The sequence below is a fragment of the Pinus tabuliformis genome, chromosome 6, assembly GCF_031772625.1.
Source record: "Pinus tabuliformis cultivar Carrire ecotype Pingquan chromosome 6, CPIR1, whole genome shotgun sequence".
NCBI lineage: Eukaryota > Viridiplantae > Streptophyta > Pinopsida > Pinales > Pinaceae > Pinus > Pinus tabuliformis.
In genome coordinates, this window is record NC_142292.1 from 26,859,334 (window position 1) to 26,931,422 (window position 72,089).

General features: G+C 38.5%; 2 protein-coding genes across 2 annotated transcripts; both read right to left on the reverse strand.

Annotated features, from left to right (window-relative positions):
* Window positions 1-15,350: 15,350 nt before the first annotated feature.
* Window positions 15,351-16,118, reverse strand: LOC149257046 (uncharacterized). The gene has a single exon (XM_089453566.1). It carries the CDS (start codon window positions 16,116-16,118, stop codon window positions 15,351-15,353), a length of 768 nt encoding a protein of 255 aa, XP_089309692.1.
* A 493-nt stretch (window positions 16,119-16,611) lies between these two features.
* On the reverse strand, window positions 16,612-17,418 carry LOC149257047 (uncharacterized). Its single transcript, XM_089453596.1, has one exon. The coding sequence runs from the start codon at window positions 17,416-17,418 to the stop codon at window positions 16,612-16,614; it is 807 nt and encodes a 268-aa protein (XP_089309722.1).
* Between the last annotated feature and the right edge of the window lie 54,671 nt (window positions 17,419-72,089).

Genomic DNA, 72,089 nt, shown 5'->3' on the forward strand with positions numbered 1-72,089 from the left:
TGTGACTGTTTAGGGAATAGATTACAACCCTTGCTCCGTTGAAGAAAATCATAACTTTGCCTTGATTCTTCCACCACTTTTGAAAATCTAGTTCAGGGGTCTAGAGCTACAACTCTAGGTTGGAGCAAGGCCGAGAGGGGTTCTTTTTGTTGTTGGCTCGCTTCAGAGGTGCACCAAGCCAACTGATCTCTTAAGGGAGAAGTGCGTTGTCTGGCTTATGAGGCTGATTCTCCATAGTATCCAACATCAATGCTTTGGCTTTGGCAGCCACTACAGTGGGAGAGCGCAAACGTTTTTTGAAAGTGGCTTCATTCCTTGCTAACCACATTTCCCAGCAAATGAATTTTGGTATAGCATACCAAATTTTGACCCACTTGGATTTGCTCTTCAACGCATGAGGAGATCACCCTTTCTAGGAGGTGAATAAATTAACTATTGTGAGCTGCGATGGGGTTTGAGCATTGAGCCCGTGCATAGACTGCGTCCATACTTCTTGAGTGAAGGGGTAGTCAATAAACAGGTGATCAAGTGTTTCCTGAGACGAGTAGTAGAGAGGGCATCTATGGAGCCCGATAATGCCACATTTTGCTAAGTTGTCTCCTATTAGAACCCTTATGTGCATGAGAACCCAAAAAAAGAAATTGATCTTTAGGAGACCAAAGGGGTCCCAAACGTGCTGCCACATCGAAGAAGAGTGGATCTGCGGGTGCTGGGCTTGGAGAACTATGAAACCCTACAATGTTGTGTAAGCATCGGTATTCCCCCAGCTCCAATTGTCCCTTGAGCGCAGGTGCACAGGAGCCATTCCTGAGATCACAACAAGGAAGAAGCGATGTTGAGGTTGCAACCTATTTGGGGGGCGGGGGATAGCCCAGGCGAGCCAATTCCCACCAGAGTCCCATGAAGAAATATCTGCCAGCTTGTGGATGCCATGTTGAATGAGCCAGTCACGCAGATATGCGAATTCAGGGGTGAATTTGAGGGGTTGGAGGCTCATGATATTATCTTCCCACAACCAGATTCTTTTAACATTTCCAGGGATTCTGTACAGGGGTTCTTTAAAAAACTCCTAGCCTCAACGACAGAGCTTCCATAGAGTGGTTCCTTTACATGAAGCTCCTTCATCCATATTGTTCATTTACAGCCCGTGCAAATACTTTTTAATGACTACTTGGCTTACAGGATGTCAGTGATTTGAGAATATTTTCCATAGAATCTTTCCTCCCAAAGCTAGATTGCCCAACACAGGACCTCTTACCTGAAGACCACCTTTTAGTAATGGCCTTTTCACAATGTCCCAGCTTATCAGATGAAATTTTTTTTATTCCCCTTTCCTCCTTGCCATAGGAAATTTCGAATCAGCTTAGAAATATGCTCGGTGATCGTTTTTGGAGCCAAAAGAAATGAAGCCTCGTAAATTGGAAGGGAGGAGAGAACAAATTTTACAAAGGATAAGATTCCCGGCTGTGGTAAACCACTAAACACCCCAAGCAGTCATTTTTGTCTTAATTTTTCTAATAATTTTAGCCAATGGGGGCCTTGCTGGTTCCTAGAGTTAAGGGTAGACCTAAGTACTTGAATTTATCCCAGGAGGCGAAGCCCGTGAAGCCAAGGGATTGAGCAATCTGAAGAATGGTTTGTTGATCTACCTCCGAGCCATACACTGCACTTTTCCTCCTATTGACAAGAGCTCTAGAAACTCGGCGGAAGCTTTGTATAACATTGTTAAAATCCCTTGCAATTTTAAGGGAAGCACCTCCCAGGAGTAAAGAGTCATTAGCGAACAGGGCGTAGTTTATTGGCTTTGTTCCTCTCATCGCCCCGATGCCTAAAAGTGTCCCATTTTACTTCTCTGCTGTCAGCTTTCGACTTAGAGAATCTTCCATCAAAATGTACAGGAAGGGGGATAGAGGGCAGCCTTGCCTTATGCCCTTCGATGCTTTGAAATAGTTGGCCAGCCTGCCATTTACTAAAGGGGCGATCCACAACTCTCCTATACATTCATTAATCAATCTTATAAAATCAGATCTGAAACCAAAAGCGGAAAGAACCTGGAGGAGAAAAGAGTGCCTTACCCAATTAAAGGCGTTCGCCATGTCCAGCTTGATGAGCATCCCTTGCTCTTGGCAATGGTGGCTGGAATGAATGGTTTCTTGCACAAGGATCACGTTATCTAGGATATGCATGCCTTTAACAAACCCACCTTGGCTGGGAGAGATGAGTTTTTCTAGTAGATGCTTAATTCTGTTCACAAGGAGTTTGGAGATAATTTTGTAAGACGCATTGCATAATGAAATTGGCTTGAAACGGTTGAAAGGCACTGAGTTTGCTTCTTTTTGGATTAGAGCTAGGAAAGTGGAACTTTTTCTTCCTCCCACTTTGAATTTTTGGAGGAAGCCTTTGATCATTCGAAACATATCAGCCTTGATGATGTCCCAGCAAATTCTGTAGAAATGAATGGAGAACCCATCAAGTCTTGGAGCTTTGTTTGGTTCCATCATCCAGATGACATTTCTGATTTCATCTTCAGTGAAGGGATTTAGGAGGCTTGAGTTATCCTCCTCGTTTACCATTCTTGGAACGTGAGTGAGGAAGTCTGAAAATTCCTCCTCAGTTTCCAATCCTTCTTCTTTGTACAACTGCTGGAAGTGAGAGGTTGCAATCTCTTTTAACAGAGTTGTACCTTTGTGGACAGTCCCATTAGGGGAGTTAATTTCAGCAATGTGGTTTCTAGAAAGACGAGCTCGAATTTTCTTATGGAAGAAGGCAAAAATTTTGTCTCTAGACATGAGCCAGAGATTACAAGATTTGAGCCTCAAGGACTCTTCCTCTACTCTGAATGATCAGAGAGTGATGAGTTGGGCTTCTTGCTCATTCTGAATTTTTGAAGAGGTAATGCCTTGCAGCTCCATGTCCAATTGCAGATCGAGTAGCTGCTTGGTGGTCTATTTTCTAAGACTAATGGGGGAGTCTGAAGGCTTTTTTATCCATCATTTCAAGGTTGTTTTGGTGGCCTTTAGTTTCTGTTCCCACACATAGCTAGGCGATCCAAGGACGAGGATGGACCAAGCTTTCGAGACTATATCCATAAACCCTTCCCTGTCTATCCAGAGGGGGCTGAACTGGAAGGGGATGGGCACTAGTTTTTTCTCTTCTTCGAACAACAGTAGAATGGGTTTATGATCTGATGTCAACTGTGGCAAAATTTTAGTGGAGATAATATTCTTTTCAGAGAGGAAGGTGCTTTGAAGTAAAAATCTGTCCAAACGGGCTAAAATATGCTCCGCCCCAGCTCTATTGTATGACCAAGTGTAGAGCCCGTTTTTTGGCTTAAAATTCAGTAAGTCCCATTATTGAATCAAGTCTTCCTTGAAGGGAAGGAAATGGTCCCTACTAATGATACCTCCTGTTTTTTCCTTTGGCTCAAAGACTAGATTGTAGTCTCCTGCTAGAATTATATTCTTGGGGGAATAAGCATCTAGAAAATTGGACAGGGTTTGCCAACAATATTTCTTTTCTGCATAGAGGACCAGGACATAAAGATTAAATAGGGCGAAGGTGATCGTACTTGCAAGGTGTCGGAGTTCAGTATAGATCCAGTGTTGCATTTCAAAGGATATCTCGAGATGAAATTTTTCTTCCTTCGAGAGAGTGGCGAGCCCACCACATGTACCGCTTGCACTTAATGCTTTTCTAGCTTTTGTTTTCCATTTCACTTCAGCTTCAACTTGTAAGGGATTCCCCAAGCCTCTGAAATTCCAAGAGACTAATCACATTATTTACTGGTAGAGGGGTGGGGGGGGGTTCAGAAGACCCTCCCTTGGGAGGCTTGGTTCTAGTATTTCTACTGATGGACATCTCAATTGTGTGCTGGCTACCTTGCATTTTTTTGTCTCTTAGCCTCTTCTTCCCTTGCCTCTCTGTGAGATTTCCTCCCAACTCTTTTCAAAGGCCTCTCGAATGTCTCATCTTCCGAGGATCCACAGATCTTTGGAGACTTCTTCCTTGTCACCTCTGCAAAGGATGGGGGGCTAGAGGCTCCTCTTGGTGATCCAACTTGTTGAGGGGTTGTTTCTTCCTGGCTTTTATCTTCTACCATAGTAATGGGTTTTTTTTCGGCCTCTTCGGCTGCTGGAGCTAGGGGTTCTTCTGGGGTGCTGAGTATTTCAAAGGGGTTGCTGGATGTCTCTGATATTAGAGGGGCTGAGCTCTCTTGCATTTGTAGTTGTACGATGGGAGGTGATCCTCTCCCCGAGGGCGCTCCTTTCCCTTTGGTTCTATTATTTTGTTTATCTGGAGATGATTTCTGGGCCTGTGTCCATTTTTCTCCCTTTGAGTTCTTGGCCTCCTCCTCTGCTTTATTTTTGCAATGCCTAGTGAAGTTCATGTAGCCATGGCAATGCCGGCATTTAAACAGGAGTTTCTCGTAGTCTATCACTTGAATGTAGGACCAATCAACCATCGTGAGCTTTATAGCTTCAGGGAGGCCTTCCTCCAAGTCGACTTCGACACAGATTCTTGCACATAAGTACCGATCCCTCATTTTTCCACAATCTATATATTTTCTAAGCTTATTGCCTATGGAGTCTAGAGATTCGGAGTTCCAGCAATGCAGAGGTAAGTGAGGCAGACGTACCCAAATAGGAAAAACAAGGGAACATCCTGAGACAGATCAAAGTCTGGGGTCCATTGGTTCAAGTACAGACCCTGAGGGCCCATGAAATATGTGCCATTTCTGAAGATAAGATTCCTATCCTCTATTGAATCAAAAACAAAAACGAAGAAACCCTTACCGACTAAGTAATTTATGATTCCTTATTTGACCAGAGGTCTCCAATTCCTTTGCATCCAGGCATCAACGAATTTGGGTGAGGGCCAAATACCAGTGAACTGCCCTATAAGCCCTCGTTCTACTAGATTTAGAGCCTATCTACAGGGTTCTTCGATTGGCAGGGCAACCGTGGGAATGGTTTCCAACCTTTTGACAAACATCTGCTAATGTTCACTTGCTGGGCGTTTGTTGGATGCTACTACAAGCTTCCTAAACATCGTCAGCTCAGGAGGAAGAGGAGGAGCGGCCCTGGGGCCCCCTCTTGGGGCCATGGCGGTGAAGAAGCTCGCAGGTGCACTCTGGATTGCAGGCTCTCAAACGCACTGCGCATGGTAGGGTTTTTTGTCTAAGTGTAGTAATATTTTTTTTTTAATTTCAGTTGCTGATTGTATTCAAAAAAAGGTAGGGAGTCTAAGCTCTGATATTACATGAGTTGGGCTCATAGGATGAGCTTGCAACTGTTTTACAATTAAGAATTCAGCTGAATTGCTTTCATTTTTGGTTTCAACTTGAGGGGCACTAACACAGGTATAGATTCGGAAAAACTGATACAAAAGTAAGCATATTTTACATGTCATATAAACTTTTATTTTGAGACTGATCGGTTGAGCAGTGGAGTCCTCTGGGCAGCTGTCTGCTTCTGCAATCTTAATGCTAGAGATACTGTAGCTGGCGTTGATTTTTTCCATGTAGAAGAAGGAAAACGGTCTTTGTTAACGTAGATGAGATAGTTGAAAAAGGGAGCACAAGCTAACAGAGAGAGGGCGAGCGAGGATGGAGAGGGGAGTTGAGTTTGGGGATAAGGAAGACGCGACTCAAGATATATAACCGGCAAGCTAAGAGGGATGTAGGTCTAGATCAAATCAAAGGAGGTTGGGTAGTCACGGATTTTACAAGAGATGCAAGATTTTAAGGAGACAGTGGGCTCAGCAAGGAGGTTTGAGAGGATTTCCGGCGGCGAATGACAGAGAGACTCAGAGTTGTTGTAAATTTGATCAGGATATGCCTTGTAAAAAACACAGGTCCTTGGATAAGGGGTATTTGAGCTAATCATGAAAATCATGGAAGGTATTGGTACGAGTCCTCATTATTACAAAGGAGACTTCCTTTTGGTCGAGTGAAAGCTTGATTGGCACGTTTGTCAGCTTCCTGGTTAATAGAATGAAGGATATGGTAGAGTTGAAAGTCCTACGCTTGGTTGATCTAGACTTGACATCTGCTAATGGTTTGGTGCAAGAATATATTAGAGGCTGCCCTCTTGCTAGTCACTAAATTTATAATGATGACAGAATCGCCGAATATCATGGCTTTCTGGATTCACTGAGCCTGTAATTACAGAATACCTTGGTAGAGAGCCAGAGCCTCAGCTCTGTTATTTGAAAGAATCCCTAGTCCCCATTCAAAGGATACTAAGGGCTCACCATTGGTATTGAAGATGGCGCCCCCTGCTCCCGCCGCTCCCAGGTTTGATTTGGAGGTGCCATCAAAGAACAAGGAGTGGGTGTTGCATGAGCGAAGCCAGTTGCTGAAGTCATCCTATTTTAATCGAATTTTCCATCTGTGGCTATGAGTACTGCCCAGGTTGCTGTAGGTTTTCATAGCTAGAGGGACGCTAGGCCTGTCTATCAAGCTCCCTATGAATTCTTTTTCCTCTGTCCAAAGACTTGTAATATCCACTTTTTTTGTGATCTTGAATGCGATTGTTTCGATTTCCAGGCTTTTGGCCTTGTTACATAAATGCCTTATTGGTGTCTCTTTGTCTTTGAATATCTTGTTGTTCCGAGCAAGCCAGATCCTCCATAAAAGGGCCAGAGGGAGGGCATCCCACACTCGCTTGGCAGGGTTATTTTTCATGGGTTGCCAGGGGTAATTTTTTCTCTAGTTGTTAAGAACTTCTTCAATGGATAGCTGAGACTTCCAGAAGAGAGATACGGAAGGATTAATGTTGTTCCAACAAGAAAATGCAAAGGGGCAAGAGATAAATAGATGTTGAATAGACTCTTCTGCTTCTTGGCAGTTAGGGCATCTGGAAGGGCCAGCAATGCCTCTTTTTTTAAGGTTCTCTGCAGTGAGAGTTTTCCCTTTTAAAAGGGTCCACATGAAAAATTTCACCTTTGGAATTGCTTCTGCTTTCCACACTATTTTTCTATGCAGCCATGCTGGAGCCGGATAGTCTTTGTTGCATAAATAGTCATAACCTGCTTGAGTTGAATAGCTGGTGCCAGTGGGGTCCCATCTAAATGCGTCCTTGTCATTTTTTAGAGTGGGTGCAATGCTGTGAAGGTGTTTGCAGAAATTGTCGAAATTCTCCTTGAGGTGATGAGGGATGGGAGGAAAATTCCAACATTTCCAAGCATGGGGTGTTGCGTCCCATTGAGAAATTTGGTCTGGGTTGCAGATTCCTTTGCTTTGAAGAAAATATATTATTGCAGCCATACCTATGTGACTGTTGAGCAGTGGATTCCCCATAATTTTTTCAGTGCCGATGTTGATTTCCCTGCCTCCTTTTGGCACCTTGGAGACGTTTTGAGCCATAAAGGGGATGGATTTTTTACATAGTTTCCAAATCTTTGAGCAGTTTTTGTTGGGTATTTCGACTGTGAGAAGATGTTGTCGTGGTTGACTGATGTATTTTGCCTCCAAAACTTTTTTCCACCAGGTTTATTGTCCTTCAATTAGTCTCCAGACTAATTTTCCGCCAAAGGCTAAATTTGTGAGAGATGGAGATCGAATGCCAAGACCTCCTTTCTCTTGGCTCTGAATGACTTGTTTCCATCCTACCAAGTTGATTTTTTTCCTCTCATTTTTCCCTCCCTGCCAAAGGAAGAATCTGAGAACACTGTCCATTTTGCTAAGGAAAGAAGCTGGAGCTTGAGTAAGGGAAAATTGATAAAGGGGAAGAGAGAAAAGGCCCGATTTGAGGAGCACCAGTCTACCAGCTGGGTTGAGCCAAGAAGTTCCCCATTTTTGGACTTTTCTTTTCAATTTGTCTAGAGTTGTTTCCCAAACATCAGCCCGAGTTTTCCCTATACTCGTAGGCATTCCCCAGTAGCTGAAGTGGTCCCAATTTAACTTGCACGGAACACCAAAGATGTTGGCAATGCTTTGGAGAGTGTGAACTGAGGCATTCCATCCATAGATACATCTCTTAAGGTTATTTATTAGTCCCCCTGGGTAAGTCATGAATTTGTCTAATAAGGATTTGAATCTTCGAGCTATGATTGTGGTTGCCCCTCCTAGCAGCAGGGTGTCATCGGCAAATTGGGAGTGTTTTATGTTTTTCACTCCATCTTCGAACTTAATACTAGTGATGAGGCCTACTTGGTGCTTATGGTCAAGAGCACAACTGAAGGATTCTGCCATTAGGAGGAAAAGATAGGGTGATAAAGGACAGCCTTGCCGTAGTCCTCTTGAGGATCGAAAGGAAGGCCCAGGTCTGCCATTGATAAGAGGAGCGATCCAAGGCCCAGAGATACAAGTTCTTATAATTTCTATAAAGGCAGAGGAGAAGCCCATTTTCTGAAGAACCGCAAATAGAAAGGAATGTCGTACCCTATCAAAGGCATTTGCCAAATCCAATTTCAAAATGAAGCCTTTTTCATTCCTCGAATGGCTTGAGTGAATGGCTTCCTGTACTAAGAGGATAGAGTCTGAGATTTGTCTGTTAGCCATAAAGCCTCCTTGGTTTTCAGAAATTAACATTGGCAGGAGAGGTTTGAGACGAGAAGCAAGGACTTTAGTGAAGATTTTGTAGGAAGAATTACATAATGATATTGGTCTGAAGCGGGTAAATTTGGAAGGGCGGTTTTCCTTTGGGATGAGAGCCAGATGAGTTGAGTTTGTGTATCCTCCTATTTTGTTCTTCCTCTGTATCCATTTGAGATATTTAATGAGGTCCTTTTTTATCATTTCCCAATATTCTCTGTAAAAACAAATAGAGAATCCATCCAGCCCTGGTGCCTTGTCTGGCTGGAGGCACCAAATTGCTTCCTTGATTTCTTCCTCTTTTATTTCTTCTATCAACCTTTCATTTAATTCTGCTGAAATCTTAGCTGGCAAATGCTGCAAGAGGTCAGCATAGCTTTCTTCCTCACCTGTTTCAGTTAAGAGCTCTTTGAAATGGTCTGAGGCAGCGCTTTTGATGGCTGTCTGATCACTATGTTGAATCCCTGCTGTTAGGATATTCCGACACATAGGAAATAGTTAAGTTCAACTTGGTCTAGTATAGAGTTAGGTATAGAGTTAGGTAAAGTGTATTTCTTTACCGTTGTACATTTTGTAACTTACAATCCGACGGTCACGATATGTAGTGATCCGATGGTTCACTCTCTCCTCGGTATTACCGACACTTGATCCGTGGCTTGACACCTGATTGGTCCATGAGTTCTATTTAAAGCGCATGGAGGGTCATTGTTCGGGTAATCCGTCTATGAGAGAAAGCTTATGTAAAATTTTCATTCTTTGATTAATAAATTGCCTGAAGTGGCCACGTTGGCTCAGGCCGTGGACTATTTCCCTCTTTGAGGGTTTTAACCACGTCAAAAATACTGGTGTATTGATTTGAGATCTGGTTGTGAGCGGTGTCCTTTTGGTGTTCTTTCTGAGGAACTTACCCTGTAAATTCCCACATGGTATCAGAGCTATTTGAGGGCCGCGTCCGTTGGTGATCCAAATCTGAAGCCGGTAGAACTGCATGCGGCTGTCGTTTCCTAGATCTATTGTTTCTGACTGCTTTCGGGCCGAGAGGACTGCTCTGTTGTGTTCAGAGCATTTGTTCTAGTGAGGAACCCCTTTCGTTTCACGTGAAAAGGTTTCCGGTAGCCCTATCTGCGTCATTTTTAAGATCTGGAGGTATACAGTGTTTATCTGCAGTTTACTGTTATTTTCTCTCTGGTTATTTCGGTTTCTGTTTATTTAGTTTTTTTTATTACCGGATCTATACCTTTCATTTCTGCATATGCTCTTTTCCCTGCGACTCTGTGCGATCTTGGCAAATCAGAAACAGAAAGGAAGTTTTTTTTCTAATGCGTATGCTCTTTTCCCTGCACCTTAGTGTGATCTTGGAAAATCAAAAACATTGAGAAAAATATTTAGTTTCTGGCTAAAGCTAACTTTGAGCCGTAAGGTTCGTTTTTCTTTGCATATTCGTGTTGGGTTTTGTGTTTTTGTTTTGTAGGAAAAAAGAGCTTTCTCAAGGCAAGCACGCAACCCAAGCCCCCCCCCCCCCCTCTCTCTCTCTCTCTCTCAAATTTTTTGTATAGCTCAATTGGTTCAAAGCTATTTTAAGAGAGTAGAGGTCTTGGGTTCAAATCTCCATTTTGTGGGGGCGTTTTTTTTCATTCCCGCACATTCGCGCACTTTGCCGGCAACTTCAACAAATTTTTTTCAAAAAGCCATAACTTCTTCATCCGGAAGCCTTTTTCAGAGTCTTTTTTTTTAAAACAGCCTAATTTTTCAAGATCTATCCATTGGAACACTTACTTACAGCATCTTCAGCTTTAGTTTTTAAAAAAATGGAAAGTCCATGCCAAATCATTCTTGACAGCACTAACTACTTCCAATGGATAGCCTACATGGAAGATTTACTTAGAAGTAAAGGTCTCTACCGAATAGCCACAGGCCAAGAGAAGAAACCAAAAGATGAAGACAAGGCTGCAAAATGGGAAAATAGACAAGATCAAGCACGTGGTTTGATAGGGATGTCTATTTCTCCTGATCTTAGATTCCATATTGCAGAACTTGATACTCCTCATGAAGCATTGGAACAAATCACTAAAGTTTTTGGGATTAAAAATGAAATTAGAGCCCATCAACTTGAAAATGAGTTGCTTACATTGGATCCTAATAATTTTTCTTGCATTGAAGATTTCTTGTCCAAATTCAAGACCCTTAGATATCTCTTGGAAGGTGTTAAGGTTAAGAAAGAAGATAGTAACCTTATTTATTCCATCCTTACTAAGTTGGGACCAGCCTACTCTGTATTTGTTTCCACCTTCCATTCTACAAGGGAAGCTTTCATTTGTCAAGGAAAAGACTACAAGGCCCCTTCCTTTGACTCTTTTTGTGATTCTTTAATAAGAGAACAAGAAAAACTCTTACACCTTGGTCTTCTTAATCTTGGAAACTCTTCCAAGAAAGCGTTAGCCACCCAGCAGCAACCAAATTCAAAGAATCCTAAGAAGTCATATCCTAAAAAGAATGGTCCTAAACCAAACAAGGGTCCTAAGCAAACTCGGCCTCAAAATGAAAGATCATTTCAGCAAAATGATAGGACCAATAAAAACAAATGGAAGAAGACTGATAGACATTGTAACTTTTGTAATCGAGATGGCCACTTAGAATCTAAATGCTTTAAGAAGATGGAAGCCTTGGAAGCCGCAATGAAGAAACATAACATCCATGTGGAGCATTCTTCAACTTCAACTTCAACTTCATATTCAGGAATGGCACTTTCTGCATGTCGTTGTCAATCATCTCAGTCTGGTTATGCATTAAATGTATCTTCTTCTTCTCATTCTCATGAGTGGCTCATTGATTCTGGAGCCTCTTATCACATGGCCAAAAACAAAGCCATGTTTTCTTCTTTAAATGATTGTAACACCAAAAATATATATGTTGGTGATGATAGATCTCTTAATGTTGTAGGGACTGGAACTGTTCATCTAGACAATGGTCAGTTTAATGATGTATTATGTGTTCCAACCTTATCCTGCAACCTTCTATCTGTATATCAGATAACTCATTCAGGTGAAGGTAAAATTGTTGAATTTTCACCTCATGATGTTGTAATCAAGGATCTAAGAGATCCTAAACAGATTCTAGCTACTGGTATTGCTGATGATTCCATAAGGTTGTATAAGTTTCACAACTTTGGGTCATCAAATCTTCCCTTAGGATTTATTGCTCATAATGATGAAGTGAGCAAACTTTGGCATGAGCAATTTGGTCACTTAAACTATCGCTCCCTTCAGCATCTATGTAAAGAAAATATGGTGACAGGTCTTCCTATGGTATCTTGCAGAGATGGTGTTTGTTCCGGATGTGTACTCGGAAAACATCATCGGGACAGTTTTGAAAAACGTGCCTCTTGGCACGCCTCAGCCCCTTTACAGCTTGTGCACAGTGATTTATGTGGTCCACTTCCTATTGCTTCATTCTCTGGCTGCAAGTATTTCTTAACTTTCATTGATGATTTCTCCAGACGCACTTGGGTATACTTCTTAAAACTCAAGAGCGAAGTATTTAACACATTTTTGGCCTTCAAAGCCTTTGTTGAAAAACAATCTGGACATCAAATTCTTAAGCTAAGAACTGATAATGGTGGAGAATATGTTAAAAACACATTCATCAACTTTTGCACCGAAAATGGAATTCAAATGCAACATACTGTTCCATACACTCCACAACAAAATGGTGTAGCTGAAAGGAAAAATCGCACCTTAAAGGAAATCGCTAATTGTATGCTGCAATCTAAAGGACTCAGTCTTAGTTTTTGGGCCGAAGCAATTAATTGTGCAAATTATATAATCAATTGCACTCCTACTAAGGTTCTAAAGAATATCACTCCAGAAGAAGCTTGGAGTTCCATTAAACCAGATGTAAGTCACTTTCGTGTTTTTGGAAGTGAAGCATGGGCCCATATTCCAGATGAAAAGCATAAAGATTTAGAACCTAAGAGTGAGAAATGTACTTTTGTTGGATATTATGAAGATGTAAAAGGTTATAGACTTATTCCATTTAAGTCCAAAAATGTTATCATTAGAAGAGATGTAAAATTTGATGAAAATAAATCGGCCTGCGAGCCTAGTCCGGCGGATGTGCCACCTCTTCCTATCTCTTCTACTTTTGAAAACATTTCTTCTTCAGATGATGAAAGTGAGGATGACAATCCTCCCCCACCTTCTCAGTATCGTCAACTTCCAAGATGGGTCCGTGCTACTCGGGATGCAGCAGGTGATCTTACCGGTGATCCTACAGATCAGCGACGTACACGTTCTCAGTTTGAAAGAGCCTCTTCTTTACTGGCTCAAGCTCCAGTAAATCATGATCCTGACACTTTTGCAGAAGCTTCAGGCCATCCACATTGGGAAGCAGCTATGAATGAAGAATATCATTCATTGTTGGCAAATGATACATGGGATCTTGTTCCTCTACCAAAGGGACGCAAACTTGTTAGATGTAAATGGGTTTACAGAACCAAGTATGGACCAGATGGGAAAGTAGATAAACATAAAGCTCGTCTTGTTGCTAAGGGCTTTTCAAAGGTTGAAGGCATTGACTACATTGAAACCTTCTCCACTTTTGCCAAAATGAACTCTATCCGCCTTGTTCTTTCCCTTGCTGCCTCTTTAAAATGGGAAGTCCATCAGATGGATGTTAAATCTGCCTTCTTGCATGGGGACTTACATGAAGAAATCTATATGGAACAACCCATTGGCTTCATCCAAACAGACTCCAGCCTTGTATGTCGACTTAAGAAATCCCTTTATGGTCTCAAGCAAGCTCCTCGGGCTTGATATGCCAAAATGGATAACTTTCTTTTAGAATCTGGCTTTTCTAGGTGTTATTCTGACAATACTGTCTACACCAAGAAAGTGGGCAACTCTCTTATCATCCTTGTTCTTTATGTTGATGATCTTATTCTTACTGGTATTGATCCCAACCTTATAAACCATGTGAAGTTCAGCCTTAAAAAGAAATTTGAAATGACAGACTTAGGACACTTACACTATTTTCTCGGTCTTCAAGTCTTGCAATCCAAGGAGGGTATTTCCCTTTCCCAGTCCAAGTATGCTTGTGATATTCTTCGCCATTTTCACATGGAAGACTGTAAGCCAGCCCCTTCTCCCTTTCAGTCTGGAGTCAAACTTTCAGTCTCTTGTACTTCTCCTGAAGTTGATGCTACCTTATACCGTCAACTTGTAGGAAAACTCTTGTATTTAACCCATACTCGTCCTGACCTTTCCTTTGCTGTTGGCCTTGTTGCTCGTTTTATGCAAAACCCCCGTGAAAGTCATTGGAAAGCAGCTAAAAGAATAATTTGTTATGTTCGAGGTACAGTACAGTTTAGGATTCATTACAGTGCCAAAGCAGCTCCTCTATTAGTTGGTTTCACTGATTCTGATTGGGCTGGTGACCCTGATGATCGGAAGTCTACTGTCGGTTATGTCTTCACTCTTGGTTCAGGACCTATTACATGGGCTTGTAAGAAACAGGCTGCCATTTCTCTTTCGTCAGCAGAAGCAGAGTATCGTGGTGTCGTGGAAGCTAGTAAGGAAGCCTTGTGGCTTCGTCAGATCCTATCAGAGTTTGGCTTTGAGCAGCAGCATCCAACCACACTTTGGTGTGATAATCAAAGTGCCATTTAGCTATGCAAAGATCCAATCCAGCATCAGCGCAGCAAACACATTGAACTACACATGCACTTCATCAGAAATCTCATTCATGACCATGTTCTTGAAGTGCAATATTGTTCAACAGATGATCAGGTTGCAGACATCTTCACAAAGGCTCTCACAGAGGCGAAGTTCACTAAACTTTGATATATGCTTGGAGTTCAGGAAGTTGTCACTAAGGGGGGATAGGCTCTAGTGCCTCCTTCCTTCTCCTATTGTGTCATATTTGTAAATCCTTCAATCCTATCCCAAGTTGTTCTTAAGGGGGGATGTTAGGATATTCCGACACATAGGAAATAGTTAAGTTCAACTTGGTCTAGTATAGAGTTAGGTATAGAGTTAGGTAAAGTGTGTTTCTTTACCGTTGTACATTTTGTAACTTACAATCCGACGGTCACGATATGTAGTGATCCGACGGTTCACTCTCTCCTCGGTATTACCGACACTTGATCCGTGGCTTGACACCCGATTGGTCCATGAGTTCTATTTAAAGCGCATGGAGGGTCATTGTTCGGGTAATCCATCTATGAGAGAAAGCTTATGTAAAATTTTCATTCTTTGATTAATAAATTGCCTGAAGTGGCCACGTTGGCTCAGGCCGTGGACTGTTTCCCTCTTTGAGGGTTTTAACCACGTCAAAAATACTGGTGTATTGATTTGAGATCTGGTTGTGAGCGGTGTCCTTTTGGTGTTCTTTCTGAGGAACTTACCCTGTAAATTCCCACACCTGCACTATCTATGATGGTTTTTATATTGTTTCTTATTTGTTGAACAGTGGCCTGTTTATGGAAGAAGGTTGTGTTCTTATCTCCGCTTTTCATCCAAGTCTGCCTAGATTTCATACGCCATTTTTCTTCCTCTTCCCTTCTAATATCGCTTAGCTGATTGTAAAGGTTTTCTTCTTGAATCTTTTCAGCTTGTTGATACTCTTGTTTTTCTATTGCATAGTGTAGGTCTTCAATTTTGGCTTTCACCTCTCATTTCTTTTCTTCTGGCTCTTTGTACTGCGTTTTAGCCCAATTTTTTAGCACATTTTTCACATTTTTTAGCTTGCTTTCCCATATAAAGCATGGAGATCCTTCAACATGCTGACGCCATGTTTGCTGGACTAGATCTTTGAATCCTTAGTAGTCATTCCATATATGATTGTATTTAAAGGGAAGAGGGCCTAGAAGATTGTGAGATTCAAGAGCTAAAATAATAGGGAAATTATCAGAGGTAGCAAATGGAAGAATGGTGGCGCTAACAGCTGAAAAGGTGGAGAGAAGAGAAATATTTACCAGAAATTGATCAATTCGCTCTATAATATTACTGCTGCCCAATCTGCGATTACTCCAGGTGTATTTACGATTTTTTGGGATGACATTGACAAGATCTCCTTGTTGCATTATATTTTCCAGCTGATTTTTGAAGGGGTCTGGCGTGAAGCTTCCTCCACATTTTTCGTTGGCATGTAAAATTAGATTTAAGTCGCCCTCGACAATGATGTTGCTACTGTCTTCTTCTTCTATATTTTTGCTGAGGGAATCCCAGCAAACTTCTTTGTCCCTATAATGGTTAGGGGCATAGACATTGTAAATTACAATCTGTTGTCCGCTCATATTGTTTTGTAACACTGTCTTAACCCAATGCTGATCTATTACTTCTGTTGCACTGTTCCACTCGTCCTGACGCCAAAGTGTAGCAATTCCGCCTGAGGCCCCTCTGGAATCACTTATACTTCCTTTATAGTGCTTATGGTATTCAATGGCCTTGCTGATTTCAGACTGCCTCTGCTTTGTTTCTTGTAATAGTACAATAGTTGGCTTTTCTTGGTTTATAAGATCCTTTAAGGCATTGGTTTTGGAGGGGTGCCCTAGTCCCCTGCTGTTCCATGAGAGAATTTTAATCATTTCAACAGTGAGATTCAAGGAGTTGCTCTCCCTCCTTTATCTTTGCTTGCTGTGTCTTTATCTATTGCTCCTTGTATATATGATTCTATAGGATTCTGGAGTCCTAGTGCTATGTCCTTTTGCGCATTCTCATCCCTGTGTTGTTTGGAAGACTTTCTTCCAATCTTATATTGACCGTCTATAGTGGATCCATGTTCCTTGGAATTGCTTTGGGTGATTCTAAGAGGGGGAAGATCATATGGGAGGGCAGGGGAGATGACCAGGGGAATGGAAGAAGAGGGAGGCTCAGGTTGAGACGAGGGGGCAGGGGATTCCTCAGGAAGGGAGAGGGCGTGAAAAGGGTTGGTGGAAGGCGAGGAGGGGATTCAACTGGCGGACAGAGGACTGGGGTGGCTGGGAGGAAGAGGGAAGAGGGAATGAAGGCGGGGGAGATGAGGTTGGAGAGATGGGGGAGGGCTGGGAAGAGGTACCAACATCCATGGGAGATTTATGACTAGGGGCTGATTTTTTTTTTGACAGGTTCCCATTGCTCTTCTTGCGGGGTATTATCAACATTAGAGATCTTAGTGCAACGATTAGCAAAGTGGCCATATTCGTGACATACCTTGCACTTGAAGGGAATCTGTTCATAGTCGAGCTGCTGAATGTGCGTCCAGTCGTCGACTTTGAGTTTAATAGCTTCTGGAAGGCCTCTACCCAAATCAACTTCGACGCAGATACGAGCACAAGCCTGCATGTTGTCTCTTGGCTCACTTCGGTCTATGTAATTCCCGACAGCGTTCCCAATAGCACGAACTGATTCGTCTCCCCAGCAATGCAAGGGGAGATGAGGAAGGCGAACCCATACAGGAACCGCATTAGGGATGTCAAGCTCCAGGTCAAAATCTGGAGTCCATTTGTTTAAGTACAGACCTCTGGAATCCATGAAGTAAGGTCCATTGCGGAAGATTAAATCCTTGTCTTCCTTAGTCTCAAAATGAAAGGTGAAGTAGCCCTTTCCGCAAAACCTGATAGAAATTTTTCCTTGGATTTTATCAGTCCAGTTCCTCTCAACCCACCTCTGAACGGTTTTTGGGGAGGGCCAGAGACCTGTAAATTGCCCTATTAGTCCTTTTTCTGCCAAGGCAAGAGCAGCTTTTCTGGGCAAGGAAGGAGGAAGAGAGACTTCTTGTAACCCCTCAATTTTTTTCACAAATTTGGATACTGATGGGCGAGCACGATGAGCAGGCAAAGATTTGATCAGTGCTGAGAATGCATGTTGAAGCACGGCCTCCTCCGGAGGCACATTCGGAGGGGCCATCCGAGCGGCCGAGGAGCGATCAAGTTTCAGATGGCAGCAAGAGCAGAGGAGCGCACACGCAACTCACAGACCTACCATTTTACCTTCTGAGAATATATCATCACAGGCCTAAGCAACAAATAATTGGACAAGCAGAGTGTAATTGGCACTAATGGAGACGCTGATATCAGTATCACGGCCTAGTTCTTCCTCAGCGTGTGCTCTAGGTGCGTTTATAAGTGTATTAATATTAATGAGTAGTAATAATATTAATTAATAATAACTATCATTGTAATAATAATTAATAAGTAGTAACAATAATTATTTTAAAGTGTTTTTTAATAATAATTAACAATATTTAATATTTAACAAGTTGTTAATAATAATACTTTAAAAAAATTAATATTGTTATTATTTTTATTATTATACATTTATCAATATTAATATTATTATTATAATTAATATTAGATTTATATCATGAATGCCAATCGGTATTTTTCAACCACATGTACTAATAGAGTTGTAAGTCCGATTTATATATACTTATCGACATATAGCAACCACATTTATTAATATGGTTGTGCTAGTTTATTTTACATTTAAAATAACTGATAAATTGTTATGATTATCTAAATAAAATTTATTTAAAATACATTTTTAGTACATCTAATTTAAATTAAGATCTATTCTTTAAGATAATTGTCTTTTTTATTTTTAAAAATGCAAACAACTCAAAAATTTAAAGAGGAGTTAACTTTATATGAACCAAGAGGTAATGGTATAAATTTATGACCATCACCGTTTTTTTAATATTTATTTTATTTATATTTATGACCTTTACCGTTTTTTAATAATTATTTTATTTATTAAATGTATTTTATGAAAAAAGAATTCCTTAGAGTTGTTTTATTTATAAAAATATTTTAACAACGCAAGAATTAATTATAATTTTAATATATTATTTATAATTAATATAATATATAAGTATAATTAAGCTTAATATTAATATAAATTTAATATTAAGTTTAAGCTTAATATAAGTGTAAGTAATTAATATAAACAATCATATAATGCAACTCTTATAAGTGTCTAAATAATAAGTGAAGAGTTTATGTGTTTTTTAATCTTAATATTCTATTACAATTGTTATTCATAGGCATTACATTATAATAATAAGCGAAGTATTAACGAAATAATAAGAGGAGTGTTATATAAAATAATTTCTCCTTTCTTCACAACTTTAGAGCTAGCATGGTTATCATTTATGGCTTAATAAATTCGTTGCTATCTTTTAATAATTACAATTCAATTCGCTATCACAGTGAAATCAAGTCTTCATTCAACATTCAAATTTCCCTCAAAACCGTGTTAACTATTTTTATTCCTTTAGATAGATAAATCAACATAGATGTAACATGTTATATGTTATTAGATACATCAACATAAATGTATCATGTTATTAAAAATATGTTCTGAACGTTGTTACAAGTTAGCACTGGTAAACTGAAAATTTCTATAAATCTTACATTGAATTTCTACATTTTGTTGTCATCCCAATGATAAATATATTTATTAGCACAATCATATCAAATGATTTCTAAATAAGTGAATCTTCCTACTAGTAATTAAATTTATGCATTTACAACATATATGAAATGATGTTGTAATCATTGTAATATTTTGCAAGAAATTGAAGTTTGCGCACTGAAATGGGAACTACTTAAATTGTTTGTACATGGAATTTTGGGAATGTTAAGATCCATAAAATGAAAGAATGGATGAAATGATAGAAACATTCACAAAGTCGATCTATGAATAATCTAAACATAGTATTCTAAATGTTGTTGTTTTTAACATATTTTTTTAATATTTTTTAGATTTAAGCTATTGAAATCGGATAATCTGAATGTGTTAACAATTTTAGAGATGGTGGAAAAGACCGGAAAATAAAATAAATTGTTTATACCCCACTTTATGTGTATGTTTCTCGATTATGGGCGATGTCATGTCTCCCTTATTAACTCAACAACATCATAAAAAAAATAAATGGTTTTTTTTTGTAGCGTAAATATTTTCAATCATGCTACCACAATTTTTCTTTTATTTTTTTTTTCTAAAAATTATGTGAGTAGGTTTACTAACCCTTACTAGCAAAAATAACATCAAAGGTTCCTATCAATATTTTTTCCACAAGGTAGGTCTTGTATATCATATGCAATATTCTTTAATTCCCTTGTACAAGTGGTGGTTGAAACTTCTACACGATAATTGGATACATGTTGTCACAATTCTCTTTATTTTTTATTTTAGTTAGTGACATTCACTCCTCACTTAAGGGTTAACTACCTACATTATAAAGGAAAATATAAAACTATAAATCATGGCACAAACTTAGTCCCTAGGGGAAATATTTGCCACATGGCCTGCATACTCAATTGTTTTTCTAAAATACATACACTAACATAATAATTTTTGATGTTATGACTTCAATGCACTTAAATATTTCATTCATTTCTTTGATCATTTATTTTCTACTGTTGATCTTTGGGAAAATGTATATGGAAATAATTTGTGGCCTTAACATGTTGGTGTGAGATTATTCATGTTAAATGAGCATGTATATACAAAGGATGGCAACGCCACTTACATAGGGTGTGTGCTAATGTAATAATAAGTTTTTAGTTATGTTACAATCGACATATTTTATTATGCAAAGACTTTGGAACAACACATACCATTTGAAAAATATCAAACATATTAATTTCATTGGTTCCCATGCCTCGATCATGGCCCTTCACTCTTTTCATTTGAGATCTATGGTTGGGAATGGATTCCTCACCTCTAGGGTAACCACACCAGGTGTTCATTGACGACATCCCTCATTCATCAGATTGTTGGCTTAGTGAACTCCCCTTCTTGACTATGGCTAGGGTTATATCCTTCACCATCAAAAAATTGCAAACAACCAAGTTTCACCCCAGAAACGATTTCCTTTGGAATATCTAGCTCAGTATTCAGCCAAGGGCTATTCAAGGTAATTGCGGTTAAAAAGCTTCCTAATTTTTTCCTTGATTTAGTTCATTATCTCCCTTGCTTTACTAACAAGTGCTCCTGCTCTTCTTCTTGGTGTTTCCGCTAGGTTCTCACTTATATAAAGTTTTATGGATGAAGGAGTTCCCCTTTTTCTTACCCAGTCACTTCATCAGCGAAGGAGTCTTGTTCGACTGCCTTTCCCAGGTGACTCCCACAATTCATTTGCAAATTTTCCAGGTGTTCTTTGCTCACGACAATTAAAGAATGTCCTTTTTATTGCTTGTTTTTTTTAATATACTTAGGGTTAACTTAGTTTGTCATAACCTATATTTTTTTTGCAACTCCCATGGGTAATGAGGTTCACCCAACCACTATAGCCTCGTCTTCCCTCATACAGATAAATTCTATTTTTGTTTTATAAAGGTCATTTTATTGACACCCCAAGAATTTTTGTGTAGTTCTTGAATTTTCCTTGGACTCCACTTCTAACTTCTTATTTTTCTCTCCTTTTTTTTGCACAGGAACGGGTCTGCTATGTGGCTACACCTCAAGTTCGTGCCAAGATAAACCCTCACCACTACCAAGGTTGACGAAAGTTTTGGATAGGTATTTCACGACCTAACCCTACTTACCGATAAGTGAAAGGGTCTTTCATGAGTATGTTTTTTTTCTTCTAGGCCTTAAAGTCCTATCTATAAATTCTTAGGTTTCTTTTCAAGAAACAATTATAGCCATTCCAACTAGCTGATCCATATCTCTTCACTTCAAAGATGCATACAAAATTTCATTTGAAACAACATGTAACCGTAAGATGCATACACATAAAAGAAGTAGAAATAAATGATAGCCATGAGAAGCAAAGACACAACAGGTTGATAACGGAGCACCTAGTGTAGGCTACATCTATGGGCCCTGCTCAATGTGGGGAGTCCTCTTTCATTAATATTTCACAAAACCAAATTACATGCATGTACAAAAGACACCTTATACCTCCACTTTCGGGGATGACATGAAAATTCACAAATCTTTTGAAGAAATGGACTGCACTATTGAATTCTTCATTAAAAATCATGAAAAAGGATTGTAAACTTGACCCCTTTCTGCTTTGGTCAAAATCCAGACCCCCGTTAATCTCAAAGATTCCTAAAAGGTTGCTTCTCGTGGGTTGACTAAAATTCATCTGCTCAGATGAAGAATCTGATCACACCATCATGTTCCTTGTGAAAAACTGAGAAGAATGAGTATAAAGTCGACCTTGTTCTGTCACCTTCAAAAATTGCCCTCATATGTAGATTCTTGCATCATGGTTTCACCTTCAACTTTTTTTCTATGAAAAACGGCTATTCAAATCAGGAATCTGCCTACACCATCAGAGTCTTGGCGAAATTCTGACTAATTTATAAACTTGGCATATTTCTGTCACTGTGAAATTTTTCCCTCTAGGGAATCGCCAAGATTCCTCCTCTACATCAAAGAATATTCTTCTCAAAATCCATGTCAGGCATGGTTCCAATGCCTCAGCATACATGCATGCTAACTCTTCTGGTTCAGTCCTTCGTTAGGCGCATAAATGAATTGGGTGCTTAAATAAAAGACCATCAACAATTTTTTTAAAGTACTACCCATTGGGCAGTGTATTGACGATTATTTTTGGGCACTTTGATTTCCGTGGTCACGAGTTAAAAATCCACCCATGTAATTTTTTTTTACATTTTTTATTTTCTTATGGGCGGTGTTGTTTAAATTCATTGGCGGTGTGTATTACTTGGGGGGTTTGTTAAGTGGGATCGATCGTGGAGCGGGCTAACCTAACTGGCTGGGTGAGTTCAATCCCCACCGACCCCCCTCGTGGTTGGTTGACGGTCGTGGCCCATTAGGCCTATATATCTACAATATATATAGAGAGAGAGATGAAGGGGAGGGGTGGCGAGGGTGGTAGACTACCACCCACCTTTCTTAATTTTTTTTGTTTGTATTTTAAAATAAATTAGTCAAAATCACCAAATGGATTTTTAAGGGTCACTGAAAAAATTAAAGAGGCGACAATTTCGCCCTTTCCGACCATCGGAATCCATCACTATGAAGTGCCAATTTTTTGCCTCATTATTTTTCCTCCAAATTTAGTAGCTCCGTCAAATTTAGCCGGGCTCAAAATTTAGTTAGCAGTCTACTAACTTTAGCCAATGGGCCCAGTTGACAAAAACTTTGATTACCCATAACTTTCAGATACAATGTTAGATTTAGGTGTCGATACGTCATTGGAAATATTATGACGAGATCTTCGATCTAACCTTGGTTTCATGGATATCCAATAACTTTTATTTTTGAGCCTTTCCTGTGCCCTCTTTGATCACTAAGTGTTTCTAGAGCCACCTGGATCATTCCTTCCCACTGAGGAGCTTTTTTTCCTCCAAAAGCATGAACATAATCTGTAATTTGTTGTGCTCCCTTGTCTGCACAACAAGTTCCCTGAAAATCCATATTTCCTTCTCCTTCACCTTTGTTCTCTGAAGCCATAACTGATGAACCAACACTTACATCCTCTGCAAATCTGTAGTACAATATTTTCAAACTACATGTTCAATTACATGATCAATAAAGACCCAAGCATCCCCATACTTTCCAAGAGTTTATAACACATAGTCTTTGGTCAAGTGTACATCATAATAGAAACCAATACCCCAACTATCAACAAAAAGAGGCCAAAACATCATCATGTTGCTTTCATAAGTGATGGAAAACACATAATCACATTTACAATCATTTCGCAACATATGATATACAAAATGCAGACATGATAAGCTACTATATCTAGTAAAACCATCTCCCACTCAAAAAAGTGAATGAGTCATCTCCTTGTGGAAGATTCACTCATTGAACACCTTCACTAGCTAGTTCCTTCAAGGTGCTTTCTAGTCATGAAGTATCTGACATGTGGGTCTCTGATGCCCATCCTTGTTGCAGTACTATAATGATTCTTTCTCCTCCAAACATTTTGGATCATATTGGAACGCTTGTTCTTGGTATGCCTCTCATAAGTTCCCGTGGAATCCTCACCATCGCTGGAATGTGATGAGGTGCTCCCATCATTCGTTGTTGGTTGGTCACTAGTTGCCCTCCTTCTAGCACCATTAGAGCATTATCCAACCTCCTTTCTGACATATCCAAGTCCTGCATAATGAGGCAATTCATCCACTATGATGGGATTCACAATCCCCTTTCCATCAATGTCTAGGCCCTTCCCTTGATAGTCCATCTTCTTCAAAAATTTTGATCCAATTCATGTAGTATGTTTCTCAAAAGCAGTGAAATCATCATCATAAAAAGAACATGAAATTGAATAATCACTTTTACCTCAGACTTGTTATGCTGTAACTTTTCCAAGGCATCCTCCTTGGCTTGTAATTGATGATGCAACCTTTGTTTCTCCTCCTCTTCTTTTTGTAGGAGTTTCCTTAGTTCCACATTCTCCGCCTGAATGCTTTGGTTGATCACCTTGAGTTATTGGAGCCATGCAGTATTTGGTGCCCTCCTAATTTTTTAGACAACATTTGTTGAAATCTTTGCCTCATCACCTGAATCAGAACCCAAGCCGATAGGTCCATTTTTTACAATCCCAAAGGCTGCAATCTTCATTTCATCACCTAAGTCTGATCTTAGGTCAATTGGTACAACACTGGAAAATTCTTTAGTTGTGATCTTCTCATCATCCTCTGATTCAAATTCTTGGTTTTATTACATATTTGCAACTGTCTTCTGCTTCTCCTTCTTGTCGTTCCTCTTTGGCATCAATTCTGGATGTAGTTTCCAGCAATGTTCCTCATCATGCCATTCTTTCTCACAATGAGTACAAGAGTAATTTGGTTCCTTTCTCTTAGCCACTGTTGTCCTCTTTGGGCAGTTACCTTTCTCATTCTTCTCCCTTATTTCAAGATGTACAACATTCACACATTTTCTATCTCATCTGCATGCAGCTGACTTAGATATGAATGGTTGCAAATATTCCGAAGCTCCATTATAGTATTATGTACTAATCTAGCCTCCGAATGTCCGAGAAATCCAATATTATCTTCAACTCTCTTCATGAGAAGCTTCCGATATGCAGATGCCTCACACCTTACCAAACACTCAATCTTCTCAGGAAATTTAGAAGTGCCCAGGGTTACTTAAGATTATTCTGGAGTGGTGTTCCCATGAGCAACAATTGATGACTGCTTTGATAGTGCTTCAACTCAACTTTCAATTTGCAAGATGCATTTTTTTTATGTGCTGTCCCTCATCAATTATGATATAATGCCATGAAATTTTACTCAATCTTGGTCGATCATGTTTTTTCATCAAGTATTCATATGTAGTTAAGAGAATGTTAAATTTTTGCTAAGAAATGTTCTCCCTGAATAATCGACGGTGATCATCAGGCGAAAACTGTAGTTTTTACACCTTCTGAAAACTGCATGGAGGAGGACTGGATTAAAGGTGAGCGTCATTTTTTTTTAAAGGGAACGAGCACAAAATTTTAATTTTTGAAATCATTTCACTTGTATAAGTGACTTCGTACACTTTATTTCACTTTTTAAAGTTACGTCATAAAGTAATTTTTTTATTATATAAAGTGATATCAAGCCTGTGGAGGAGTAAGGACATGATTTAATATTTTGGAGAGATAGGGAGTATTTGTAATTTTTTTTGTGTAATGGAGTTATAAGTGACTTTGTGAAGTCATAAGATGCATATTCAGTGTTTGGAGCGATAAGTGAATTTGTTTGAGTGAAAGCCATTATTGTAATTCAAAGTAATATTTTACTTTGAGAGCGATTGAGTCTGTGCAGGTAGTTTTTGAAGACAATTGGCTTCCAAAGTTTGCAAGTGTGACATTCTCATTGAAAAGTTTCCACAACAAAGTTGTGACATTGAAGAATGATGTACTCCAGTAATTAATAAAATCATAATTTTTGTGGTGCTTATGTCCTAGATCTGCCCAAAATTGAATAAGGGGATCTTAGGTACACCATGTGTAATGAATGCGTGTGCATGGCTTGTATTCAGATTCTCAAAATTCTCTCTTTTTATTATGCTTAAATAACTACATGCACATAAGCAAGCTTAAGTATAAGAACACCTAATCAAGCTCCTAAAATCAAGCTTAAGTACACAAGCACAAAGCGTCACATCATCAACTTGATAAGATGATCTTCCAAGCAAGCAAATTTCACATCATGTAATCAAACAAGTTAAGGATGCTACAAAATTAAGCATTTCCAGGAAAAACGACATCGACATCATCAACACCTTTTGTATCACTTGCAGATAAACATTTTTTAACTGAATTGTATGGGTGCATTCTCAGTTGTAACCGACACCCTAATTTGAATTGTTAAGGTGAATACATTAAGTCAAGTAAGTCTTCAATTGATTCATCAAGATTGAACTTGTCATTTGTATCTTGGGTGCATTTTCGACAGTGTTCAACATCCTTCCTCTTTCTAAATCATCACATTCAGTAAGTACATTCAAGAAAGCACAAAGTGTCAGTAATCAATCAAGCAAGTTCAAGCAAGTCATCTAGTAAGAAATCATCATCAAACAAGTGTGAATTCTAGTATTCTATTATTCAAGTGAGCAATAAGCAATAAATCAAGCGAGCGTGTCATTCAACCAGTCAAAGCAAGCGAGCGTTTCATTCAAACAACCAAGCAAGCGAGCATGTTGATGAGCCCCAAAAATGGATAATTATATGGGCTCATTCAACCTCCTAATTCGACTTAATCCACCATTCTCATTAGTTTATTGCATGTTTTTTATTATATTTATGCTAATAGAGTGAATTAGGGTAGTCATTATGCCAACAAGTCTAATGTGTGCTTTATGCAGTCTTTTTGGTCAATTTGGAGACAAAATCAAAGGTTTAAATGAGCACTTGGCAGCCAAATTCGTGGAGAGGATTTTTAGGAAGGTGTCCCTTTCATTTATGGACCCTTACCTCGAATTCTCCACCATCAGCTCGAAGTTCAAGGGCCGCCAAATCAATTATCACAAGGGCAGCTGAGCAAGTGCTAGTAAAAGTGTTGTTAACTACAAGTTTTGGCAACCGAGTTCCTAAAGTTTAGGAGGGCTGTTGGGTCCTCAATTTGTATAAATAAGAGGGCTTAGGGCCTCATTTCAGTTAGTCACTTTGTAGGCAGAAGTTAGCTAGTTTGTAGTTCGATTTTAGTCATTTTTTAGGCAGTAGATTAGCTTTGCATTTCAACACATTTTCAAGCTTTTCTCTTGTGGACAGTTTTTGATGTAAATATTATTTCTTGCTCAATAAAGATGAATCCAGCTTTGCACCAGCTCTAAATCTCTCTTAGGAGGTTGTAGCTCTTGGGGTTGGGCCCATATCAAGTGCCCAATACCTCCTTTGTTTACCTTTATGTGTTTTTGTTGCATTCTTAGAATAAAATATGTTATTTAGATTTAAATCGTGTTTTGTTATTTAGGTTGTTTTTGATGATTAAAATAGCTTTTCATGTTCAGATTGATTTGGTAGGTTAATAACAAGGAAGATCTTCAGAAAAAGGCAACCAAGCACCTTGGATCTCACCTCCCCCTCAGTGGAATCATGAGCTGGGACCAATGTGACTTTGCTGCCACCAAAAACACTGTCTTTGCTTCACCATGCAATTATTAGTGTTAGAATCTCATTTGCAGAACTTGATATCAGTCTTGGTTGCATGTTCAGGTTTATGATTGCTTAGTTGCATAGCTATTTCACCTGATTTCATTGCAAATAAATTTATGTTCCATTTCTTTGCTGTTATCTAGGTGAGAATAGGCTAACGTAACTAGGTCTTTGATTTTCCAAGTTCTCATTTGTTCCATTTAAGAAATAACTTGCAGAGCTTCTGTAACACTTCTCTACCTGCCCGTACTCCATCAATCCCACCTGCTCCATCCTCTACTTGGAATCCTTGCCTTGCATTTGTCACATTCGTTCACTTTTCTCATCTTCTTGTGCAACATCGTTTTACCCCTCCTTGAACAAATCCAACCATCCTCGCCACTCCTCAACTCCATCTACTGAGTCCTGAACCTCCTCACACCCTTATCTCACCTCCATACCCACTCCTTCATCTTTCTTCCTCCATCCATCTTCCAAAATCCCATTTCTGAACATCCTGTAGAAAATTACAGAACATCCTGTAGAAATCCCAGAACATCCTGTAGAACCCCTGCAAACTTCTTGTAGAAGCTCACGAATGAGGTTTCTTGATAGCCAAACTCTGTGAAACTCTCTGGAAGGGTGTTAGGGGCCCCTTAGGCCCTCTCTGAACCTTCCCAGCCTCCTCCAAGCATTTCCTCTCGCCAATCCACCTCTACACAATCAAAACCAGTTAAAAGCACATGCATGATAATTCTAACAACTTATTCAAAAATACAGAAAGATGTTTCTTTTCAGATGTTACCGTAGAAGTAGCTTAGACACATGCATTTTACCTTCCTAGAAGTCAATGGCATCTCTTTCAGTAGCTTGCATCCTCTTTCTTGCATCAGTAGGGCTTGCTGGTAAAATTAGGGTTTGCTAGGGTTTGCATTTCCTTTTAGCTTTCTAGTTTGTTTTTGCAAGTAGATTAGCTTTCTTTGAGTTAGCTTTTGTCCATCATTTAAAAAGCTTCTTCTAAGAGCTCATAGAAGTTGGCTTAAGCTCCTAGCGGACTTGTGCCAGCTAATCAAGTGATAGTCGCGACAAGAGCTAGTACTTGTGCATACAGCACCGTCGCTTCCAAGTTTGTTATGAACTACCGGGTTGATAAAATTAAAGAAGGGAGTCTCAGGAGTTGCAGCATTATTGCTACAATACTGGGGCTCACCACTCTTTTTGGCGCCGTTGTCGGGGAAGCATCAGAGTATTGGCGATTGCTGCTTTTCTTCTATTTTCCACTACAACCTTCTGCTAAGTAGTTTATTTCATTTCCATTATGCAATTTCATTTCTGCAAAAGTAGATTAGCATTTCCTGTTTTCATAGATTAGCATTTCAATTCCGTAATTTCATTTTTGCAAGTGTAGATTAGCATTTCAATTCCGCAAGCGTAGCCTAGCATTTCATTCCTGCAATTTCATTTGATCAAAATAGATTAATCCTTTCCTGCTTTCATTTCAATTCCGCATTTTCATTTCAGCAAGATAGTTAGTTGCAGTTCAATCTATTTTAGTTTTGTAGGTATAAGTAGAAAAAAAACAAAAATCAACCAAAAATATTTCCTTTCATGCCTTGTAGGAGTAGAGATAATTCAGAAAAATGATTGCACAACACCCCCACTGCTTCACACAGCCAACCTTCTCTCTTCTTTGATGGCTGTGATTAATGAACCCTTAGGTGGATCGCAAGACATATTTGAAGAACCTCAAGGGGAGAAGAAGAAGGAAACATTCATCTGGAGCAAATGGCTACAAGCAGAAATGTTGGGAGCAGAACCTTATCCAAAAACGAATTTTCAAATCAGATGGAAGATTTCAAGAGTGAGATGAGGGAGTTTCTTGCCATGCAACTGGATACCTTGCAGATCCAAAGGAAGCAAGAGGAAGCCAAGAGGGCTTTGGACATCTTTTGTCCTAGGTGCACTAGAAAGCATCCTAGGAGCGAATGTCCAATGCACTCCCTAGAAGTGTGTTTCATCTGTGAAGAATACCATCCTATGAATCAGTGCCCTTCCTTGCCTGGACTTAAAGCTGCATATCAGAAAGCCAAAGGAGCCACTGAATCACTCTATTATCTGAACCAAAGGAGGCCACATGGACCCATACCTTACCAGCAGGAAATCCAAGGGACATCCCAGATCTATTACAACCCCTATCCAGCCACTTCCATGCCTTCTTGGGGTCCCCCTGCTCATCCTTCCTAGTCCACACCCCCTCCTTGGTCGGATCCATCTCCATATTATGCCCAACCAGCTACTCATCCATTTCACTCTTATGCTCAGCCACAGCCTCAGTGGAATGCACCTCATCAAAGGTGGAGGCCCCAGTACAACTCTCCTCCCACTCCTTTGCCTCCACCACCTGCTCAACCGCAACCATCGCCTCCTCCTCCACCAAGGCAGCCCCAAATTCCTGCCCAACCACAACCCCATCCACATCCATCTCAAATATACGCCCCCACTCAGCTACCCATACCACCATTTCCAAACCTGTCCATTGGAGTAGCTCAACACAATTGCAATGCTGAGACACAACATGTTTAAATGACTCCTCTTGAGCTCAATGATCTTCACCATAGCTCGGGAAGAGTGTTGCAAAGCAGAGATTATATTGACAACATTGAAGGACCAAAGGCAAAAGAATATTCAAAAGAGGAGATCAAAGCACCATGGGCTGCACTTGATGAAGAGAAAACATCAGAAGCAGAAATCAAGAAAGCTCCCTCATGGTTACCATCAAACCCTCCATGTAGTCAAGAGAAAAATCAGCACAAAGAGGAAGATGTGAAGGTCATGATAGAAGAAGATATGGAGAAAATGATCCAAATCAGCAAAAGGACCAAGGATATCAAAGCTATATTGAGACATGGTTCCAGACGGTCACTAAGTTGCAGCAGTACTCTCTTCTTCAGCTATGTTTGATCCCTTCCAAGTCAAATCATTTGGTCTCTGAAATCCGAGTAGCTGTCAAAGCATGCATTTCAAGCCTCCACATCATCTTGTCTCTAATCTCGATGTGCACATGGCTCCATTAGAAGTATTATTATACTTGAAAAGAATTTTGTTTTTCAAGTAGGGTAGGGTAGAAAAAAGAGAAAAAAGAAAAAATGGAAAAATGGAAATAAGAGGAAAAATCTAAGGTGAAAACCTCCTCGGAGGCACCTTAGATTGGCTCATTGATTGAAAACCTCCATGAGGCGCCCTAGTTGTTTTCAAAAAAAAAAAAAAAAAGAAAAAAGAAAGTAGGACTAATCTCTGTGAAAAATTACAAGTTGCAGTGAATACTTTGCAGGGAATTAGAGGCACGCAAAACGAGGACAAGAGTCCATACCAGGCTCCAGGACATCCCTTTAGACACTCCCTCCATGGCCACTCACCTCTCCTAGGATTTGGTCACATTCAGTTCAGGATTTGGCTTTCTACAGGAAGTTCCAGGCTTTTCTACAGGAAGTTCTAGGCGTTTCTACAGGAAGTTCTGAAACATCCTGTAGAACCTTCGGACGAACCAAACTCAATTTTAAAAGGGAACCTGATGGTTGGAATCTGTTGGTTGGGCCTGCAAGCACCCCTGTTTCCATCCCTCGCCTTTCTCCATCATTTTTTCCACCTCATTGTGCTTCTACAGGAAGTTCCTGTAGAAATTAAAGGAAGCTAGAAATGGATTCCAAAAAGGTAGCTTGGCAAACATGCTAGCTTCCTCAAGGGTTCAGAAGTCCTCTTGATATCTTCAAACTCCTCCTCCATCATCTCCATGCCTGCATCACAACCCAAGCTCATTTTTTCTACCATGCAAAAACTTGTAGAATGCTTTGAAGAAAAAATACATAGAACATAATTTGTTTTTTCCCTAGCTTGAAAACCGTGCATCCATTTGCAAAATTGTTACAGGGGGAGTTGTATAGGGACGATGGCAACATGCTCGAGCAATTTCATCCAATTATGGTGCACGGTTTCCAAGAAATCAGCCTCCATCACCTCCAACCATTTTTGCATTTTCTCCCTATCCGTGCATCTGTTTCAAAACCTGTTTCATGGGGAGATGCATATGGGTGAAAGTCACCTACCCAAGAAGTTTAAACCGATTGCGATGCATGGTTTCCGAGAAATTGATCTTTGTAATCTTCAGCCATTTTCCATTTTTATCGAAATCTGTGCATCCATTGATCGCAATTTTGCTATGGGAGGTGCATAATGATGATAGGAACATGCTCAGCAAGTTTCAGATCGATCCAGTCTATCGTTTGGGAGCAATGGCGAAAACAAGTTTCTGTCCTGTGAAAATTCAACATCAACAGCTTGAGGGTGCAGATCTGAACGTGCAAGCCAACTCTTGCAGTGTGGATCCGACCAAAGGATACCTGCACAAGAAAACATCCATGAATCAGCAGCCAAGCCATCATGCAACCACCAAAACCAATGCATGCAGCAAATGAAAGGCCACAACACCTCACAGCAACCATTCGACTTCTAGGTACGTGACTAAAACTCATTCCTCTGATTGCATGAATGTAAATTGGAAACTGCATGAGCAATGAGATGGTTGGGATTAAAAAAATTGGTGGCCAGCTAACTGGCCACCCTCATCCAGTTCAACAACGCTCGGTGAGTGAATAAGACACGTGCACTCAGCCATCTCAGGAGGAAATCGGGAAACAGGTAATGGTGACTGTTTGACCTTCAACGTAATTGATGGAGTGATCAAAGGTAGGAAATAGGATGTTTCGTGACAGCACTGCCATCTGCATGTGGCCACGTACACCTGGCCACTTCACTCCCTCACCACAAATCACACAGCAATTACAAAAATGCTCGGCTGACTCTCACCACCCTTTGTTCAACTACGGTCACAACTGGAGCACGCATCCACCACATCTAGATCAGTTAACCAGTGGTCCTCAACAAGATTCCTGCCTGATCTCTCAAGATTTCTGCCGTTTTTTTTTAAATTCCCACCTATCGGGCTCTACAGGAAGCGTAGTTTCATTCTACAGGAAACGCAGAAAACAACCATGTAGAAAGAAAACCTGGGATTTTCGGCAAATTTCAAGCTCCAAACGAGGTAGGATCGGGGAAACTTCGTTGTGCATGATTTTTTGGTGCAAAATGGTGAATTGAACACGGAATTAATTAAAAAAAAATGAGAGGAAAAGTCTGCCTGCACATTGAACAAAGGTGAAAAGTCTGCTTGCATATTTTCTGAGTTTTGCACAGTCCTTTTTTCCCTCTGCATTCGAAGTTTGGCTTCTTCTTTCTCACCTTCTTCTGAAAAGAGAGATGCAACCATAAGAACTAAGCTTGTGTGAAAGAATGAATTTGCAAGATTGTCCACTTTCTAGAAAAAAACTATGTTATTTGTTCTCTGATCTATCAAAAAAAAAATTGATTTCTTTTCAAAAACTAAGAAGCAAATTCAGGTTGGAAAAGTTTGAAGAGAGGAATTGGAGTTGTTGTTGTGAAAAACACAAAAATTCCAGGAGCAATAATAAGTTTACAAGAGGGGAAATGAGCTATCTTTTTAGAAGAAAACATGGGTTTTGCAAAATTTTTGGCTTCAAGAGAAGAAGAAAACAAACAGTTGTATTTGTTGCATGTTTAAGCAAAAGAAGTGATGCAATTCTAGGGAAGAATCAAGCCTGAAGAATGTGAAAAAACCAATGATGAGGGAGCACAAATCATTCAAGCAGAGGGCAAAACAAAGGAAGAACAGAACGAAAAAGACTACAGCAAAGAAGGCAGAAGCTAAACAAGATGAGAAGAAAGCCAAAACAAAGCGTGAGGAAGCAAGCTAACAGAGGTAGAGAAAACAAAAGAAGAGGGAAAAAAAGGAGGAAGAGCCACATCTAGCCAAGCAGACCAAAACAGTTGAAACCGTTTCTACAGGAAGCCAGAAAACAGTCAGCACAGGACTTTCTACAGGAAGTCTGGAAAAAGGGCAACAGAAGGAAAAATCGTCAAAAGAACCAATCACGATTGTGGACACCCCAGCTACACAAAAGGAGAGGTCTCCCTCCAAGGCATCCATCACCTATGAACGGGGAAGCCCGAAGACATCCACCTGGAGAGAAAGAATGAAAATGTTGGACACAAAGGCCTCTCTACAGGATGCTGAGACAGTTCTACAGGAAGCTGAGAATTCTCTAGGAAAAGGAGCACAGGCAGTGGGAAGAAGCAGAGAGAAAAGCATGGTTTCATGACCGAGAAGAGGACATCACTTCAGAAGCTTGGCATGACAGGGAGGCCACCAAGGCCATCAAATATGAGGAGATAGATTGGTTGCTCAGAGGATGAGCAACACTTTCAGTAGGGGGGTGATGATGAGCCCCAAAAATGGATAATTATATGGCCTCATTCAACCTCCTAATTCGACTTAATCCACCATTCTCATTAGTTGATTGCATGTTTTTGATTATATTTATGCTAATAGAGTGAATTAGGGTAGTCATCATGCCAACAAGTCTAATGTGTGCTTTATGCAGTCTTTTTGGTCAATTTGGAGACAAAATCAAAGGTTTAAATGAGCACTTGGCAGCCAAATTCGTGGAGAGGATTTTTAGGAAGGTGTCCCCTTCATTTATGGGCCCTTACCTCAAATTCTCCACCATCAACTCGGAGTTCAAGGGCCACCAAATCAATTATCACAAGGGTAGCTGAGCAAGTGCTAGTAAAAGTGTTGTTAACTACAAGTTTTGGCAGCCAAGTTCCTAAAGTTTAGGAGGGCTGTTGGGGTCCTCAATTTGTATAAATAAGAGGGCTTAGGGCCTCATTTCAGTTATTCACTTTGTAGGCAGAAGTTAGCTAGTTTGTAGTTTGATTTTAGTCATTTTTTAGGCAGTAGATTAGCTTTGGATTTCAGCACATTTCCAAGCTTTTCCCTTGTGGACAGTTTTTGATGTAAATATTATTTCTTGCTCAATAAAGATGAATCCAGCTTTGCACCAGCTCTAAATCCCTCTTAGGAGGTTGTATCTCTTGGGGTTGGGCCCATCTCAAGTGCCCAGTACCTCCTTTGTTTACCTTTATGTGTTTTTTGCTGCATTCTTGGAATAAAATCTGCTATTTAGATTTAAATCTTGTTTTGTTATTTAGGTTGTTTTTTATGATTAAAATAGCTTTTCATGTTTAGATTGAATTGGTAGGTTAATAACAGGGAATATCTTCAGAAAAAGGCAACTAAGCACCTTGGATCTCACCTCCCCCTCAGTGGAATCATGAGTTGGGACCAATGTGACTTTGCTGCCACCAAAAACACTGTCTTTGCTTCACCATGCAATTATTAGTGTTAGAATCTCATTTGCAAAACTTGATATCAGTCTTGGTTGCATGTTCATGTTTATGATTGCTTCGTTGCATAACTATTTCACCTGATTTCATTGCAAATAGATTTATGTTCTACTTCTTTGCTGTTATCTAGGTGAGAATAGGCTAACGTAACTAGGTCTTTGATTTTCCAAGTTCTCGTTTGTTCCGTTTAAGAAATAGCTTGCAGAGCTTTTGTAACACTTCTCTACCTCCCCATACTCCATCAATCCCACCTGCTCCATCCTCTACTTGGAATCCTTGCCTTGCATTTGTCACATTCATTCACTTTTCTCATCTTCTTGTGCAACATCGTTTTACCCCTCCTTGAACAAATCCAACCATCCTCGCCACTCCTCAACTCCATCTACCGAGTCCTGAACCTCCTCACACCCTTATCACACCTCCATACCCACTCCTTCATCTTTCTTCCTCCATCCATCCTCCAAAATCCCATTTCTGAACATCCTGTAGAAAATTATAGAACATCTTGTAGAAATCCCAGAACATCCTATAGAACCCCCACAGACTTCCTGTAGAAGCTCACGAATGAGGTTTCTTGATAGCCAAACTCTGTGAAACTATCTGGAAGAGTGTTAGGGACCCCTTAGGCCCTCTCTGAACCTTCCCGACCTCCTCCAAGCATTTCTTCTTGCCAATCCACCTCTGCACAGTCAAAACTAGTTAAAAGCACATGCATGATAATTCTAACAACTTATTCAAAAATACAAAAAGATGTTTCTTTTCAGATGTTACTGTAGAAGTAGCTTAGGCACATGCATTTTACCTTCCTAGAATCAATGGCATCTCTTTCAGTAGCTTTCATCCTCTTTCTTGCATCAGTAGGGCTAGCTGGTAAAATTAGGGTTTGCTAGGGTTTGCGTTTCCTTTTAGCTTTCTAGTTTCTTTTTGCAAGTAGATTAGCCTTCTTTGAGTTAGCTTTCGTCCATCAGTTAAAAATATTCTTCTAAGAGCTCACAGAAGTTGGCTTAAGCTCCTAGTGGACTTGTGACAGCCGCGGCAAGAGCTAGTACTTGTGCATACAGCACCGTCACTTCCAAGTTTGTTACGAACTATCGGGTTGATAAAATTAAAGAAGGGAGTCCTAGGAGTTGCAGCATTATTGGTGCAATACTGGGGCTCACCACATGTCATTCAAACAACCAAGCAAGTGAGCATGTCATTCAAACAACCAAGTAAGCGAGTGTGTCAAAATCAAGTGTGAAAGTTCAACGCATGACATCTACAAAAAACGAGCCAGTATGAAGTTGATTGAAGCATTCACAAAGTGTTAGTGAAGCATTCAAGCAAAGCAATCATCATCAAGCGAGTGTGAAATCAAGAGTTCAAGCAACCAAGTTAGAAAACTCTAACAAGTAAAGCATCAGCAATAAGCAACAATACAAGCAAGCCTGAATTCAAAGTGAGCAAGCTAACATGGCGACAAACATTCAACTGTCCCAAATTCTTAACAATTTGATTTTATCATCAGTTGGCGACATGGTGAACATTAGCAAAACAACTCTTGCTGATATTCAACTGCATCTTCAACATGCACATGAAATTATTGAGTTCCTGCAACTGGAGTCACAACTTCAAAGAGATGAGTTACAACAGAAGAGTGATGTTTCCAAGTCTTTCATTCGTACAGATGAAGATAAAGATGTTGTTTCCAAGTCACTGATCCAACCAACTTCAAGTGTTGAAGTGGTCCCTGATTTAGTTCCACTTTCTTCCAAACCAATCATCAAGCCATGGGAAGAAATCCAAAGTAACAAAAATCGACAAGGATTAGGATATGAAAAAGATGAAAACAACTTGCATATCCCTGATTATTCTAAGCCGATAAAGTTCATTAGTGCAGGATTTCTTGATCCAATAACATTAACAAGCCATGAGACAGTTGCAGACAAACAAAAGTACACGCAAACTAAAGTTGCAGCCAAACCAAACTGCCTTCATTGTCAAAGAACTGGTCATCTGGAAGATCAATGTTTTTATCTCCATCCTTGTCACCATTGTGGCAAGTCAAATCATTCATAAACACGATGCAACAAACAACAACAATCAAGTAGATTTAAGATTGATTATTCATGGATTGATCCCTGGGAATGGTTATCCACTGTCAGAATATTGTATAAGTTTTACTATCGAATTCACTCACGCATAATGCATCCAATAGTAAAAATGAATATGGTACTCTCGTGCAGATGAACGGGGAAGTACAACAGTAAACACTCCTAAACTTGAAGTGGGGGAGTTCAACAATAATTTGAAGAAGATTGTCTCTCCTTTCAGCTGACAAAGGGGGGAAAATGTCAATGAAATTGACAGTGGTTGTCAGACTGAGAGTCTCGACAACATCAACAAAGCAACCAGTGGGAATTTTCATCAGCGAGTGAGCTTCAACAAATTTGCCAGTGGGTGATTGACAACAAAGTCAGCAGTGAGCAGTTTTCAAACACAACAGCAACAGTGAGTTCTTTTTCAGCCAGTGGGAAATCATCATCAGCAGATACGCCAGTGGGCGTTCATCACATTTTGTCAGTGGACACATGATGTTGATTTCAAGCAAAGGATAGTTGGATCCTTTTCCAGCTTGGCACATGATGGAGTTGTCAAGAGACATCCAGAGATGAATTAGACATGTAGCTGATTCATGGTCTCTTCTTGTTGCAGTTTTTTCAACATCCAGCTTTGGTGATTTTTCAGGTAAATGTTTTTTTAGGATCAACTTGAGAACTTGGAAGAGGGTTCCTTGTTCTTATTTTGGATTTATCATTGGGGGGGGAATGTTAGCCTCACTGTCATAATAAAACAATTATAAATCCAAAAATTATAATTGAATAAATCAAATCTTGAGAATTAAGAGTTAGTTCCTCAAACTAGGGAGTTTAGTTAGGATGCGAGATTCTCTCCAACTAGTTCTCCTAGATTAGTGTTTTGTTGAGAAAATATCTCAACCATAGTGTCCAAGATAGATGTACTATCTTGAGACCAACTTCCTCATATATTTATTTGTACTATTATCATTCTTTGTACATTGGATTGATTAATAATGAGAATGTGAGGAACGCTATAAGGCTGAGGCCTTTTTCGCCATGTCTAGTTTTTGTATATATCTGATATTTTTATTTTATGAGTGTGAGTGTGTTATTATTAGTTCATTCAGTTTTCTTCAATTTGGTTCCTTTCTCTTAGCCATTGTTGTCCTCTTTGGGCGGTTATCTTTCTCACGCTTCTCCCTTATTTCAAGATGTACAACATTCACACTATCTTCATCAAGAGTTTTAGGTTCAAATAATAACAATTAATGACACAAATGACTATGAAAAGAGCCAATATATTTCATCAACGTCTCAAGAGTGTCTAGTGGAACATTCAATGTTAATGCTTGTTTCCTAAAACCCTTCATAAAATTCTAAATTTTTTGACATTTACTTGGTTTCAAATGTTTCCATTCCATCACGACCTTCTATCTGTAACTCAATGGGTAAAACTGTCCTCTTAAAGCAAAAACATACTTAGACCAAGATGAAATAAGTTTATGACTACTCTTACCAACTTTATGTAGTTTTCCTTCCCACTAGATGAGAGCAGTGTCACTCAATTAAAGGGATGCTAGCTCTATATTAGCTTCATCCTCTTTGATTCGTTGTATGTGGAAATATACTTCAACCTGTATGATCCAGTTATCTAGATTTTTTGCATTATATTCTCCACTAAACACAAGCAAATCAAACTTGACATCCAACTTGAAAAAGATATTTTCATGATTTTCTCTACTTCTAGAATGACGAGAAGAGGAAGAAAAATAACTCTCACGGGAAGATGGATAGGGAGGTTGAGGAGGCTCTTCTCCTCCTCCTTCATGATTCACCAAGGCATGATTATCTGGTCCTTCCTTCTTCTCTGGCTTCACCATTATCTTCACATACTATGAATTTAATTTGTCCACTTTTTCTACCATGGCGTAGAAGTCCTTGCGATAATTTCGCTCTTCCTCCAGCCAATCATTTTCATATGCCATTTTCCCTCTTTGTGCTACACGCATCTTTTCACTTCAAATAGGCATACATAATTTCAATTAAAAGAGCATGTAACCATAAGATGCATACACATAAAATAAGAAAAAATAAATGACAACCATGAGAAGCAAAGACACAACAGGTTTGATAAGAAGGTTCGCCTAGTATGGGCTAGGTCTCTGGGCTTTGCTCAATGTGGGGAGGTCTCTTTCATTAATCTTAAGAAAAATCAAATTTTATGCGTGTACAAAATACACCTTATACCTCCACTTATAGGGATGGTATGAAAATGCACACATATGCTGAAGAAATGGATTTCACTGTCGAATTTCTCGTGAAAATTTGTGAAAAATAACTCTAAAATTGACCCCTTTCTACTTCAGTCAAAATCCAAACCCTCGGGAATCTCAAAGATTCAACAAAGATTACTTCTTGCAAGTTGACTGGAATTTGGCAGCTTAGATGAAGAATATGATCATACCATCACATTCCTTGCGAAAAACTGAGAAGAATGAGTATGAAGTCAACCTGGTTTTGTCACCTTCAAAAATTGCCCCATAGGGAATATTTTAGATTCTATGCAGATTCTTGTGTCATGGTTCCACCTTCATGGTTCTGCCTTCAACAGTTTTTCTCTAGAAAAATGGTTGCTCAAATCAGAAATACGCCCGTGTCACCAAAATTTTGGCAAAATTCTAATTAATTTGAGTATAAACTTCACATATTTATGTCACTGTAAAATTTTTCCCTCTAGAGAATCTCCAAGATTCCTTCTCCGCATCAAAGAATATTATTCTCAAAATTCATGCCAAGCATGGTTCCACTACCTCAGCATCTGTGCACGCTCACTATTCCGGTTTGGTCCTTCTTTGGGAGCGCAAATTAATTGGGTGCTTAAATAAAAGACCGTCAACAGATTTTTTAAAGAAGTGCCCATTGGGCAGTTGGTTGATGGGTTATTTTTGGGCACTTTGATTCTCGTGGGTCATGGGTTCAAAACCTACCCACATAACGTTTTTTGGAATTTTGTGTTTATGTATGGGCATTGTTATTTAAATCTGTTGGCAGTGTTTATTAATTGGGGGGTTTGTTAAGTGGGGTCGCTCATGGAGTGGGCTGGCCTAATTGGTCGGGTGGGTTCGATCCTGGCTGACCCCCCTTGTGGTTGGTTGATGGTCGTGGCCTATTGGGCCTATATATATACAATATATATATAGTGACATGGAGGGGATGGGTGGGCAGGTGGTGGCCCGAATCCCTCACCGTGAAGTGCCAATTTGTTGCCTTGTTAATTTTCCACCAAATTTAGTGGCTCCACCAGATTTAGTCGGTCTCCAAATTTAGTTGGCACTCTACTAACTTTAGCCAATGGGCCTAGTTGACCAAAAATTTGACTGCCCATAACTTTCACATATGATGCCAGATTGAGATGTCTTTTGCACCATTGGAAATATTGCAACGATCTCTTCAATCTGACCCTATTTATGGAAATCAAACAACTTTGATTTTTGAGCCTTCCCTGCCCCTCTTTTGATCAATAAGTGTTTCTAGAGCCACCTTGATCACCAGGTTCACAACATTATAGAATTTTGGCAGTATTGTTTACAATTATTCTATTAATATTTTTTATCTATGGTGTTGAGGGCCTACCTGTCGATGTTATTTATGTAATTTCATTTTTATAGTAGCCCTCAACTATTCTTACTAAACTCACTTGTTTAATGTAACACTTAATGGTAATTAGTGACAAAATGTGTTCTAATTTTTTTTTTTAATAAAGAAAAAAAATTCCTTATATTCATTTCATATGCCAGGATACACAAATATTTATAGTCTCAGTATTTTTTTTGTCTATTGTTTTCAGTTGTCGTAGATGCATGAGTTCTTTGAATTAAAAATCAAGAAATAAGTTTTTTCTTAGGAGACTATTTTCTTAAATAAACTTGAATTGAATTTATTTTTTGTCTCCCTTCTAAAAGGGAACTATGCCGGTAGTCGAACCTAGGGTTACAAAGTGCTCGAACAATACATGTTGTTCCATGCCAGGCCATGCCAAGTCTGTTAAACCAATATATATTTCTTGAACAACAGCAATCGAGAATCCAATGAAACGATTCCTTAAGACATATATTATTGAAGGGTCACGAACTAAATCCACAATCATGAAACAACATATAGGCAAGCACGCACGATTAAGCCACATCACTATAGTAGGAGAAGATGTGATTCACCGCTTGGTGGAAACACTTGGTGTAATCGTTTCAATTACCTCAAACACCAACTAGCTTTAAAATTCAAATATACTTTCTAATATTTTTGTTTGATTGTTCAAGCTCCCTTAATGCCTCAACCGTTGATGTTCGACTATTATGTCCCTATAATACTAGTGTATCCCCCTTATTGTTATTGTTTTGTCCATGTAGCCCTAATATTGTTATTGTTGTGCCCCATAGAAGCCCACTATTGTTATTGTTGTGCCCTTACATTATTATTGTTATGTAGGCTCTAATTATATTGTGACCCCTTAGACTCCTATATATACAAACAAGGTATTGTCATTTGTATCATCCAAGAATTGTTCATTTATTTAATGTAAATGAGGTTTCACCTGCGGAGAGGATAATTTTTAAGTCATTGATTTATCTTTTTGTGAGCTGGCTGCATAACATTTGGTGTCAGAGCTTTGCATTTTAGGGTGTCACTTCTTCAAACATGTCATCTTGGAATTATTGCTATAATTTTTTTTCTACAAGGATTAATAAGCTGACATTTTGACCATGCAGAGCTGAAATATTGGTGAACTATGTGTACAAATTTCAGATCTTGGTTCACTATATTTTTCGAAATATGATCTAAGGAGGTTAGGGTTTTTGCAAGCTCCATAATTTTGTCTCAAACATGAGACCTAGGGAAAATCATCATAACTTTCGTTTCAAGCATTGGATTTGAATTATGTAAAAATTAGTTGAAAGTTTATGGACTGTATTTTTTATCTATTAATTTCAAGGCCAAAGGTTTAAACAGTGACACGGGGAATCTCATACAAATTCTCTCTACTGAACCAGTCCACAATCAGGGCGTCGTGGGATATTTGGCATAAATATTTCTTGAAGAATCCAATCTCGGTTAGACTTATGGGGTTAGAAAGAAGACTTAAAGTACTACCACAAGAAGAAATTTTAGAACTTGGAGATCCAAAATTACAGAGTTACAACCGTTTCAAGATTAAGCTCCTAAAAGCAAGAAAAATGTGTGTATTTTTGTTTTAAAAATTGCATAACTTTTGTTTGAAAAATCAGTTTGAAGTGATTCAAAGGGCATATTGAAGCATGTATATGAGTATTTGATTCTAAAATTCCTCCTAAGAAAAATAATTCTACACTCATTAATCCCTCAGAAAGCTCTACTATGACATATGAAGAGGAAGTATTGTAGCATGATATATCAAAATTACGGGACCAAGTGCAACAAATTTCACTCTCACAACAAAGATGAACTAAAAGGTGACATGGATGATTTAAAAGGTGACATGGATAGTTTAAAATATGACATGAATTATTCAAAAGTAAACATGGAAGGTTTGAAGGAAGGTTTGAAAAAGTTGTTGCAAGAAAGGCTTCCCGGTGGTGACAAGGTAATCCATGAAAACGATGATGGGGACAAAAGGAATATGAATTATGATTTTAGAGACTCCAATGTGGGGTTTAAGAACCACCACATTCCAAAGATAGATATGATGAATTTTGATGGCAAGGATCTACTAACATGGATACTACAGATGGAGCAATATTTTGATCTACAAGATGTGCAACCCTCACAAAAGGTACGTATCGCATTTTTATATTTAGAACCCAATAATTGTGTATGGTATAGATGGCTTTGTTCTCATAAACCGCTTTTCACTTGGTCAATTTTTACATAGGAAATTATAGCACATTATGAAGATACAAATAGAAACACCTTCTTTAACCAATTGATAAATCTCAAACAAAAGGGTTCAATGGTGGAGCACATTGAAGACTCCCAAACATTGAATATTAGGGTAACCAATATTCCAGAGGAGCATAAGATTGATGTATTCATAGGGACTTAGAAAGATAACATCCAACATGAGGTTCGCCTTTGGGAACCTGATTCATTGGAGAAGGCATTCAGGGTGGCAATAAAAGTTGAAAGTAAAATTATGGCAACAAGGAATCCTACCACTCACAATTACAAATATCGATGTGTTGTTGCTCATAGTCTTCCACAACCTACATGGTAGACACCACAACAATTGGAGGAAAAAAGATCAAAAGGGATTTGTTACAGTTGTGATATAAAATACACTAAAGGTCATAAGTGTGCTGAGAAGAAATTATTCTACATAGATTGTGAAGAGGAGGAAGAAAAGGAACAAGAAAAATAAAAAGAGAAGGATATACACTAGGAGCCAACCCTAGAGAAAGAAGAAATGAATCCGACCATATCTTGTAATGCACTAGCGGGAATTACCACTCCTCAAACTCTCAAGATAGAAGGATATTGATATTTAAGATGAGAAATTACTGGGGGGTGGGGTGAATCAATAATTTAATTCTTTATTTTTTCTCAACTTAATCTTCTTCTTATGCAGTTAATGATTTATGTTTGTGCTCAATATTTATTATATTCCTTTTGCAAATTTCAAGGAGAGAGGTTTGCAGATATGGTTACCAAGAATTCAAAGCATTCACACAAGATGAAAAAATTAAACACATGAAGACACCAGATATAAGTGGAAATCCCAAAGGTAGAAAACCACAAACTTTAGGCTAAAATTGATGTGAAGGCAAGCTACGACTCCTTTTTACATCAGATTTTTTATAGGCTCAAAGCTACAAGAGGATCCTACCTCAAAAAAAGCTTCAACTCCCCCTAGTTTTCTACAGGCTACAACCCACAAGAGGCTCCTACCTCAACATGCTACAACATGTTCTTTTTCAAGCCACCACGTAGAAAATAATGGAAATTTCTCAAGTCACAAGCACTGGTCACCTCATATCCAATTCTGCTGTCAAGTTTTCTGTTGAATTGCTTCTTCTCTTCTACCACTGCTCATTCTTTATATGATGTAAACCACTTCCATTAAAAAAGAATATCACAAGTTTTCTTCCACATTATATTTTTTATAAGCAAGCCATCTTGGTTGTTTGTATTCTTTAGAGGAATATGAAATGAAGCATAGTCTCTTGGAATTCCTAAACTGATCACAAGCTTGTCCTTTCATTTTTAGTTTAGAAAATTATTTGTAATATAAAAAAATAGAGTTGAATTAACAACTCCTTCAGTAATAATTGCAAGAGACAAATCAAATTTGGAATATCTACATTTTCTATTCAAACACATATATGTATTCCAACTTTTGTCTCAATGTTTATCCTTCACATTGATGAGCATAGCCTTTGCACTTCACATCACTTTCAGCCTTTTATATTCATCATTCAACATTTATGTACACTTTTCATTCAACAATCATCTTAACTCGACATCAATGCCAATATTGCCAACAATCTCCCCCTTTTGCATTGATGGAAACTCAACTCATTCGTCCTCGTTCTTTTGTCTTAGAAGATATTCTCATTGCTACCCATAACCTCTTCTTACCTCCCACTTTGACATCAATGGAAAGAGGTTACATATGTATTGTAGCCCTCCAATCCACATTTATTGATTTTATGTTATTAAGGTATTGAAAAATATGGTCTTCAACTGACTGTAAAAGACTCCTCAGTGTAGTTGTCATCATTGCATTAATGCTCTATTACCTGTAATGTCTTGTTCTGCAAAAAAGATGTTGATACTGTGATTGAATGAATACCACTCCAGATGACTTATTTGGGTTGCTCCAGATTGAATGAATGTTGCTCCATAAACATTGCTCCAAATACTCTTAAGAATTTTTTAACATTGAAAAATAGTGTTGTGAGAACACTTTGTAAGGAAAGCATGGATAAAAGAATTGCGCCCATGAAATAAATTAACCAACATAATTTAGCCATAAATTATAAACAATAATATTTGTTCCATGTGTTCCAATCTCATGAATCATTGTCATCTGTTATATTAAGGATAATAGTCTTTCAGCCTAATAGTCCAATGCTCTTTACTGCTGAATACATCATGGAATTACCTTTTAGAACCCTTCCTCTCATTTTTAGTTGGGGCATTTGGTTGGCAATGAACAAGGAGATTTCTAGGAAAAACAACCTATCCAAAACTAATTGTTGTTGAAGGTTTCGCCATCCTTTTTACTATCTCGAGTCAAAGGTGCCTTCTAGTGGTAGGCCTGTGTTAAGTGAAAATTTGGATGTCAATATCCCTTAGGGTTTCTTTGATGGTGCTCCTCAAGGAGAGGGCTCTCTTTGTGGGGGGCGATGCATACTCCATTTATCAAAGCACCATTCCTTTAATGTCAAGATGTAATTGGGTCGTGGTACAAAAAATTGGGAAAAGTTATTAGCGCTCAAATCTCTTATAGCTTTTGCACAGGAAAAAGGGTGTGAACAACTTCAACTATTTGGGGACTCTTTGTTGGTGGTGAATTGGGTCAATGAGATTCAATTGTGCTAGAACATATCCTTTTTTCATATACTAAATGATATTTTAAGATTGAAACTTGTTTTTAATTCCTTCACATGCATGCATGTTTACAGGGAGCGGAATGGGACTGCTGGCAAGATTTCTAAGGAAGACTTGCACATGGATTGGGGGTTATAGAAGGTGAAAATGTTGGTTGGGGTAGAGCACTAACAATTTTTTCATAGACCTTTTATGGACGACATCTACTTGCTAGCATGTTTAATTTTCTAGTTCATAACATCTTTAGTTTTGCTTTTGGATATTTTCCAACACTTTTTTGCAAACAGTTTTAGTATACTTTTTTTATTACTATAAACAATGGTTTATGCTTAACAACACTATTACAGGTTTTATATTTTGGCTCATGTACAACAAAAGTAAGTCCTTTCATGGACATGACAACAACATTTTTTTTTTCACTTTTTCCACTTTGATTTATATGCTAATATAGAATTTTGGTAAATTCCTAGTGGATATACACTTATGTGTGTATATGCAAAATGTATTTTCTTTTCAATTTATAAATAAAAATAGAATTTTTTCAACATTATTACAGGTTTTATATTTTGGCTTATGTACAACAAAAGTAAGTCCTTTCATGGACATGACAACAACATTTTTTTTTTCACTTTTTTCACTTTGATTTATATGATAATATAGAATTTTGGCGAATTCCTAGTAGATATACACTTATGTGTGTATGCAAAATGTATTTTCTTTTTAATTTATAAATAAAACTAGATTTTTTTTCGAAGGAAAAAAAATCAAATAAAAACATATAAATCACAACTTTTTATTTTAATAAAAATAGACATTTTTAATCAAATTAAAACATATAAATCACAACTTTTTATTTTAATAAAAATAGACATTTTTAATCAAATTAAAACATATAAACACTTTAGTAAAAGTGAGCTTCTCTCATGGTCAAAGTATTTTCAAAAAACCATAAAAATAGATGTAAGTTTAAGTTACTTTTAAAAAAGGAAAGAGGAAATGAATTCCAACCAAGTTTTTCGATCCAAAATCCTATTCATAAGACCTAAGTCATGCCAGTACTTTGACACTAATACAAAGTAAGACCATGCTTTATAGACCTTTACTACCTTACCCTAATTAAACACTAATATTATCCAATTTAATTAGATTTCTCATAATAAATTTATAGTTTTGAATAAGTGAAGCGTGAACATAGTGAATTAATCACGCCATAGTGGGTCCCACGACGATTGAATCAAAGGGAAGTGGATATTAGATGCCGGATGCAATCCTCTTTCAAATCATTCAAAAATCTGGGTCTACAGAAACTTTAGGAATCTTACACGGCTTCAACTTTTTTGGCTGCGAATCACTGCTCCAGAGCAGTGTGACACTTGACAATGACATGGCATATCGTTTGCAGAACAGGAAGGGGCGAAGGGAAGAAGACAGTTTGCAGAAGATGAAGAATCACTACCAAACTAATGCCAGTGCCACCTTCAAATATCACTACGAATCAAGGGATATCTTCATTACAGGTACAAACTAATCTTTATGTCTACCAACAAATTTTCTATTTTGAGCTTCCAAAGTTCAAAGCTCTTTTCATTGAATTTTTTCATCTTTATCTTTGAATTGATAGTCATTTCCTTTTACCACAAGAATTGCTTCCACATACCTCTGAGTGTAACAAGATCTATCACAAGTTATGGCCAAACCTCTTAGCCAAAAAAACATCCCTTGAAACCAAAACTGCTCTACTACCAAATGTAGTTTTTAACCCCATATAATTAATTGTTGCAAATCAATTTTTAATAAAACAAAAAAAAAGTAATGGAAAACGCACACATTAACATAGAGATTTTATTCTACAAACCCAAAAAAAAGAATAACTATTGAAATTTTTTCAATATACTCTTTTGTACAGTATTGCAATACAATATATATCTTACGATATACATAAATTGTTAAAACATTTACCATGGATTATACTTTAACCGTATTTCCCTTACCAAAACTACAAAACCATGGTTAAAACCATTGTGTGCCACAAAACTAGGGTATTTTTTAAGCATTTAAATATTATGCCTATGTATAGTAATATAGGCAATAATTTTGATTTGAAAATTCATACATATAGTGTACACAAATATTCAATAAAAAAACATGTTATTTACTTTTCAAATTGGTATATATTTGGTGAATTTAATCCATTTAATCTTATATATGTAAAAAGTAGGCGAAATTTTCACCAAATTGGCGAATATTTTTTTCATTTAATGTTCAAAAAATAGCTAATTTGTGAAATTTTGCCCCTAAATTTTTCCATGCACAAAACCCCTACAAGTAAAAACTATGTGCTAAAAATTACCAAAAAGAGACACAAAAAACCACCCAAACTTTCTTTTGGGGGAGATGCTCCCAAACCCATGAATGGTTGGGGGAGGTGGAGGGTAGGGCTTTTCCCTCCTTGTGACCCCCCTAGTGTGCATGACAAAATGTACAATGTGTCTGGACATACATGCAAATAGTATAACACATACCCAACACATCCCATCTCTTCCTATCCTCCTTTTCCTCCTATCAAGATCCATAAATTAACTTGTTCTTAAATTGAAGAGTGTCAAATTAAAGTCCCTTGCCTAGGTGTAAATGTAAGGGGCATAATGAAACAGCCCAAGGCCTCCCACCCTCTTTTGGTGTGCATGGTCATTCTATTCCTCTGATGCCTACTAGCCTTCCCCACAATGTTAACCTTATCATCACCAATTTACTCAGAAAAATGAAATTGAAAAGATTGTTCAATAATTGTTAGTTGTAGTTGTCATTTCCCTAGTACCAATCCTTAGTCCTCCCTTGTTGTCATGGTTATTGAAAAATGAGGCACTTGATGCATGTGCCCTAATAATTGTGCTCTCAATAGAATCACTATCGTATGTCCTAATTCCAATAATTAATGATTTCTTGGAGGGCTCAAGGCTTGAATTTCATCCCCAACCATGTTTAAAGAAATGAGACTCATACTTAGAGCTCAAAACCTTCCAATGGTGCTTGTATACCAACTAAGAGGCATATGGTACTCACAATATATATGGTGTGGTGGTTTGAGACATTGTTCATGGAGTTGGATTCCTACAAGCTTACATCAGGCCCCGAGGCTCAATTTTCCTCCCTTAACCATCTCTAGCACCCCATGAACCATACTTGGTGCTCAAAATTTTCTACTAGTGTCCAAAGTGAAATTTTAAGGATAAATATTCTATAAGGGGGTCATATATGGTGGTTTGAGGACTCATTGATGATTGCTTATTAGGATTAATGCACTAGTTTCATTACATATCCTTTGTCCGAGCCTGAAGAATGATACCTACATCTCCAAAAAACCTAATGGTGCCAATATTCCCACTAAAAGGAAAATAATACACTTGGGAGGTCACGTGTGTGGTTTTGAGGTGTTATTCTTGGCCCTATATGCATGAAATATTCCCTAAGGCCTAAATCCTATTTTTCCTCCTACCAACAAGTTGAGGACCCCTTGTCCCATGGCTTGTGCTTGAAATTTGTAATAGTTCACATAACTCAACTTGGAGCTAAAATATCCCATTTAAATTTATGTTTTTTCTCAGGTCCTAATTCCTATAATATTTATTTATGTCCTAGGAAATAAGTTCCACCACACCCTCTCCCCCCCCACACCTAAAGCCATATACGAGTCTCTAGGAAAATCATATTATCCTCAATATCTCCACTCGAAGGGGAATGACATGCTTAAGAGGTCATGTGTGTTGGATTAAAATGAATGTATTGAACCTTGATGCTCATAAGCTTCCTTTATGGTGTAAGGTCTAGGTTTTATCTTTTACAGATGTCTAGGGCCCAAACAATCATGTACCTAGTATAAAAAATATCCTTATGGAACCTTTAGGAGTATTCTATGGTGGTTTGAGGTGTTTTGGATAACTATATATTCCAAAGATATTAATTTAGGTTGCAATCACTATGTTTCCTCTCATGATTACATTAAGGGCCTCAAGAATCATTGTCTGTGCTCAAAATATTCTAGTGATGCCTATATCTATACTTGGAAGACAAGGATTCCCTTTGGATGTCCTATGTGGTAGTTTGAGTCATTTCTCCTCTCCCTATATGATTAGAAGTTTCCTTTAAAACCTGCGTTGGTGTTCCTCCACAAACCATGTCTAAGGACCTAAGACTCATACCTAGTGTTGAATTTTTCCTAATGTCACTAATATCCCTAATCATAGGCTAAGGATATAATTGGGAGGTCATGTGTAATGCTTCAAGGTGTTGGTTTTGGACCTTAATACCAAGAAGAACCATTTATGATTGAGCCAAGTTTCCCTCCATTACCATGTTGAGACCCTAATGCCCATACCTAATGATCAAATCCTATATTTTTTTATACAATGACAAATCCAAAATACGTGTTTTTTTAACTTGGTTGTTTTAGATTTAGGTTTGGAATGAAAAACCTAGTGGTTCAGGCTGCGTATACATTAAAACCTTCTAATTTTTGAAAGACTCTCAATCTCTATTTTTCATGTTAATTTTGTTTAAGATGCATAAATTCATTATCAATGAAACTACACATACATAAGAGTCGACTGTGCAAATTCCAAATATATAGTTTTTTTTTTAATATTGTCTTAATATATATTAGAATATTAAAATACATACACCTTATACGTTGTATGACTTACCATTTGTTAGAAAAAATCTTTCATGATTTTAAAAAATTAACATCATAAAATCTATAAAATAATATATATATATATATATATATATATATATATATATATAGATATAAAATTTGTGCATAAGAAAAGTGTGTTCTATAAGTACAATATTTCAAAGTATATGCATTATATGTTGCATTAAAAATAACATATCATTGCTAGAAAAATTCAAATTTCATATAGTAATGCATAGATTCTATAAATATTTTTCTCTTTGGAAAACTAATTTTATTTTTTACATTTCATATATTTACACTATTTTTTTGGGTTAGTTAGAGTGTTTGTGACTTGTAGGACTAGCTTGTGGTCTAAGAAACCACAATCAATGTGTATCTAAGCTATCAAAAGTAGTAGGAATCACACATGTGACACACCACTTCTTAGCATGGTTGTGTTTTTTGGTATCTCCTCCTAACTAGCGCAAGTTTTGAACCTTAGTTTCCTTTCATAATGAAGCCCTCAAAATGTAATCATAGCAAGATTTGACTATCTTTACACCATGTTCATAATCACTATGAAAATATCTTTAATCATCCCTCCAAGTTTACATATTATTGTTTTTAATGTTTGCATTACTACTAATGCATCATGAGGTGCCATAATTAACTTACACTCACCCTAGAGTTAATAAATAGACAAACTAAACTTTTTTGTGAGTTCTTTTGGTGTATTTTTTTTAAAGAAAATTTCCATGATATGAATTTTAAATGGGGCAAGACCTGTGAAAATTAAAGTTCCCATCAATCAAGGGAAACAATCACTTTTAAATGAAGAAAGAAAAAAGAGAAAAGGAAAGTGAGTTCAAGTCCACTTATTAACTTCTTTAAAAAGATTTGTTCTTTTATTCTAAGAAAAACATCTTTATATTTGATATGAAATCAATACTTAATAGATCAAGCAAAAGTTAAAAGTTAAGACCTTCAAAATAAAAAAATACATTTAAACAAATAAAATAATTACTTACAATAGTTTTAACAATAATTAATTTACTATAGCCTCGTAGTCAACTCAAAATATGTGAATGATAGATTTAGTGGAGGTAGACTCCCCTTTAAATACTTGAGTTGTTAGAGTATATTTCTATATAAAGCAAATTCTAAGACATTCCCTCAAAAAAATACATCTAAAAAATAAAATAAATATTAAAAAAATCAAGGGTCATTAATTTTCTTCATAACATCTTTGTCCTTAGTGAATTCAAAAGATGTGAATGAGAACTTTGGTGGAATCCCCTTTAAATTCTTGAGTTGTTAGAGTATATTTCTTTATAAAGCAAACCCTAGGACATTCTCTCCAAAAGGTACATATAACAAAATAAAATAAATATTAACAAAAAAATTAATAGCCATTAATTGACTTGATAACTTCTTAGTCAATCCAAATGATGTGAATGACAAATTTAGTAGAGGTGGACTTTCCTTTAAATTTTGAGAGTATCTTTCTAAATAAAGAAAAACCTAAGTCACGTAAGGGTAGATCGAGTGGTTAAAATGGGTTGTTAACTCCCTCTCCAGCTGAGTTAAGCTTGGATTCTCCGAAATGACATGTTAAGTTTGTTGTGATGAGGCTAGAGGAATAGGCGTCCCTAGGGAGTTTCTTCGTTCTTAATATATTCCCCAATCAAATATACTCTTAATGGTATAGCGATAACTAAAATATTTAATATTGGACCTAACCTAGATCATTCCAACTAATTATACATCCACTATAATTAAAACAAAAAGCAAAAAAAAAAAACCTTAAAACATTCCAAAAAAAAATACATACAAAAACCAAAAATAAATATTAACAAAAACCAGATATTAACCAACAAACCAACAAAAACTTTAAACATCATTAATTTACTTTCTAACCTCTTAATCAATTCAAAATATGTCAACGACAACTTTAACGGACTCCACTTTAAATTCTTGAGTTGCTCAAGTATCTTTCAAAGACAAAATGCATATCAACAAAAGCTTTAAACTTTTAGTCAATTCAAAAAATATAATGGCACTTTAGTGGAGATGGCCTTCCCTTCACTCAAAAGTATATTTAAAAAACAAATTAAATAGTCCATTCAAAAGATATGAATGACAACTTTAGTATCTTATGAATGACAACTTTATTATAGAGTTTTTTATATGTGAGATTTTTATTTATTTTTTTAGTTTTCGAGGGTTTTCTATATATAAAGTTTATAAACAATATTAAAGCGGACGTGATTTTTTTTTTTTAATTCTTGAGTTGTTACAATATCTTTCTAAGTAAATTAAATATTAAAACATTTCATATATATATATATATATATATATATTTAAATTAATAATAAAAATAATATTTTTTTGTTTGTTAGGTTATCTAAGTTTTGTGATAACTGGCACTTTTAAACTATGAGTTGAGTAGTCATGAACTAAGGGCATCTAAACTATCAAAATTATTGGGATATTGCACTCATCATGGGCCACATCAACATTTAGTATGGCTAGAATATTTCTTATAAAGTTTCGAATGAGTGACCTTTCCACCACGGAGTGCCTTAACAAAACACACTCTCACCAACTACTCTATATTGGAAGCTATAACACTACAGGGGGGGTGAATCAATAGTGTAGACATTTATACCAAATTTTAATCTTTTTGCCAGATTATCAATTCACAACACACATCCACAATATTAGCTTATCAAAATACGAAACCAAAAATAAAATCAAAGTATAATAAACATGAGAAACATCAACACAAGCATACACACATAAGAACACACGTATTTCTGGTGGAAACCCTTTCGAGAGAAAACTACCTACTATTGTTGCACTACTCAATTCTTCTAATAATCTGTTGAACAAATTTTACATAGATTAGCTTACACTAATAAGCTGAAAGGCTTGACATCCTTCACAATATGCTGGCACCTATCAGACATGAACTCTTTTTCTCTCTCGGCTCTATGGAATATATTTCCGCTAGAAGCTCCCACCACCAACGATCCTCAACCAACTACCATTGGACTATCCAATTCCTATTGGATGGAGAAATTGGTTCCTTCTACTGAATATGCCAAATCACTGTCTACTATGAAGCTTCCACGCCTTCACTTCCTCCATGCAAACCACCTTTCATGTTTTTAAATTTGGATTCTTAATTCGCTCCACATGAGCAACATAACAACTCCATCGTTCTACGCGTAAAATCTGAATCAAAAACTGACCCGAAGTTGGGCATTTCTTCACTTCTTCTCACACCAATCTCTGTTATCTAACGCATCACAAACTGCCAATTCTCTACCACCTTTTTAGATTGATTACAAAAGATAAATGAGCAAGATGATATCTGAAATATATCTCCATCATCATTCTATTGGAAGTAAATCGAATCTAGAATTGCAATTGGGGCAATTTGGAAAACAGACACAACAGAAAATCTGTGAAAATTTCCTTCGAAGAACCTTGCTTTTCTCTTAATCTAGACCCAATTTTGAAAAAATCCTCATTGGAAAACTAATTTGGTTCGTTCTGTACAAAACTGTGTCTCAAAATTTTGAGATCCATCCTCATTTTCCCAGAAAATCCAACACAAAATTGTCACTTCTTTATCCAACAAATTTCTGAGTTGGCATGTTTGACAATTTCCTCACACAAGAGAACCAACACAACTTTTATTCTCTTCCTCTATTATATAGTTTTATGAAATTGTTAAGTCAAATTATTCTTAACAATCAATACCTGGAGAAAATTCCATGGTTATCCCAATACCATGGACACTTGTACTATGGTAATCTCCAACTCAATACCATGGGTGAATACCACAGTTATGTCAATACCATGTACACCTGTACCATGGTAATCTCCAACTCAATACCATGGGTAAATACCTTGGTTATGTCAATACCAAGGACACTTTAGTTTGCACTCTTCTTTGAGAAATTTGACTGTTTCCACATCACAAGGCCAAAATCATTTGGCAGAGGTTCAAAAGTAGGTTTTTTCAACTGTGAGAAGGTTGTTGTGCAACAACTGCACAAATTTCTAAGCTACACAGTCACTGCGCAACTGTTGCACAACCGCTTCAATCTCCTTGCAGAGGTCTCCCACTGCTTCCAATCGTGTTTGCCTGTTGTCAGAAGTAGGAAACATACCCTTCTAGCCATAGTTTTCCCTTTAAAAATAAGTTAGACAATGATTCGTAAAGTCTGTGTGCATTTGTTGCATAATCGTTGCACAAACCATGCATATTGATTAGTCTGTGTTTGAGATGTTTTGAAGTTCTCGGGGCTTATGTGTCAGTTTGTATGAAGCCAAATATGTGTCTATGCATAGCGCATTTATCAAAACTCCTGTTAATTGGCATGATTCCTCTGCAAATATATGGCATGTAAAAATGGTTATCAGGGCACCAAAAGCTAAATTCATTTGACTCTTGTGAAAACCCTATTAGTCACCACTTTACATCATGCTTTCATCCTTTCCATTTTCCAATGCATTGTCACATAACCTGTCCTCCACAGGCTTGATGTGTGCCACGAAAACATAGTTGAAACTTTATGTTGTAGTTTTTCAAAAAGCCAAATGGAAAGTCTAGGGAGCAGAGGCAAAGCAAAGGGAGGGGAGGTAGTTCGTGTTGAGCCTAGGAGTTTGGAAATGGTGAACTCCGATCCTACAATCTGAGTGGAATTTGAAAGGACAGGGTGCATATCCTTTTGTGAGAAAGTTCAAACACATGGCTATCATTTCCAACTTGCTAGCATGTTTACCCAAAACTTTAAAGGTGGCAAGGTCAAAATTAGTGATCTAGAGTTTGCAGTGTCTGAAGAAACTATTTCTCCAGCTACAGAGATTCCTTTACAGGGTGAGAGCTGATTCAAAGGAAAGGAGTTAGATGCCTCTTATTTTAAAGATTTTGTAAAACCTCAATACAAGGACAAATATGACACCACATTTCCAAGGAGCTATTTTTTGAAACACTACAGTCAATTGTTGAAGGTAGTACAAAGGTATTTTACATGTGAAGGCCACTTCAACAAGGTATATCAGTATCACATTAGGTAGCTTATGCACTTCACTGGTAAGAGGAGCCTAAACTTACCCTATTCCTATTCAAAAGCTTGGGCAAGATGGTAGAAAGGTCCAGGCCAAGGGAGATAAACACTTGCCTAGCTTATTCCACTTTGCTATCATCAAACTGTTGGTTTTACATGAGTTAGAGAAGATGAAGATGTCTTGGGATGGTTTCTTGTCAACTTTAGGTCTGCTGGGCCATGCAAACATTTCTCCAATGGAAGCACATGAAGAATAACCTAAGGTTGAAGAGACAGTGAAGGAATTAGTGAGGGATAAGAGAGCAACTAGTAAAGGGAAAGGAAGATCCAATTGGCATAGGAAAAAAAACAGTTTCTACATAGTCCAAGGACTAGATTGAGGACTAGATTTTTTGCAAAGTAGTTGATTGAGGAGTCAACTCAAAAGACAATTAATGTTTCAGAGGATATGCCAGAGCAGGATACAGGGGATGAACAAGATGTTCAAATGGATGACAAAGATCTTGAAATCACAAAATTGCAGGGCAGCCTTTCCAAAGCTCATATTCAGATTGCTTACTTGTATAAAGAAAACTGAGAGCTTAGGCACACAACAGAAGAAGCATCCCAGCATAAAGAAATTGAGTTGTCCAGGAGGCCTAATCGGCCTACAACCCAAGATAAAGGAAAAAAAGTGATTGATGTAGAGGAGGTAAGAGAACCCAGTGTACAACTAAGGAAGCCTATGACAAGGTCAGAAGCTGAATGGAAAGAGTTAATAAACGAAACCTTTCAAACAACAGAGAAGCCAGAGATTAATGAATGGAAGGAGTATCAGAGGCTATTTGAGGGGATTGAGGTATGCCAAAGGCAATTCGATCAAATAACAGAGAATACTGAAATCTACAAGAGGGCCATCAATGATATCATCTCGGAAGCTGATGTTTGGGTTGCAGAAGCTTTGGACACAGTTGAAAAAGCCAAAGCCTTCATGAAATGGACTCTTCCCCTGTGCAGAAAACTAAATAACTATTACATAAGAAATCTAATTATGACAAGAATATTGAGGCTAATGAAATAAAAGCTGGAAAGGTCTAGGAAGCAACTCAACAAGATCAAATGGTCACCTAGAAGTCTACCCACAGTAGTACAACTAGCTAAAGAAGTCAAAACAACCTCCAAGCCAGCTAAAGAAGTCAAAACAACCTCCATCAAAGAGACCAAACCCTCATCCAGCAAGAAGAGGAGGAGGTAACCAAGTATCTTGACTGAGTTTACTCATTTTGATCATACACTCTGTCCAAACAAGTCTGTGTAGCTAAGGGCTCATCTTGCAGTTACTAAGGGTCATTTGTTTTTGAGGAAAATTGTGAAATTTTTGGAGTTTTGATGCATGCTAGGAGTCATAAGGTATATGTAATGAATTGTTGGACATTACATTGTTTTTGGAGCAAGAAATAATAGGCAAACTCAAAATTTGAATTTTGTTGTGCAAGTGGTGACTAGGTGTTTCTAAGGTCTGCATGGATGGAGGAAAGCATTCAATGGGTCCTAGTCCAACACAACAGCGTTGTCATTATACCCATCATCTCGGTTTCATCTGGTACGTCATGTGACTATGCTGAGTTGGAAGTCTATGTTGAAAATTCAACAAGATGATGGAGCTTAGTGGAAAGGAGTCGCCTTCACTAAGTGGGCCCGTAGGCTATTTTTGGCGCAAAGTCTATTTTTAGACTATGTCTATTTTTAGACATATGGATCATGGTCTATGGGTTGCAGCATGCTATCTGTGGATGATTGGTAATGTTGGTAAAAATAGATGGACTTCTATTTTTAGACATATGGGTAGGTTTTTATTTTTAGACTGCCATGCTAAAAATAGAACAGTCGAATATTATTGTCTCATAACAATATTTGGACTATAAACATTTTCTTATCCTTTGGAGCACTTAGTTTGAGCTACAGATGTGGCACATACAGCGGCCAGAAGGAAATACGCTTTCTTTGTGGGTCAGTTGAGCTATTGCATGCAGGACTTCAGTTAGAACTCATGTGGTTGAATTTTGATGGAGTTGATTATGGAGTTGATGGAGTTGTGTTCAGTTTGACTTGGTTAAACTAGTTGTATTTAGTCTAAATGCAGAATACACTAGTGATGAGTGATGTGAATTAATTATTAATTAATTCACTAATTATTAACTCATAAAGCAACTAAAGAATACATCAGTTAACTTAGTGCATGTACAGTTCAGTGGAGACAGGTGTTAGAGGTTGATATTGCTATCAGTTGCGACTATAGTTGTGCATGAGATTTTGCACAATTAATGGATTGAGTAATGCCAATGAGGATTGCGTGGTTCAGCCAAGGAAATATTAGTTTGCTTCAGCCATTCATAATTATTCTCATGCAGGATTGCGCAGTGGAGGCAAGCAAAGCAGTGGAGGAGATTTGAACCTGTGATTGATTCAGATCTGAGCTAGTTTTGTGTCTAACAGGTGGAGATAGTACTGAGTACTTGTGAGGAGTATTGTACTATGTATTATTACATGTTCATAATCAATATAATATACAGATAGTGTGGGGTTTTCAGCTGTAAGCTTTCCCTGGGTTAAATGTTGTGTTAATGTGTGCATGCGATTGATGTTTCATTGATTTTAATGCTGCTAAATTGATGATCAACGTAGAGGAGGTTATGTATTATGCATGTATTCCGCAATAGTGTATAATCGGGATAATCTCTGTGAATAAGTGTTTATTATTCAAAATTTCTACAGTCTACTATGCAACTGTTGCGAAACTCATCACTCAAGTTTTTTTTGTATATCAGTTATGTTTGGAACTTTCTATAGTTATACTAGTAATCAGGAAAAATGTTAGTGATGAGGACATGGATGAATAAGTAGATAAGGTTATGGATACGTTTGATTTTCTTAACTCGATGTTGTTGAGTTTTTATCCTAGCCTTAAGACACGATGTTTCTAATTCAAGTTTGTTTCGATCCTCTTAGTAGATAGAAGATACATTATATCTAGTTTTTTATTTTCCATTCTGCCTACTTGTATTTAAATAAAACAAGATATGGAAAAATGGTTTGATTAGGGAGAAAAGAGGCATGTGTATGTGTTTTATTTTCTGAAATAAAATTATCAGTGCAAAGTATTTAGCACTTTACTAGAGATTCTTGTGGTATGATTTTCAAGTTTTGTGTTTCCCTTCTCATGTGTATTTCATTATCTTAAATGTTAGATCTTCATTTTGAAATTGGATATAAACAATTTTCAGAATTCATCTTTGCTGGTGCTCTGAATGATTGTATTTCCTTTCTAAAACTATGATGGAATTCACCCTTGTTTAGGTGCTCCTTTATGGTAAATTGTTCTTCTTCTTGATATTTGATCAAAGTATATATGTTTCAAAATTCATTTCATGCTTTGTTTCATATGATGTAATATCGCTTTGTGTAGTCCCAAGTTACGTTCAAAACTCACTCACAATTTGGTCCCTTGAATGTGACAAAAGGCATTTTCTACCACTATATTAAGACAAATGTAATAACTTAAAGTCATGCCTTCCTTTCCTTTGTTTCCATGAGTGCCTCATTTACGCTCTAATAATTTCATGTAAAGATTTGAATCATGATTCCATGCCCAATGGCCCTCCCTCTTAAGTTTGTCAACCATCATCAGTGAAACCTATTTTTACTTTATAGATATGGCCTTTGTTTTATGTCCTCAGCCTTATTTCTTTTACATTTTGACATTAGTTCAAGTGAGGGAGACCCCTCTAGTTGGAAAAGGACAGTTTCTAACCAAAATAGGTTCGTGGTTACCCTTGTAAACCTTTTCTCAGCCTAGAGGTTCAATTATAGGGTGCTAACACTAGCTTCGATGGAGCTTCAGAATTTCGTTGCACATGAGAGAGAGAGAGAGATCAAAAAAATTTAATTCCAACTTCCATCTTGAACTTCACACTTTTTCTACTCCTAGCTACTACAATTCGAACTTGTGTGAGATGTGTTACCAAATGAGTCGAGTTTCTCCAATATATAGTGAGTTTATAAGGTCAAATTCCCTTGTTGAGGCCGACTTGGTGGAGGAGGCCTAATTGAACTATTTTACAATAAAATTTATTTCTTTCTTGACAAATAAAGCCCAAGAAGGATCTTTTATATTATGACATGGACAAGGACACTTGACATAAACCATAGAAGTCTTCAATGGATACTTTGACCTAAAAACAAACGACCTAGGCATGAAACCCATGCTTTAATAAGTCAATTTATTTTATAATAAAAATTCTTTTTCTTTCTTTTGACGAATACATTACCTCATGACTCAAATATAATTATGAAGGCCGACACTAGTTACATTCTTCAACAAACATGTCCCATGTTCCATATGCCAATGTAGTTGGTAGCCTTATGTATGCAATGGTTTGCACCAGACCAAACATTGCACATGCATTGGGAATATTGAGCAGGTTTATGTCAAAACTAGGGAAGCAGCATTGGACATAAGTGAAACGAGTTTTCATGTATTTTCATAACACCAGTGATTATGGTATGTGCAACCAAAGAAGATTAGGATTAGATAGATTTTTGGACATTCGTGGCTTTGTTGATGTAGACTAGGCTGGAGAACTGGATCAAAGAAGATCTACAAGTGGGTATGATTTTAACCTATTTGGAGCAACAATCAGTTGGATGAGAAAGAGACAGTCTGTAGTGGCACTTTGAACAATAGAAGTTGAATACATGGTAGTCGCTCATGCAAGCAAGGAAGCAGTTTGGTTGCAGAGATTATGTTTAAGTATGGGGTTGGAACAACGAGCTATAAGGATAGATTGTGATAGAAAAATTAAAATTTTCTTAGCAAAGAACAATATTTATCATTTAAAGACAAAGCACATTGATGTTCAGTATCACTTCGTGAGGGATATGGTTGAAGAAAAAAAGGTATTGCTACTAAAGGTGGACACTTTGAAGAATGTTGCAGATGCATTGACAAAGTCTATGAGCATTGAGAAGTTTTCTTGGTGTAGAGAAACAATGGGCATTGCAGCCTTGGATCAATGACTATGCACTCCTACAGACCCCTATGTTGAAAGAAAAAAGAAAGTGGGAGAATGTTGGGTATGTGATATATTCTTTCCATGATTGGCCCCAAAATATTTTTTTATGGGTCCAGGGCATCATCCCGAGAATTTTTTTTGGGAAATTTTGCGCACAGTTTTCGCTCATGGTTTTGGGCAGTATGGTTTTCTACCTATGGTATTTTGCAGATCTAGTCAAGGGAACTACAGTTATGTTCTAACCTAAGGTTAGTGGATTGAGATTTATGAATGCTTCAACATGTATATATATGTATTGTAACATTGAAAAGAATATAATGAAAAATCAATCTGGTAGTCCCAGTTTTGGGATCCAGGGGAAAATCTCTGTGTATATTTGTTTTATGTTATCGCCATTGTATATTTTTCTATTTTAAGAATTCGTTTGCAGGTAATTATTGTATAGGGTTAAAACCTACAGTCCTTATTGACTTGCACTCACCTTGAAGCGATTCAATAAGTGGACAAATCCAATTTTTATTTTGAATTCATTTTGGGTGTATTTTTAAAAGAAATTACAATGATATGGGTCATCTTAAATGGGGTAAACTTATCAGAATTGAAATTCCAATCAATGAAAGGAAATAATGACTTTTTTTCTTTCAAAAAAGTAAGTTTGTCCTTACAGGTTTCTTCTTTTGTATTCCTTCTGCCGCTTGCATTGCCAGTTCTCCCTCAACTGTTCCTTCACTTGGATGTATCTCATCCATCTTGCCTGCTCGGATACCTCTGCCTTCTGTTGACAATTTTCCGCCACCATCCTCGCAACTGCATGTTCCTACCTTCTGCCCCAACTGTCTTCACCACAACCTGATCGTTATTGTCGCCACTTGTTTCCTCTTCATCTCGTGGAAAGCCAAAATATCAAAATCTTTTTAAAATCAAAACAAAGGCCCCAACAGTCCCTGGCAATAGTTCTTTGAATCGTTCTCGAGTCAATTCATTTCAAGCTCTATTGGTCCTATTGGTGTCTCAGTGGGTACTCCTGTCGGTGGCTGCTCTAGTTCTGCTAGTTGATGGGCTGACGCTCCCGTTATCTCAACCATTATTTTCGAGGTGGTTTCTGCTCCCATTAAAACTTCCTATGTCTTCTGCCCTTCCTTTTCAAATGAAGGCCCCAACTCCGGAACATCGGTGGTCATTTTTTGCCTGAATTCATTGTACTTTTGTAGGGAAGCCTCCCATCTGGAAATGATCGCACTAGCCTGTTGAGTGAAGTCTTTGGCCACATGGGATGTTAATTCAGTTGGATTTTGACTTCGCAGATGGTCCCACTATTCTCCACTATTGTTGCAAACTTCTTTTAGAGCCAGAACCCGTAGACAGACTGGCGAGCGCAGGTATTTGATCACCTTTTTAGTTATTTTTGATTCTTCTTCCATCTGATCAACCTGTTCCTAAATGACGATGATCTTCTCATTAATCTTCTGAAGTTGGTTGGAATCCATGCAGTCTCTGCTACTGGAAAACAATACATGTATCTTCTCTCTCATAGGTTATACTAAATGATTTTTAAATGCCAGGCTTCCTAGCTAGTCATGAACTTTGTCCATCAGGGCATACCCATCTGCTAGTGCATTAGCAAGTGCTTGCTTCTTGGCTTCTACCTCGCTGATCTTTCCCTCAATTTTTCCCACATATATATCGACCGGGTTTGGCAGCGCTGATCTTCATGTCTCCAATTTCTTCCTCATATCAGCGTTAGTTGCTACCAGATTTGACATGTTGTTTGGATATGGTCGCATCAGCTCACTAGCGTGCAGTATGTAATGTCCTTTGGAGCGTTCGTGTTGGCATCTGTGATCATTGGCCATAATGACAAAATTTCTTTGTTACCTGATCAACGTGTGCTTGCAATTATGTATTTGCTTGTCGCAATTGATCTCCCTCTTCTTTCACTTCCTGTAGGTGTTGCTCATGCTCTTTGGATAGATCATCATGTATCCTCTCGACTCTTTGCACCGCTTATTGAATAAATGCAAATAACTATTCTGAATACCAGTGTTGCAGGGTGTTGGCTTGCATTATGCTTGGGTCTAGAAAATTCTACTGAATTGGTAGGCCGCTGGCTATGGATTTCTCGAAATGGGAGGTGGGTGAATGAATGGGCTATGATTGTGGAGTGAACTGGGGAGTGGGAGGAACAATATTTGGGTTAGTGACCAATGGGAAACTTATAGGGAAAAGTGACTCATATGGTTCACCCCCCCTTCCTACGGAAGAATTGTGGTTGGTCCTTTCTCCTGGAGTGGGTTTGACCCAAAAAGTAGAGACACTAGCGACATCTGTTGGGTGACGCTTGCAGAGGTGGCCCCTTTAAATTGCTCTGTTGACTCAAATTCCATTTCTATAGTTGCTCATCGTGTGCCAGAAGGGAGGGTTTCCGATAGGGTTGCATAAGTGGAGGCCGTGTGGGGGGTGCATGATTGAGGTAGGATAGTAGAGGTAGTGGGGGGGGATTTCTTCAACTACTAGGGATGCAGAGACTGACTGTCTGACCTCATCAGTAAGGTCGACGATTTGAATTGATGGTGTAGTTCTCAGCTTCTTAACGGCCGGGTTTCGAATGACTCTTTTCTTTTTGGGTTTTGGGACTGTTGGCTAGGATGGGATGCGAGCACCACCAGTGGGGATTTCCCTAGCTAGCAAAGCTGTAATAATCGGCGAAAACATAGTGGAACCTGGAAATTGCAAGGGCTGGTTAGACTCACCTAATTTCACGTCGAAACTTGCGATCGTCTACCTTAGCGTAAACATTTTCTCTTCCATATGTAGCACCATCGGGTGAAAGTCATCTTCATCTAGCCTCTTTTTGTTGCTTTCCCCTACTTCTCTCTCTTGCAACTCTAGTTTCAAGCCCCCAAACAAATATTGGTACTTTCCCTCAGTAATTTCACAGGCGATCCCCATTCATGATCCAATCTCACCATGGAGTGCTTCTTCAGTCAGAACAATTTTTTGTGGCCTCATCTTGAAAGTGTCAGGATGGGTCAAAGGTAAGTATTCCCATGCGAGGCTCCAAACCAAATTTCCTCAGAGAACTTATCTAGCAGTGGTTTGGGTATCCTCTTTGTCGACCTAATTGTAATCAACATCATTTCATACCATTCTTTGAAAGCTACTTCATTAATCTCTTTACTGCTCGGATCCCCCGAAGCTCTCCATGGCTCGTATCAGAGTGCTAACGAATGTCCTTCAACAATAGGCATCAATTCCCTCCCTCTCGGTGGCCACCATTTCCACATTGCCAGAGACATTAATATGTAGCCAAATAGGAAATTGGTACTCCACCTGTAAATATATTCGCATGCTTCGAAGAGCTTGTTCAAGACGAAAGTAGACCAGTTGAGTACTTCTCCATTGCAGCAGTGTTCCACAATCGAAATTGAATCCAGAGTGCATTCATTCCGTGTGAATTGTCTCATGGTCTTTCCTGCAATAATGTAGCAAGTGAACCTAATGTCAATTTGGTTGATCATATCAATTTTTTCTCCCCTTTTGCCTTGCTCCATTCCATATTTTTCATAATAATTATCTTCCCCCTGTTTTTTTGCTCTTTTGGCACCTTCCTGGAATGTTGTATTTACTGCATTCCCTCCTTCGGATAGCCCTATGAGACGACGAATATCGTCTACATGAATTGGGTACTCCTTGTCAAGCCACAGGGACCCCCCATGCATTCTATGGGCCAGTTGTTTGGTACATTTCATTGCATCCAGTTGAGTGTCGAAGACTGGTAAACTTCTCAAATTGATTAGTGTCGACCTTTGCAATCCTCTAAAATCCTCCCTAATTCTAATTGTTCTGGTCCTATCTTCCTTCTAGATTTCTTCTGCGTAGACCTCCCTTTGAGAAGGTTTAAAGTGAAAAATCAATCGGGGGGAACGACGTCAACTCGTCACAGCTAGAATTCCTCAGACCTTGTATCACTACAACAGTTAGACAACGATCCGACCAGGGCAGTCGAATTTTGGGTAAATACTATAGTGGAGGGGTATATAGTCGAGTTTTCCGCAAAAAGTTATCAATATTTTTCAAGGGCAGAAGCGGTGTTCGAGTCCAGGTTAAGAGGAAGGTTGGTGAAGGAAGTGCCAATGTGGATTAAAATGTTCATGGTAGAAGAAAGACTACTGCCCTCACCTACCGCAGAGATGGTAGCGTAAAACCCCAGTACTAGGGGAAGGACCTAAGGGAAGAATGCTACGGTTTGGGGAATAGAGATGTTGCTGAAGGAATCAATGTAGAAGGGTTGTGAAAAGAAAGAGACGTTAGGGCATAGAGGAGAGCATTGTTAGCTGACAAGTGGCAAGAAAGAGTGGTTCAGACTCTGAAGAAGAGAAAAATGGGACCCCACCAAGTAGGAGTGGTGTCGAGGAACCCCCAAGAGGAAGCGAGAGTAAAATAAGATACAGGACAAGGGAATATTGGTGATTGGAAAGATAGGAGCCAGAAGGATAAAGAGGATCCTTCCTTACAGGTTGCGGGAAGGATAGTGGAGGAATACATGTCGAGCAGTTGTGAAGAGGAAAGGGAAGAGGAAATGGGCAACATCATGAGAAGGTTATTTGCCGAAGGAGAAGCATCCACAAGAAATCAACAACAATATCCCCAAAGTATAAGTAGTATTCCTCTCAACCTTCCCCTGGTGCCTTACTATAATCCAAAGAAATTTGTTATTAAATGAGCTAAATCAATACAGGTACACAGCGTGCATGAGAAATATAAGGCCAGTTTAAATACAATAAACAATAGGGGAATTAGTGGTATTAGTAACTTGGGACTGCAAGGATCTCAACAGCCTGGAACCAAGGGATTTGTGTTATTGGTGCATACTCAAATAAACATGGCGGGATCTTTTACCAGATATCCAGATTTTGTGGGTAGGGGAAATGAAGATGTAGAATAACACTAGTATCTCTGCGAAGCTATATGGAGAGCACAACAGACACCAGAAAATGTCAAAACAATTGAGTTCCAAACCATGCTAAGAGAGAGAGCTCTTTGTTGGTTTATAAAATGGGCAGAACAGAACTAGAACCCCACGGTAGATGACATCAAGAAGGGGTTTGTACAGGAATTCAAAGTACCTCAAACTGACTAGCAAGGGCTATCGGAGATATGGGAAATCAAGTAGAAGTAAGGTGAAACAGCCTAAGAACTAATGCAAAGATTTAAGGATGCCATTGGTAATCTGAGTTACACCTTAGATCCTAATCACAAGAGAGAATGGTTCATCAAGGCGCTCTTTCCCCTTACAAGGATGCCACTGACGCAACAAAAGCTCGAGACTCTTCAAGATGCTTTAAAGCAAGCATCATGCATAGAGGCTATGGCAGGTTATCCTCATGAATATGAAGGAGGGACGTGATTGCAGGATTCATTGATTATGGGTCTTCAAAATCATATTGCAACTTTAACGGAAAATTGAAGGATCTCCAACCAATTGGGCTAGTCAGACCCAATGTATGGTGTACACACTACATGGTGGAGGGACATGTCGCGACATAATGTCCAAGGTTGTGGGATATTAACCACTCAGGGGGGATAGCATGTTCATCAAGAACCCCACCAATGGCAGGAGTTGCGAAAGTGGGAGCACAAGGAGTTTTCCCCGAACAAAACAATCAGGAATACTGCGAAATATGTAGGTAGGGAAAATTTTAACGATGGAAAACTATCTTGAAGTTTAAAAACATTGGCAAATCTCACTAGTCCCTAATATGCAAACTATAAAATGTTTATTGATGTATTTGTAAAATTATCCAAATTTATAATTATTTTATATATACTTTCTATATAATGTTGGCAATTTTTAAGGTGCAATAATTTTATATTGTAAAATTTGGGCGAATCATTTTTATAAAAAATGGAAATTGGCGATTTTTTTTTTGGAAAACTCATGGAAAATTAGCCCACCTGCGAATATTAGCCCTAAAATTTTCCATGTATGTAGGATGTATGGACATCTGCCACGGATGTTCCCATTACTACAGAAGTACTCCAATTTCCCTAACAATAGCTATTGTGAGTTTTGTGCGTCCACAATGCATCACACTGACCAGTGCAGGGCATTGGATGCTTTAGAAAAACAGTTGGATAGGTCGATGTTCAGAATCAATGAGTTCAGGAGTAAATGGGAGAGGAGGAAGAACGAGAGGAAGAGGTCCCATAAGATGTCACAATTGTGACCAAGAAGGGCACGTCATCAGGGAATGCCCGCTCCCTAGGAGATTGTGGTGTTCACAATGTAGAATCAATACACATGCCATGGAAGATTACCCAAAACTCATCACAAGGAAGAAAGGACTAGATAGAGAGGGGCTAACTTGGTTAATGCCGAACCTCGTATAGACGACGGTCTTCCCATAACCAATATCAATATAGTTACAAGAGGGGGAAGAAGACGGGGGAAGATTGAGGTACAATGGACCCATCCTTAATCAGTAAGGCATCAACCCCAAAGAAATCATACTAGCCTGAGCGACAAAAACAATATTATCACGAGGTGACCAAATTGTTCGAAGGGATGACCGAGATAAGGGAAAATCATACAAATAATAACTGTGCGCTCAACAACACTCATCCGATAGAAGAATGGTTTAAGTTTTTCTTGCAGATCGTTGAGGATGAATACATGTTAAAGGAGTTGTGCAAGAGTTTAAAAGCAACACTACAAGAGGAGGAAGGGGAAGCAAAACAACCATTTGCTAATCTACTAGAAAAGCATACCAAAAGAGTGCGGCAAAATAAGAAGAGAAGAGAAAAGTAATTCTGAATCAATGCTTAGGTTGCGGGATTCCAAATCAAGGAAACAATGCTGGACCTAGGATCGGATGTAAACATCCTTCCTAGGAAAACATGGGAGGTGATGGGGAAGCCGCAACTAAAATATTTGCCGATATAATTGAGAATGGCGAATTAGTATTGTATCCTACCCATTGGAAGGCTAGAAAACGTAGAAGTGGATGTGGTGGGAGTAAAGATGTACACTGAATTCGAAGTAATTGACATAATGGGTGGTAAGGACCCATATCCAGCTCTTCTTGGGATCAAATGGGCCTATGAGAATTATGTCGTCATCGACCTAAAGAAATAATTAATAATCTTCGAAGTAGAACAGATGAGGGTGATACAACCCTTAGACCCCTATCAAGGACCCAAGCTCACAGAACCTGTAGATGATAGGGACGAGCTAGGAATTCTAGACCAGCTATACACACTAACATCAGGTAAAAGAGAATATTATATAAATCCTATGGCAGGAGGATCTATCAGGTGGAGGATCATTCAGAGCTTGAAAGCTAGTTTGGAAGCAGCGTGGGATGCATGGTAGCAAGGCGGATATGAACTCAATACCAGACACTGCACAAAGATAGGCATGATAAATTGGATAGGGGCAGAGGTAAGGCCTATCCAAAATTCCATGGCATTGAACCAGTGGACATCTTCTTGAACAAAGTAGACAAAGAAGTAAGGGAAGATCACAAAGTCCCCTTGCTAGATATCATGCTCCTTGCCACACCGGAAAGGTGGTGGAGAACGCACTGCAACACGTTGTGGGAATGGAGAGTTGTAAAGAAAGCCATGAGGGAGAGGTTCATCCAGGAGGAAGACCGCCCTCAAGATAATATGAAATATAGAGGTAATTCAGATCCTAAGAAGCACTTAGAAGCCTGCATAATAAGTTGGGAAAAGGAAAGGATTCCGAAAGAATTTTGGGTACATGCATTCATACATACCCTAGGTACCATTCCCCAAGCCTGGTACGTGCAAGAAGAGCTTCGTAAACAAACGACGTAATGGGATACCATGGCGGCTTAGTTCATTAGCAGCTTATCATTCAGAGATGAAGATAAATGAATGACTAAGACACTATATGAAATTAAAAGAATCTTGTTCACCCCAGGGCAGATGGTTGAAGGTTGTGTTGATGATAAGTTCTTACAGGATCTTTATGACACAGGTTCTCTAGAATATACGACTTGCGACAAGGTGTATGTAGAACCAGACGAAGAGGGGTTAGAAGGATTCAGACATTTGAATTTGAGGAAACAGAAGGAGAAAGGGATATTCAGGAAAGTCCCGTAGAACAAGCCGCACACCTTCTACCGATGAAATTAAGGAAGCAAAATGTTGGAATGGAGGATAAACCCAAGGGGGCGTCTGTGGGGGATTATTGGGATGAACAGATGACAAAAGAAATTTTTTACCTATTGAAGGAATACCAAGACTTGTTTCCAGCATTAGTTGCGGAGTTAAAAGGAATAAAAGGAGACATAGGGGAGATAAAGATTGTTCTAAGACTAGATGCCAGTCCAGTGAAACACAGGTCACATAGATTGAAACCCAGGGTGAAGGAAAAGGTTAAGAGGGAGATTGATAAAATGTTGGAAGCAGGGATTATATTTTTGGTAGATGAAGCAAAGTGGATAAGTCTGATAGTCATACAGAACAAGAAGGATGCGATAGAAACCAGGGTTTGATTTTATTATAAAAGTCTGAACAATATATGTGTTCATGATCCCTTTCTGACGCCCTTCAGTGATGAAGTCCTGGACAATGTAGCGGGCAATGAAGCATATTCATTCACGGATGGATTTTTGGGCTACCATCAGGTCTGAATAGCCAAAAAGGACAAAAGGAAGACAACGTTCACCACTGAATGGGGGTCATATGCATACAATATAATGTCGTTCGGGTTGAAGAACACAACTGCAGTCTTCTCGTGGATTTTTATAGCTGCATTCTAAGACTACATTCACAGGTTTCTAGAAGTGTACATGGATGACTGGACAGTATATAGCTTGCTAAAGAAACACACAAGCTTAGTAAGGGTCATGTTCGAAAGGTGCCGACAGTTGCAAACTTCTTTAAAACCTAAAGAAGTGCATTTTTTCGATTCCATTTGGAACACTGCTGGGCCACATTGTTTGCAAAGATGGGTTATGCGTAGATCCATCAAAGGTTGCAGTAATTTTCAACATGGAACCGACACACAATGTAAAGCGATTGAGGTCCAGTCTGGGCCATACAGGGTACTACCGATGCTTCATCAGGAATTATGCATCAATCACAGCCCCAATGGAGAAATTACTGAAGAGGACAAAAGTATTTACTTGGATGGAGGGTTGTCAAGCAGCATTGGATAAATTGAAAGAGAAACTAGTAAGCGCTCCAATCCTTGTCTTTCTAGATTGGAACAAGATGTTTCATGTTCATATTGATGCATTAGGGATCACACTAGGATCAGTCTTAGCACAACCAGGGGAGAGAAATATGGATCACCCAGTGTACTATGCCAACAGAAAGTTGTCCAATGCGGAAAGGAGCTACACAACAATAGAGAGGGAGGCGTTGGCCATGGTCTACTCTTTGCAAAAATTCAAGCATTACTTGTTGGGGGTGTCGTTCAAGTTTTTCATAGACCATTCAACACTAAAGTATTTAGTGAACAAACCAGTGCTAGAAGGTAGGATATGTAGATGGTTATTACTCTTCCAAGAATTCACTTTCGAAGTGGTCATCATACCCAAAAGATTGAATGCGGGGCCGGATCATTTGTCACAACTGGAGACTGGAGAGAACAAGGGGGCACTAGATGATCAGCTACCTGATGCTGACCTATTCAGAATAGAAGCAGTCCCGGATTACTTAGAAGAGATTGTTGGGCTATTGAAAATAGGGGACTACCCAGAGGGGTACATACCAACATAGAAGCGACATTTAGTAGTAAGGGTAGCAGACTACCAACTAATCATGGGATATCTCTATAATATGGGTTTGGATCAAGTCCTAAGGCGTTGCATACTTCAGCACAAAAGAGAGGATGTGCTATGGGAATGTCATGTTGGGGTTGCAGGAGGCCACGTAGGAAGAAATGCTACCACAAGGAAGATACTGCATGTAGGATTGTGGTAGCCAACCCTCCACAAAGATTCTAAAGAATATGCTAAGAATTGTGACATTTGTCAGAGGGTTGGAAAGCCTTCCCGACAGGGTGAACTGCCCTTAAATCCTATTCATACAGTATAGATATTCGAGAGGTGGGCAATAGATTTCATTGGACCCATAACACCACCAACAAGAAATTCACATGCAAGATACATAATAACTGCCACTGAATATCTCACCAAATGGGTAGAAGCAACACATGTCAAAGACTGTACGACTGACACTGCCGCAAGGTTCATTTTCGAGAATATAATTTCAAGATTTGGATGCCCAAAAAGCTTGACAAGTGATCAAGGAACACATTTTATAAATGAAACCGCTGAGTCTCTTCTCAAGAATTTCAGGATTCAGCATCATAAAAGTAGTCCATACCATCCATAGGCCAACGAGACTATCGAGGAATACTGGGAAAGGGTCTCACGAAAATTATATCAGCTAACAGGGATGACTAGGACGAGCGGATACCAGCAACTTTATGGGCATACAGAACAATGATGAAAAGACTTCATAAACAAACACCATTTCAGCTAGTCTATGGGAAGGAGTAGTGCCAACATAGTTCATATTACCAAACATACTTATTTCCGAGGCAAAAAGAATGACAGACAGTAACACATTGAGAGAAAGACTAAGTCAACTAATGGAACTTGACGAATCCAGGTTCTTGGACGAATTTCACCAATTGGTAGAGAAGAGAAGGAAAAAAGCTTGGCATGAAAAACATATCAGGAGGAAGACATTCAAGTTTGGAGATCACTTATTATTATATGACAAAAAGTTCCAAAAGTTTCTGTGTAAACTACAGATGCACAGGTTAGGCCCGTTCATAGTTGCGGAAATTAAAGATTCTGGAGCGGTAAGGTTGGCGCAACTGGATGGAGATATGATACAAGGTTAGGTGAACGACGCACGCTTGAATCCCTTCCACATGTCAACAAATATCATCTCAAGTTAAGGGGGTCTCGTAATCGAGCCTGCAAGTAGGTAGGAGTTAATAAAGGGTAGCCAAGTCATTTCAGCATTCATTTGAAGTTTATGTTTTTACATCTTTTTAACAAGAATAAGAAAAAGCGCCAATAAGGTTGCGGCAATATTGTCATAGTACTGCAACCCATGGGGGCGGGAGGGGGGACAGGTAGAGTAAAGAGTCGCTCACTTATTCTGATTGAAGAAGCACTCCATAGTGAGATTGGATCATGGTCTGGGGTCGCCTGTGAAATTACTGAGGGAAAGTACCGATATCTATTCAGGGGCTTGAAACCACAGTTGCAAGCAGGAGAAGCAGGGGAAAGAAGCAGAAAGAGGCCAGCTGAAGATGACCTTCACCAAATGGTGCTGTGAATGGAAGATGAAATGTTTGCGCTAAGGCAGACGATTGCAAGTTTCAAACGACAATCAGGTGAGGCTAACCAACCCTTGCAATTTCAATGTTCCACTATTTTTTTTCCAATTATTACAACTCCATTGGCTATGGAAATCCCCACTAGGGGCACTCGCACCCCACCCCAGCCAACAATCCCCAAACCCAAAAAGAAAAGAGTCATTCGGAACCGGGCCATTAAGAAGCTGAGAACTACCCCGATAATTAAAATCGTTGACCTTGTTGATGAGGTCAGACAGTCAGTCTCTGCATCCCCAATAGTTGAAGAAATCACCCCCACTACCTCTACTATCCTACCTCAGTCGCGGGAATCCGCCCCCCACAGGGCCTACACTTCTGCAACCCTGTCGGAAACCCTCCTTTCTGGCACATGACAAGCAACCATAGAAATGGAAGTTGAGTCAGCAGAGCAGTTTATAGGGGCCACCTCTGCAAGTGGCACCCAGTAGACATTGCCAGTGTCTCTACTTTTTGGGTTAGACCCACTCCAAGAGAAAGGACCAACCACAATTCTTTCGCAGGAAGAGGGGGTTGAACTGTACCAGACACTTTTCCCTATAAGTTTCCCAGTGGTCCCTAACCCTAATATCGTTACTCCCGCTCCCCAATTCACTCCACAATCACATCCCATTCATTCGTCCACCTCCCACTCCAAGAAATCCATAACCAATTCAGCAGAATTTTCTAGACCCAAGCACAATGCAAGTTGACACCTTGCAACACTAGTCTTCGGCACAGTTATTTGAATTTATTCAACAAGTGGCAAAGAGCCGAGAGGATACATGATGATCTAGCCAAAGACCATGAGCAACAAAAGTAACACCTAGGGGAAGTGACAGAGAAGAGAGATTAACTGCGACAAGCAAATACAAAATTGCAAG

Coding starts and splice junctions, on each gene's coding strand:
- LOC149257046 (XM_089453566.1), bottom strand. CDS start 16,118: ATGATTAAAATTCTCTCATGGAACAGCAGGGGACTAGGGCACCCCTCC.
- LOC149257047 (XM_089453596.1), bottom strand. CDS start 17,418: ATGGCCCCTCCGAATGTGCCTCCGGAGGAGGCCGTGCTTCAACATGCA.